Raw genomic sequence first — 67,637 nt, forward strand, 5'->3', positions numbered from 1 at the left:
GAAGCAGAATTCGCAGGAAGCGGGCCTAGAGAGCTTCCTTCGTGGATGCAGAGGCAGCAGAGCGGCCTGCGTGTGCACAGCTGCATTTGGCAGAGAGGAGCTCGCTTTGGCACTGGGAGGCTGTGAGACCTGCTCCAAGCACCGGGATTGCTGGGTTGGGGCCTGCATCTCGCTGCCACTTGCTGAGCTTCCAAAGACTTTCCGAGCTCACAGCCTCGCTAGCCATGAAGGAGCAGGCTGAGGGAGTGTGTCAGACATGACTCAGCACTTTCCTGGGCTTGCCTGTGGGTTTCGCCTTTCCACTCCAACTGGGCCCCGGGACTCCTTGCACAGGAGGAGGAGCCCGGTTGTCTCCAAACTTCCTAGGGCTAGAGTAGAGCAGGGAGAACTCTGTCAGCTGGAAGGGAAGAGCAGAAGGGTAGATGGGGCAGAGGTTGCCTGGCCGCTCTGGTGAAGCAACGCCCAGGGAGAAACAGGCACCATGGGCCTCCAGGCAGGGGATGCGAGATCCCAGCCAGAGTGCTTCTGCGTCTCAGCCCAGAAGCTTCCTGAGAGTTTGAGGTTGCCTGCAGCTCTCCAGAGGAGCAAAGACATGTGGGGTGTGTTTGGCCTTTCCCTGGGAGGGTGGTGCCCTTGCGGCAGCCCCAGGCCCAGGAGCAACGGCCCCAGAGGAAAGACCGTTCCCACTGAGATTCGCTGAGGCTGAGAAGCAGATTTCGCAGGAAGCGGGAGGAGAGAGCTTCCTTCGCCAATGCAGAGGCAGCCTAGCGGCCTGCGTCTGCACAGCTGGATTTGGCAGAGAGGCGTTCGCTTTGCCCCTGGGAGACGCTGAGATTGGCTCCAAGCACCGAGATTTCCGGGTGCGCGGCCTGCATCTCTCTTGCACTCTCCGAGCTTGAGAAGGCTTTCCTAGCTCCCAGCGTTGCTTCCCTGAAAGGAGCAGGCTGAGGAAGTGTGTCCGACGTGACTCAGCCCCTTCCTAGGCTTCCCCGTGCTATTGCCTTTCAGTGCAATCGAAGGCGCAGGACTCCTTGGAAAGGAGGCTGGGCTCGGTTGTCTCCCCACTTCAGAGGTCTAGAGCAGAGCACTGAGACGTCTGTCAGACGGAAGGGAAGCGCTGTTGTGCCCATGGTGAAGATGTTGCTTGGCCGCACTGTGGAAGCAACGCCCAGAGAGAAACAGGCACCGTGGGCCTCCAGGCAGGGGCTGCGGGATCACAGCCAGAATGCCCCTGCGTCTCCGCTGAGAAGCGACCTCCCAGTTGGAGGCTCCATGCCGCCCTCCAGAGGAGCAAAGACGTGTGGAGTGTGTCTGGCCTTTCCTTGGGAGTGTGGTGCCCTTCCCTCTTCCCCAGGCACAGGAGCAACTGCCCCTGAGCAAAGACCTCTCCAAGGGCTTTTCCCTCAGGCTGAAGCAGATTTCGCAGGAAGCGGGCCTAGAGAGCTTCCTTCGTGGATGCAGAGGCAGCAGAGCGGCCTGCGTGTGCACAGCTGCATTTGGCAGAGAGGAGCTCGCTTTGGCACTGGGAGGCTGTGAGACCTGCTCCAAGCACCGGGATTGCTGGGTTGGGGCCTGCATCTCGCTGCCACTTGCTGAGCTTCCAAAGACTTTCCGAGCTCACAGCCTCGCTAGCCATGAAGGAGCAGGCTGAGGGAGTGTGTCAGACATGACTCAGCACTTTCCTGGGCTTGCCTGTGGTTTCGCCTTTCCACTCCAACTGGGCCCCGGGACTCCTTGCAGAGGAGGAGGAGCCCGGTTGTCTCCAAACTTCCTAGGGCTAGAGTAGAGCAGGGAGAACTCTGTCAGCTGGAAGGGAAGAGCAGAAGGGTAGATGGGGCAGAGGTTGCCTGGCCGCTCTGGTGAAGCAACGCCCAGGGAGAAACAGGCACCATGGGCCTCCAGGCAGGGGATGCGAGATCCCAGCCAGAGTGCTTCTGCGTCTCAGCCCAGAAGCTTCCTGAGAGTTTGAGGTTGCCTGCAGCTCTCCAGAGGAGCAAAGACATGTGGGGTGTGTTTGGCCTTTCCCTGGGAGGGTGGTGCCCTTGCGGCAGCCCCAGGCCCAGGAGCAACGGCCCCAGAGGAAAGACCGTTCCCACTGAGATTCGCTGAGGCTGAGAAGCAGATTTCGCAGGAAGCGGGAGGAGAGAGCTTCCTTCGCCAATGCAGAGGCAGCCTAGCGGCCTGCGTCTGCACAGCTGGATTTGGCAGAGAGGCGTTCGCTTTGCCCCTGGGAGACGCTGAGATTGGCTCCAAGCACCGAGATTTCCGGGTGCGCGGCCTGCATCTCTCTTGCACTCTCCGAGCTTGAGAAGGCTTTCCTAGCTCCCAGCGTTGCTTCCCTGAAAGGAGCAGGCTGAGGAAGTGTGTCCGACGTGACTCAGCCCCTTCCTAGGCTTCCCCGTGCTATTGCCTTTCAGTGCAATCGAAGGCGCAGGACTCCTTGGAAAGGAGGCTGGGCTCGGTTGTCTCCCCACTTCAGAGGTCTAGAGCAGAGCACTGAGACGTCTGTCAGACGGAAGGGAAGCGCTGTTGTGCCCATGGTGAAGACGTTGCTTGGCCGCACTGTGGAAGCAACGCCCAGAGAGAAACAGGCACCGTGGGCCTCCAGGCAGGGGCTGCGGGATCACAGCCAGAATGCCCCTGCGTCTCCGCTGAGAAGCGACCTCCCAGTTGGAGGCTCCATGCCGCCCTCCAGAGGAGCAAAGACGTGTGGAGTGTGTCTGGCCTTTCCTTGGGAGTGTGGTGCCCTTCCCTCTTCCCCAGGCACAGGAGCAACTGCCCCTGAGCAAAGACCTCTGCAAGGGCTTTTCCCTCAGGCTGAAGCAGATTTCGCAGGAAGCGGGCCTAGAGAACTTCCTTCGTGGATGCAGAGGCAGCAGAGCGGCCTGCGTGTGCACAGCTGCATTTGGCAGAGAGGAGCTCGCTTTGGCACTGGGAGGCTGTGAGACCTGCTCCAAGCACCGGGATTGCTGGGTTGGGGCCTGCATCTCGCTGCCACTTTCTGAGCTTCCAAAGACTTTCCTAGCTCACAGCCTCGCTAGCCATGAAGGAGCAGGCTGAGGGAGTGTGTCAGACATGACTCAGCACTTTCCTGGGCTTGCCTGTGGTTTCGCCTTTCCACTCCAACTGGGCCCCGGGACTCCTTGCACAGGAGGAGGAGCCCGGTTGTCTCCAAACTTCCTAGGGCTAGAGTAGAGCAGGGAGAACTCTGTCAGCTGGAAGGGAAGAGCAGAAGGGTAGATGGGGCAGAGGTTGCCTGGCCGCTCTGGTGAAGCAACGCCCAGGGAGAAACAGGCACCATGGGCCTCCAGGCAGGGGATGCGAGATCCCAGCCAGAGTGCTTCTGCGTCTCAGCCGAGAAGCTTCCTGAGAGTTTGAGGTTGCCTGCAGCTCTCCAGAGGAGCAAAGACATGTGGGGTGTGTTTGGCCTTTCCCTGGGAGGGTGGTGCCCTTGCGGCAGCCCCAGGCCCAGGAGCAACGGCCCCAGAGGAAAGACCGTTCCCACTGAGATTCGCTGAGGCTGAGAAGCAGATTTCGCAGGAAGCGGGAGGAGAGAGCTTCCTTCGCCAATGCAGAGGCAGCCTAGCGGCCTGCGTCTGCACAGCTGGATTTGGCAGAGAGGCGTTCGCTTTGCCCCTGGGAGACGCTGAGATTGGCTCCAAGCACCGAGATTTCCGGGTGCGCGGCCTGCATCTCTCTTGCACTCTCCGAGCTTGAGAAGGCTTTCCTAGCTCCCAGCGTTGCTTCCCTGAAAGGAGCAGGCTGAGGAAGTGTGTCCGACGTGACTCAGCCCCTTCCTAGGCTTCCCCGTGCTATTGCCTTTCAGTGCAATCGAAGGCGCAGGACTCCTTGGAAAGGAGGCTGGGCTCGGTTGTCTCCCCACTTCAGAGGTCTAGAGCAGAGCACTGAGACGTCTGTCAGACGGAAGGGAAGCGCTGTTGTGCCCATGGTGAAGACGTTGCTTGGCCGCACTGTGGAAGCAACGCCCAGAGAGAAACAGGCACCGTGGGCCTCCAGGCAGGGGCTGCGGGATCACAGCCAGAATGCCCCTGCGTCTCCGCTGAGAAGCGACCTCCCAGTTGGAGGCTCCATGCCGCCCTCCAGAGGAGCAAAGACGTGTGGAGTGTGTCTGGCCTTTCCTTGGGAGTGTGGTGCCCTTCCCTCTTCCCCAGGCACAGGAGCAACTGCCCCTGAGCAAAGACCTCTCCAAGGGCTTTTCCCTCAGGCTGAAGCAGATTTCGCAGGAAGCGGGCCTAGAGAGCTTCCTTCGTGGATGCAGAGGCAGCAGAGCGGCCTGCGTGTGCACAGCTGCATTTGGCAGAGAGGAGCTCGCTTTGGCACTGGGAAGCTGTGAGACCTGCTCCAAGCACCGGGATTGCTGGGTTGGGGCCTGCATCTCGCTGCCACTTGCTGAGCTTCCAAAGACTTTCCTAGCTCACAGCCTCGCTAGCCATGAAGGAGCAGGCTGAGGGAGTGTGTCAGACATGACTCAGCACTTTCCTGGGCTTGCCTGTGGTTTCGCCTTTCCACTCCAACTGGGCCCCGGGACTCCTTGCACAGGAGGAGGAGCCCGGTTGTCTCCAAACGTCCTAGGGCTAGAGTAGAGCAGGGAGAACTCTGTCAGCTGGAAGGGAAGAGCAGAAGGGTAGATGGGGCAGAGGTTGCCTGGCCGCTCTGGTGAAGCAACGCCCAGGGAGAAACAGGCACCATGGGCCTCCAGGCAGGGGATGCGAGATCCCAGCCAGAGTGCTTCTGCGTCTCAGCCGAGAAGCTTCCTGAGAGTTTGAGGTTGCCTGCAGCTCTCCAGAGGAGCAAAGACATGTGGGGTGTGTTTGGCCTTTCCCTGGGAGGGTGGTGCCCTTGCGGCAGCCCCAGGCCCAGGAGCAACGGCCCCAGAGGAAAGACCGTTCCCACTGAGATTCGCTGAGGCTGAGAAGCAGATTTCGCAGGAAGCGGGAGGAGAGAGCTTCCTTCGCCAATGCAGAGGCAGCCTAGCGGCCTGCGTCTGCACAGCTGGATTTGGCAGAGAGGCGTTCGCTTTGCCCCTGGGAGACGCTGAGATTGGCTCCAAGCACCGAGATTTCCGGGTGCGCGGCCTGCATCTCTCTTGCACTCTCCGAGCTTGAGAAGGCTTTCCTAGCTCCCAGCGTTGCTTCCCTGAAAGGAGCAGGCTGAGGAAGTGTGTCCGACGTGACTCAGCCCCTTCCTAGGCTTCCCCGTGCTATTGCCTTTCAGTGCAATCGAAGGCGCAGGACTCCTTGGAAAGGAGGCTGGGCTCGGTTGCCTACCCACTTCAGAGGTCTATAGCAGAGCACTGAGACGTCTGTCAGACGGAAGGGAAGCGCTGTTGTGCCCATGGTGAAGACGTTGCTTGGCCGCACTGTGGAAGCAACGCCCAGAGAGAAACAGGCACCGTGGGCCTCCAGGCAGGGGCTGCGGGATCACAGCCAGAATGCCCCTGCGTCTCCGCTGAGAAGCGACCTCCCAGTTGGAGGCTCCATGCCGCCCTCCAGAGGAGCAAAGACGTGTGGAGTGTGTCTGGCCTTTCCTTGGGAGTGTGGTGCCCTTCCCTCTTCCCCAGGCACAGGAGCAACTGCCCCTGAGCAAAGACCTCTGCAAGGGCTTTTCCCTCAGGCTGAAGCAGATTTCGCAGGAAGCGGGCCTAGAGAGCTTCCTTCGTGGATGCAGAGGCAGCAGAGCGGCCTGCGTGTGCACAGCTGCATTTGGCAGAGAGGAGCTCGCTTTGGCACTGGGAGGCTGTGAGACCTGCTCCAAGCACCGGGATTGCTGGGTTGGGGCCTGCATCTCGCTGCCACTTGCTGAGCTTCCAAAGACTTTCCTAGCTCACAGCCTCGCTAGCCATGAAGGAGCAGGCTGAGGGAGTGTGTCAGACATGACTCAGCACTTTCCTGGGCTTGCCTGTGGTTTCGCCTTTCCACTCCAACTGGGCCCCGGGACTCCTTGCACAGGAGGAGGAGCCCGGTTGTCTCCAAACTTCCTAGGGCTAGAGTAGAGCAGGGAGAACTCTGTCAGCTGGAAGGGAAGAGCAGAAGGGTAGATGGGGCAGAGGTTGCCTGGCCGCTCTGGTGAAGCAACGCCCAGGGAGAAACAGGCACCACGGGCCTCCAGGCAGGGGATGCGAGATCCCAGCCAGAGTGCTTCTGCGTCTCAGCCGAGAAGCTTCCTGAGAGTTTGAGGTTGCCTGCAGCTCTCCAGAGGAGCAAAGACATGTGGGGTGTGTTTGGCCTTTCCCTGGGAGGGTGGTGCCCTTGCGGCAGCCCCAGGCCCAGGAGCAACGGCCCCAGAGGAAAGACCGTTCCCACTGAGATTCGCTGAGGCTGAGAAGCAGATTTCGCAGGAAGCGGGAGGAGAGAGCTTCCTTCGCCAATGCAGAGGCAGCCTAGCGGCCTGCGTCTGCACAGCTGGATTTGGCAGAGAGGCGTTCGCTTTGCCCCTGGGAGACGCTGAGATTGGCTCCAAGCACCGAGATTTCCGGGTGCGCGGCCTGCATCTCTCTTGCACTCTCCGAGCTTGAGAAGGCTTTCCTAGCTCCCAGCGTTGCTTCCCTGAAAGGAGCAGGCTGAGGAAGTGTGTCCGACGTGACTCAGCCCCTTCCTAGGCTTCCCCGTGCTATTGCCTTTCAGTGCAATCGAAGGCGCAGGACTCCTTGGAAAGGAGGCTGGGCTCGGTTGTCTCCCCACTTCAGAGGTCTAGAGCAGAGCACTGAGACGTCTGTCAGACGGAAGGGAAGCGCTGTTGTGCCCATGGTGAAGACGTTGCTTGGCCGCACTGTGGAAGCAACGCCCAGAGAGAAACAGGCACCGTGGGCCTCCAGGCAGGGGCTGCGGGATCACAGCCAGAATGCCCCTGCGTCTCCGCTGAGAAGCGACCTCCCAGTTGGAGGCTCCATGCCGCCCTCCAGAGGAACAAAGACGTGTGGAGTGTGTCTGGCCTTTCCTTGGGAGTGTGGTGCCCTTCCCTCTTCCCCAGGCACAGGAGCAACTGCCCCTGAGCAAAGACCTCTCCAAGGGCTTTTCCCTCAGGCTGAAGCAGATTTCGCAGGAAGCGGGCCTAGAGAGCTTCCTTCGTGGATGCAGAGGCAGCAGAGCGGCCTGCGTGTGCACAGCTGCATTTGGCAGAGAGGAGCTCGCTTTGGCACTGGGAAGCTGTGAGACCTGCTCCAAGCACCGGGATTGCTGGGTTGGGGCCTGCATCTCGCTGCCACTTGCTGAGCTTCCAAAGACTTTCCTAGCTCACAGCCTCGCTAGCCATGAAGGAGCAGGCTGAGGGAGTGTGTCAGACATGACTCAGCACTTTCCTGGGCTTGCCTGTGGTTTCGCCTTTCCACTCCAACTGGGCCCCGGGACTCCTTGCACAGGAGGAGGAGCCCGGTTGTCTCCAAACGTCCTAGGGCTAGAGTAGAGCAGGGAGAACTCTGTCAGCTGGAAGGGAAGAGCAGAAGGGTAGATGGGGCAGAGGTTGCCTGGCCGCTCTGGTGAAGCAACGCCCAGGGAGAAACAGGCACCATGGGCCTCCAGGCAGGGGATGCGAGATCCCAGCCAGAGTGCTTCTGCGTCTCAGCCGAGAAGCTTCCTGAGAGTTTGAGGTTGCCTGCAGCTCTCCAGAGGAGCAAAGACATGTGGGGTGTGTTTGGCCTTTCCCTGGGAGGGTGGTGCCCTTGCGGCAGCCCCAGGCCCAGGAGCAACGGCCCCAGAGGAAAGACCGTTCCCACTGAGATTCGCTGAGGCTGAGAAGCAGATTTCGCAGGAAGCGGGAGGAGAGAGCTTCCTTCGCCAATGCAGAGGCAGCCTAGCGGCCTGCGTCTGCACAGCTGGATTTGGCAGAGAGGCGTTCGCTTTGCCCCTGGGAGACGCTGAGATTGGCTCCAAGCACCGAGATTTCCGGGTGCGCGGCCTGCATCTCTCTTGCACTCTCCGAGCTTGAGAAGGCTTTCCTAGCTCCCAGCGTTGCTTCCCTGAAAGGAGCAGGCTGAGGAAGTGTGTCCGACGTGACTCAGCCCCTTCCTAGGCTTCCCCGTGCTATTGCCTTTCAGTGCAATCGAAGGCGCAGGACTCCTTGGAAAGGAGGCTGGGCTCGGTTGTCTCCCCACTTCAGAGGTCTAGAGCAGAGCACTGAGACGTCTGTCAGACGGAAGGGAAGCGCTGTTGTGCCCATGGTGAAGACGTTGCTTGGCCGCACTGTGGAAGCAACGCCCAGAGAGAAACAGGCACCGTGGGCCTCCAGGCAGGGGCTGCGGGATCACAGCCAGAATGCCCCTGCGTCTCCGCTGAGAAGCGACCTCCCAGTTGGAGGCTCCATGCCGCCCTCCAGAGGAGCAAAGACGTGTGGAGTGTGTCTGGCCTTTCCTTGGGAGTGTGGTGCCCTTCCCTCTTCCCCAGGCACAGGAGCAACTGCCCCTGAGCAAAGACCTCTGCAAGGGCTTTTCCCTCAGGCTGAAGCAGATTTCGCAGGAAGCGGGCCTAGAGAGCTTCCTTCGTGGATGCAGAGGCAGCAGAGCGGCCTGCGTGTGCACAGCTGCATTTGGCAGAGAGGAGCTCGCTTTGGCACTGGGAGGCTGTGAGACCTGCTCCAAGCACCGGGATTGCTGGGTTGGGGCCTGCATCTCGCTGCCACTTGCTGAGCTTCCAAAGACTTTCCGAGCTCACAGCCTCGCTAGCCATGAAGGAGCAGGCTGAGGGAGTGTGTCAGACATGACTCAGCACTTTCCTGGGCTTGCCTGTGGTTTCGCCTTTCCACTCCAACTGGGCCCCGGGACTCCTTGCAGAGGAGGAGGAGCCCGGTTGTCTCCAAACTTCCTAGGGCTAGAGTAGAGCAGGGAGAACTCTGTCAGCTGGAAGGGAAGAGCAGAAGGGTAGATGGGGCAGAGGTTGCCTGGCCGCTCTGGTGAAGCAACGCCCAGGGAGAAACAGGCACCATGGGCCTCCAGGCAGGGGATGCGAGATCCCAGCCAGAGTGCTTCTGCGTCTCAGCCCAGAAGCTTCCTGAGAGTTTGAGGTTGCCTGCAGCTCTCCAGAGGAGCAAAGACATGTGGGGTGTGTTTGGCCTTTCCCTGGGAGGGTGGTGCCCTTGCGGCAGCCCCAGGCCCAGGAGCAACGGCCCCAGAGGAAAGACCGTTCCCACTGAGATTCGCTGAGGCTGAGAAGCAGATTTCGCAGGAAGCGGGAGGAGAGAGCTTCCTTCGCCAATGCAGAGGCAGCCTAGCGGCCTGCGTCTGCACAGCTGGATTTGGCAGAGAGGCGTTCGCTTTGCCCCTGGGAGACGCTGAGATTGGCTCCAAGCACCGAGATTTCCGGGTGCGCGGCCTGCATCTCTCTTGCACTCTCCGAGCTTGAGAAGGCTTTCCTAGCTCCCAGCGTTGCTTCCCTGAAAGGAGCAGGCTGAGGAAGTGTGTCCGACGTGACTCAGCCCCTTCCTAGGCTTCCCCGTGCTATTGCCTTTCAGTGCAATGGAAGGCGCAGGACTCCTTGGAAAGGAGGCTGGGCTCGGTTGTCTCCCCACTTCAGAGGTCTAGAGCAGAGCACTGAGACGTCTGTCAGACGGAAGGGAAGCGCTGTTGTGCCCATCGTGAAGACGTTGCTTGGCCGCACTGTGGAAGCAACGCCCAGAGAGAAACAGGCACCGTGGGCCTCCAGGCAGGGGCTGCGGGATCACAGCCAGAATGCCCCTGCGTCTCCGCTGAGAAGCGACCTCCCAGTTGGAGGCTCCATGCCGCCCTCCAGAGGAGCAAAGACGTGTGGAGTGTGTCTGGCCTTTCCTTGGGAGTGTGGTGCCCTTTCCTCTTCCCCAGGCACAGGAGCAACTGCCCCTGAGCAAAGACCTCTGCAAGGGCTTTTCCCTCAGGCTGAAGCAGATTTCGCAGGAAGCGGGCCTAGAGAACTTCCTTCGTGGATGCAGAGGCAGCAGAGCGGCCTGCGTGTGCACAGCTGCATTTGGCAGAGAGGAGCTCGCTTTGGCACTGGGAGGCTGTGAGACCTGCTCCAAGCACCGGGATTGCTGGGTTGGGGCCTGCATCTCGCTGCCACTTGCTGAGCTTCCAAAGACTTTCCGAGCTCACAGCCTCGCTAGCCATGAAGGAGCAGGCTGAGGGAGTGTGTCAGACATGACTCAGCACTTTCCTGGGCTTGCCTGTGGTTTCGCCTTTCCACTCCAACTGGGCCCCGGGACTCCTTGCACAGGAGGAGGAGCCCGGTTGTCTCCAAACTTCCTAGGGCTAGAGTAGAGCAGGGAGAACTCTGTCAGCTGGAAGGGAAGAGCAGAAGGGTAGATGGGGCAGAGGTTGCCTGGCCGCTCTGGTGAAGCAACGCCCAGGGAGAAACAGGCACCATGGGCCTCCAGGCAGGGGATGCGAGATCCCAGCCAGAGTGCTTCTGCGTCTCAGCCGAGAAGCTTCCTGAGAGTTTGAGGTTGCCTGCAGCTCTCCAGAGGAGCAAAGACATGTGGGGTGTGTTTGGCCTTTCCCTGGGAGGGTGGTGCCCTTGCGGCAGCCCCAGGCCCAGGAGCAACGGCCCCAGAGGAAAGACCGTTCCCACTGAGATTCGCTGAGGCTGAGAAGCAGATTTCGCAGGAAGCGGGAGGAGAGAGCTTCCTTCGCCAATGCAGAGGCAGCCTAGCGGCCTGCGTCTGCACAGCTGGATTTGGCAGAGAGGCGTTCGCTTTGCCCCTGGGAGACGCTGAGATTGGCTCCAAGCACCGAGATTTCCGGGTGCGCGGCCTGCATCTCTCTTGCACTCTCCGAGCTTGAGAAGGCTTTCCTAGCTCCCAGCGTGGCTTCCCTGAAAGGAGCAGGCTGAGGAAGTGTGTCCGACGTGACTCAGCCCCTTCCTAGGCTTCCCCGTGCTATTGCCTTTCAGTGCAATCGAAGGCGCAGGACTCTTTGGAAAGGAGGCTGGGATCGGTTGTCTCCCCACTTCAGAGGTCTAGAGCAGAGCACTGAGACGTCTGTCAGACGGAAGGGAAGCGCTGTTGTGCCCATGGTGAAGACGTTGCTTGGCCGCACTGTGGAAGCAACGCCCAGAGAGAAACAGGCACCGTGGGCCTCCAGGCAGGGGCTGCGGGATCACAGCCAGAATGCCCCTGCGTCTCCGCTGAGAAGCGACCTCCCAGTTGGAGGCTCCATGCCGCCCTCCAGAGGAGCAAAGACGTGTGGAGTGTGTCTGGCCTTTCCTTGGGAGTGTGGTGCCCTTCCCTCTTCCCCAGGCACAGGAGCAACTGCCCCTGAGCAAAGACCTCTGCAAGGGCTTTTCCCTCAGGCTGAAGCAGATTTCGCAGGAAGCGGGCCTAGAGAGCTTCCTTCGTGGATGCAGAGGCAGCAGAGCGGCCTGCGTGTGCACAGCTGCATTTGGCAGAGAGGAGCTCGCTTTGGCACTGGGAGGCTGTGAGACCTGCTCCAAGCACCGGGATTGCTGGGTTGGGGCCTGCATCTCGCTGCCACTTTCTGAGCTTCCAAAGACTTTCCTAGCTCACAGCCTCGCTAGCCATGAAGGAGCAGGCTGAGGGAGTGTGTCAGACATGACTCAGCACTTTCCTGGGCTTGCCTGTGGTTTCGCCTTTCCACTCCAACTGGGCCCCGGGACTCCTTGCACAGGAGGAGGAGCCCGGTTGTCTCCAAACTTCCTAGGGCTAGAGTAGAGCAGGGAGAACTCTGTCAGCTGGAAGGGAAGAGCAGAAGGGTAGATGGGGCAGAGGTTGCCTGGCCGCTCTGGTGAAGCAACGCCCAGGGAGAAACAGGCACCATGGGCCTCCAGGCAGGGGATGCGAGATCCCAGCCAGAGTGCTTCTGCGTCTCAGCCGAGAAGCTTCCTGAGAGTTTGAGGTTGCCTGCAGCTCTCCAGAGGAGCAAAGACATGTGGGGTGTGTTTGGCCTTTCCCTGGGAGGGTGGTGCCCTTGCGGCAGCCCCAGGCCCAGGAGCAACGGCCCCAGAGGAAAGACCGTTCCCACTGAGATTCGCTGAGGCTGAGAAGCAGATTTCGCAGGAAGCGGGAGGAGAGAGCTTCCTTCGCCAATGCAGAGGCAGCCTAGCGGCCTGCGTCTGCACAGCTGGATTTGGCAGAGAGGCGTTCGCTTTGCCCCTGGGAGACGCTGAGATTGGCTCCAAGCACCGAGATTTCCGGGTGCGCGGCCTGCATCTCTCTTGCACTCTCCGAGCTTGAGAAGGCTTTCCTAGCTCCCAGCGTGGCTTCCCTGAAAGGAGCAGGCTGAGGAAGTGTGTCCGACGTGACTCAGCCCCTTCCTAGGCTTCCCCGTGCTATTGCCTTTCAGTGCAATCGAAGGCGCAGGACTCCTTGGAAAGGAGGCTGGGCTCGGTTGTCTCCCCACTTCAGAGGTCTAGAGCAGAGCACTGAGACGTCTGTCAGACGGAAGGGAAGCGCTGTTGTGCCCATGGTGAAGACGTTGCTTGGCCGCACTGTGGAAGCAACGCCCAGAGAGAAACAGGCACCGTGGGCCTCCAGGCAGGGGCTGCGGGATCACAGCCAGAATGCCCCTGCGTCTCCGCTGAGAAGCGACCTCCCAGTTGGAGGCTCCATGCCGCCCTCCAGAGGAGCAAAGACGTGTGGAGTGTGTCTGGCCTTTCCTTGGGAGTGTGGTGCCCTTCCCTCTTCCCCAGGCACAGGAGCAACTGCCCCTGAGCAAAGACCTCTCCAAGGGCTTTTCCCTCAGGCTGAAGCAGATTTCGCAGGAAGCGGGCCTAGAGAGCTTCCTTCGTGGATGCAGAGGCAGCAGAGCGGCCTGCGTGTGCACAGCTGCATTTGGCAGAGAGGAGCTCGCTTTGGCACTGGGAAGCTGTGAGACCTGCTCCAAGCACCGGGATTGCTGGGTTGGGGCCTGCATCTCGCTGCCACTTGCTGAGCTTCCAAAGACTTTCCTAGCTCACAGCCTCGCTAGCCATGAAGGAGCAGGCTGAGGGAGTGTGTCAGACATGACTCAGCACTTTCCTGGGCTTGCCTGTGGTTTCGCCTTTCCACTCCAACTGGGCCCCGGGACTCCTTGCACAGGAGGAGGAGCCCGGTTGTCTCCAAACGTCCTAGGGCTAGAGTAGAGCAGGGAGAACTCTGTCAGCTGGAAGGGAAGAGCAGAAGGGTAGATGGGGCAGAGGTTGCCTGGCCGCTCTGGTGAAGCAACGCCCAGGGAGAAACAGGCACCATGGGCCTCCAGGCAGGGGATGCGAGATCCCAGCCAGAGTGCTTCTGCGTCTCAGCCGAGAAGCTTCCTGAGAGTTTGAGGTTGCCTGCAGCTCTCCAGAGGAGCAAAGACATGTGGGGTGTGTTTGGCCTTTCCCTGGGAGGGTGGTGCCCTTGCGGCAGCCCCAGGCCCAGGAGCAACGGCCCCAGAGGAAAGACCGTTCCCACTGAGATTCGCTGAGGCTGAGAAGCAGATTTCGCAGGAAGCGGGAGGAGAGAGCTTCCTTCGCCAATGCAGAGGCAGCCTAGCGGCCTGCGTCTGCACAGCTGGATTTGGCAGAGAGGCGTTCGCTTTGCCCCTGGGAGACGCTGAGATTGGCTCCAAGCACCGAGATTTCCGGGTGCGCGGCCTGCATCTCTCTTGCACTCTCCGAGCTTGAGAAGGCTTTCCTAGCTCCCAGCGTTGCTTCCCTGAAAGGAGCAGGCTGAGGAAGTGTGTCCGACGTGACTCAGCCCCTTCCTAGGCTTCCCCGTGCTATTGCCTTTCAGTGCAATCGAAGGCGCAGGACTCCTTGGAAAGGAGGCTGGGCTCGGTTGCCTACCCACTTCAGAGGTCTATAGCAGAGCACTGAGACGTCTGTCAGACGGAAGGGAAGCGCTGTTGTGCCCATGGTGAAGACGTTGCTTGGCCGCACTGTGGATGCAACGCCCAGAGAGAAACAGGCACCGTGGGCCTCCAGGCAGGGGCTGCGGGATCACAGCCAGAATGCCCCTGCGTCTCCGCTGAGAAGCGACCTCCCAGTTGGAGGCTCCATGCCGCCCTCCAGAGGAGCAAAGACGTGTGGAGTGTGTCTGGCCTTTCCTTGGGAGTGTGGTGCCCTTCCCTCTTCCCCAGGCACAGGAGCAACTGCCCCTGAGCAAAGACCTCTGCAAGGGCTTTTCCCTCAGGCTGAAGCAGATTTCGCAGGAAGCGGGCCTAGAGAGCTTCCTTCGTGGATGCAGAGGCAGCAGAGCGGCCTGCGTGTGCACAGCTGCATTTGGCAGAGAGGAGCTCGCTTTGGCACTGGGAGGCTGTGAGACCTGCTCCAAGCACCGGGATTGCTGGGTTGGGGCCTGCATCTCGCTGCCACTTGCTGAGCTTCCAAAGACTTTCCTAGCTCACAGCCTCGCTAGCCATGAAGGAGCAGGCTGAGGGAGTGTGTCAGACATGACTCAGCACTTTCCTGGGCTTGCCTGTGGTTTCGCCTTTCCACTCCAACTGGGCCCCGGGACTCCTTGCACAGGAGGAGGAGCCCGGTTGTCTCCAAACTTCCTAGGGCTAGAGTAGAGCAGGGAGAACTCTGTCAGCTGGAAGGGAAGAGCAGAAGGGTAGATGGGGCAGAGGTTGCCTGGCCGCTCTGGTGAAGCAACGCCCAGGGAGAAACAGGCACCACGGGCCTCCAGGCAGGGGATGCGAGATCCCAGCCAGAGTGCTTCTGCGTCTCAGCCGAGAAGCTTCCTGAGAGTTTGAGGTTGCCTGCAGCTCTCCAGAGGAGCAAAGACATGTGGGGTGTGTTTGGCCTTTCCCTGGGAGGGTGGTGCCCTTGCGGCAGCCCCAGGCCCAGGAGCAACGGCCCCAGAGGAAAGACCGTTCCCACTGAGATTCGCTGAGGCTGAGAAGCAGATTTCGCAGGAAGCGGGAGGAGAGAGCTTCCTTCGCCAATGCAGAGGCAGCCTAGCGGCCTGCGTCTGCACAGCTGGATTTGGCAGAGAGGCGTTCGCTTTGCCCCTGGGAGACGCTGAGATTGGCTCCAAGCACCGAGATTTCCGGGTGCGCGGCCTGCATCTCTCTTGCACTCTCCGAGCTTGAGAAGGCTTTCCTAGCTCCCAGCGTTGCTTCCCTGAAAGGAGCAGGCTGAGGAAGTGTGTCCGACGTGACTCAGCCCCTTCCTAGGCTTCCCCGTGCTATTGCCTTTCAGTGCAATCGAAGGCGCAGGACTCCTTGGAAAGGAGGCTGGGCTCGGTTGTCTCCCCACTTCAGAGGTCTAGAGCAGAGCACTGAGACGTCTGTCAGACGGAAGGGAAGCGCTGTTGTGCCCATGGTGAAGACGTTGCTTGGCCGCACTGTGGAAGCAACGCCCAGAGAGAAACAGGCACCGTGGGCCTCCAGGCAGGGGCTGCGGGATCACAGCCAGAATGCCCCTGCGTCTCCGCTGAGAAGCGACCTCCCAGTTGGAGGCTCCATGCCGCCCTCCAGAGGAACAAAGACGTGTGGAGTGTGTCTGGCCTTTCCTTGGGAGTGTGGTGCCCTTCCCTCTTCCCCAGGCACAGGAGCAACTGCCCCTGAGCAAAGACCTCTCCAAGGGCTTTTCCCTCAGGCTGAAGCAGATTTCGCAGGAAGCGTGCCTAGAGAGCTTCCTTCGTGGATGCAGAGGCAGCAGAGCGGCCTGCGTGTGCACAGCTGCATTTGGCAGAGAGGAGCTCGCTTTGGCACTGGGAAGCTGTGAGACCTGCTCCAAGCACCGGGATTGCTGGGTTGGGGCCTGCATCTCGCTGCCACTTGCTGAGCTTCCAAAGACTTTCCTAGCTCACAGCCTCGCTAGCCATGAAGGAGCAGGCTGAGGGAGTGTGTCAGACATGACTCAGCACTTTCCTGGGCTTGCCTGTGGTTTCGCCTTTCCACTCCAACTGGGCCCCGGGACTCCTTGCACAGGAGGAGGAGCCCGGTTGTCTCCAAACGTCCTAGGGCTAGAGTAGAGCAGGGAGAACTCTGTCAGCTGGAAGGGAAGAGCAGAAGGGTAGATGGGGCAGAGGTTGCCTGGCCGCTCTGGTGAAGCAACGCCCAGGGAGAAACAGGCACCATGGGCCTCCAGGCAGGGGATGCGAGATCCCAGCCAGAGTGCTTCTGCGTCTCAGCCGAGAAGCTTCCTGAGAGTTTGAGGTTGCCTGCAGCTCTCCAGAGGAGCAAAGACATTTGGGGTGTGTTTGGCCTTTCCCTGGGAGGGTGGTGCCCTTGCGGCAGCCCCAGGCCCAGGAGCAACGGCCCCAGAGGAAAGACCGTTCCCACTGAGATTCGCTGAGGCTGAGAAGCAGATTTCGCAGGAAGCGGGAGGAGAGAGCTTCCTTCGCCAATGCAGAGGCAGCCTAGCGGCCTGCGTCTGCACAGCTGGATTTGGCAGAGAGGCGTTCGCTTTGCCCCTGGGAGACGCTGAGATTGGCTCCAAGCACCGAGATTTCCGGGTGCGCGGCCTGCATCTCTCTTGCACTCTCCGAGCTTGAGAAGGCTTTCCTAGCTCCCAGCGTGGCTTCCCTGAAAGGAGCAGGCTGAGGAAGTGTGTCCGACGTGACTCAGCCCCTTCCTAGGCTTCCCCGTGCTATTGCCTTTCAGTGCAATCGAAGGCGCAGGACTCCTTGGAAAGGAGGCTGGGCTCGGTTGCCTACCCACTTCAGAGGTCTAGAGCAGAGCACTGAGACGTCTGTCAGACGGAAGGGAAGCGCTGTTGTGCCCATGGTGAAGACGTTGCTTGGCCGCACTGTGGAAGCAACGCCCAGAGAGAAACAGGCACCGTGGGCCTCCAGGCAGGGGCTGCGGGATCACAGCCAGAATGCCCCTGCGTCTCCGCTGAGAAGCGACCTCCCAGTTGGAGGCTCCATGCCGCCCTCCAGAGGAGCAAAGACGTGTGGAGTGTGTCTGGCCTTTCCTTGGGAGTGTGGTGCCCTTCCCTCTTCCCCAGGCACAGGAGCAACTGCCCCTGAGCAAAGACCTCTGCAAGGGCTTTTCCCTCAGGCTGAAGCAGATTTCGCAGGAAGCGGGCCTAGAGAGCTTCCTTCGTGGATGCAGAGGCAGCAGAGCGGCCTGCGTGTGCACAGCTGCATTTGGCAGAGAGGAGCTCGCTTTGGCACTGGGAGGCTGTGAGACCTGCTCCAAGCACCGGGATTGCTGGGTTGGGGCCTGCATCTCGCTGCCACTTGCTGAGCTTCCAAAGACTTTCCGAGCTCACAGCCTCGCTAGCCATGAAGGAGCAGGCTGAGGGAGTGTGTCAGACATGACTCAGCACTTTCCTGGGCTTGCCTGTGGTTTCGCCTTTCCACTCCAACTGGGCCCCGGGACTCCTTGCAGAGGAGGAGGAGCCCGGTTGTCTCCAAACTTCCTAGGGCTAGAGTAGAGCAGGGAGAACTCTGTCAGCTGGAAGGGAAGAGCAGAAGGGTAGATGGGGCAGAGGTTGCCTGGCCGCTCTGGTGAAGCAACGCCCAGGGAGAAACAGGCACCATGGGCCTCCAGGCAGGGGATGCGAGATCCCAGCCAGAGTGCTTCTGCGTCTCAGCCCAGAAGCTTCCTGAGAGTTTGAGGTTGCCTGCAGCTCTCCAGAGGAGCAAAGACATGTGGGGTGTGTTTGGCCTTTCCCTGGGAGGGTGGTGCCCTTGCGGCAGCCCCAGGCCCAGGAGCAACGGCCCCAGAGGAAAGACCGTTCCCACTGAGATTCGCTGAGGCTGAGAAGCAGATTTCGCAGGAAGCGGGAGGAGAGAGCTTCCTTCGCCAATGCAGAGGCAGCCTAGCGGCCTGCGTCTGCACAGCTGGATTTGGCAGAGAGGCGTTCGCTTTGCCCCTGGGAGACGCTGAGATTGGCTCCAAGCACCGAGATTTCCGGGTGCGCGGCCTGCATCTCTCTTGCACTCTCCGAGCTTGAGAAGGCTTTCCTAGCTCCCAGCGTTGCTTCCCTGAAAGGAGCAGGCTGAGGAAGTGTGTCCGACGTGACTCAGCCCCTTCCTAGGCTTCCCCGTGCTATTGCCTTTCAGTGCAATCGAAGGCGCAGGACTCCTTGGAAAGGAGGCTGGGCTCGGTTGTCTCCCCACTTCAGAGGTCTAGAGCAGAGCACTGAGACGTCTGTCAGACGGAAGGGAAGCGCTGTTGTGCCCATCGTGAAGACGTTGCTTGGCCGCACTGTGGAAGCAACGCCCAGAGAGAAACAGGCACCGTGGGCCTCCAGGCAGGGGCTGCGGGATCACAGCCAGAATGCCCCTGCGTCTCCGCTGAGAAGCGACCTCCCAGTTGGAGGCTCCATGCCGCCCTCCAGAGGAGCAAAGACGTGTGGAGTGTGTCTGGCCTTTCCTTGGGAGTGTGGTGCCCTTTCCTCTTCCCCAGGCACAGGAGCAACTGCCCCTGAGCAAAGACCTCTGCAAGGGCTTTTCCCTCAGGCTGAAGCAGATTTCGCAGGAAGCGGGCCTAGAGAACTTCCTTCGTGGATGCAGAGGCAGCAGAGCGGCCTGCGTGTGCACAGCTGCATTTGGCAGAGAGGAGCTCGCTTTGGCACTGGGAGGCTGTGAGACCTGCTCCAAGCACCGGGATTGCTGGGTTGGGGCCTGCATCTCGCTGCCACTTGCTGAGCTTCCAAAGACTTTCCGAGCTCACAGCCTCGCTAGCCATGAAGGAGCAGGCTGAGGGAGTGTGTCAGACATGACTCAGCACTTTCCTGGGCTTGCCTGTGGTTTCGCCTTTCCACTCCAACTGGGCCCCGGGACTCCTTGCACAGGAGGAGGAGACCGGTTGTCTCCAAACTTCCTAGGGCTAGAGTAGAGCAGGGAGAACTCTGTCAGCTGGAAGGGAAGAGCAGAAGGGTAGATGGGGCAGAGGTTGCCTGGCCGCTCTGGTGAAGCAACGCCCAGGGAGAAACAGGCACCATGGGCCTCCAGGCAGGGGATGCGAGATCCCAGCCAGAGTGCTTCTGCGTCTCAGCCGAGAAGCTTCCTGAGAGTTTGAGGTTGCCTGCAGCTCTCCAGAGGAGCAAAGACATGTGGGGTGTGTTTGGCCTTTCCCTGGGAGGGTGGTGCCCTTGCGGCAGCCCCAGGCCCAGGAGCAACGGCCCCAGAGGAAAGACCGTTCCCACTGAGATTCGCTGAGGCTGAGAAGCAGATTTCGCAGGAAGCGGGAGGAGAGAGCTTCCTTCGCCAATGCAGAGGCAGCCTAGCGGCCTGCGTCTGCACAGCTGGATTTGGCAGAGAGGCGTTCGCTTTGCCCCTGGGAGACGCTGAGATTGGCTCCAAGCACCGAGATTTCCGGGTGCGCGGCCTGCATCTCTCTTGCACTCTCCGAGCTTGAGAAGGCTTTCCTAGCTCCCAGCGTGGCTTCCCTGAAAGGAGCAGGCTGAGGAAGTGTGTCCGACGTGACTCAGCCCCTTCCTAGGCTTCCCCGTGCTATTGCCTTTCAGTGCAATCGAAGGCGCAGGACTCCTTGGAAAGGAGGCTGGGCTCGGTTGTCTCCCCACTTCAGAGGTCTAGAGCAGAGCACTGAGACGTCTGTCAGACGGAAGGGAAGCGCTGTTGTGCCCATGGTGAAGACGTTGCTTGGCCGCACTGTGGAAGCAACGCCCAGAGAGAAACAGGCACCGTGGGCCTCCAGGCAGGGGCTGCGGGATCACAGCCAGAATGCCCCTGCGTCTCCGCTGAGAAGCGACTTCCCAGTTGGAGGCTCCATGCCGCCCTCCAGAGGAGCAAAGACGTGTGGAGTGTGTCTGGCCTTTCCTTGGGAGTGTGGTGCCCTTCCCTCTTCCCCAGGCACAGGAGCAACTGCCCCTGAGCAAAGACCTCTCCAAGGGCTTTTCCCTCAGGCTGAAGCAGATTTCGCAGGAAGCGGGCCTAGAGAGCTTCCTTCGTGGATGCAGAGGCAGCAGAGCGGCCTGCGTGTGCACAGCTGCATTTGGCAGAGAGGAGCTCGCTTTGGCACTGGGAGGCTGTGAGACCTGTTCCAAGCACCGGGATTGCTGGGTTGGGGCCTGCATCTCGCTGCCACTTTCTGAGCTTCCAAAGACTTTCCGAGCTCACAGCCTCGCTAGGCATGAAGGAGCAGGCTGAGGGAGTGTGTCAGACATGACTCAGCACTTTCCTGGGCTTGCCTGTGGTTTCGCCTTTCCACTCCAACTGGGCCCCGGGACTCCTTGCAGAGGAGGAGGAGCCCGGTTGTCTCCAAACTTCCTAGGGCTAGAGTAGAGCAGGGAGAACTCTGTCAGCTGGAAGGGAAGAGCAGAAGGGTAGATGGGGCAGAGGTTGCCTGGCCGCTCTGGTGAAGCAACGCCCAGGGAGAAACAGGCACCATGGGCCTCCAGGCAGGGGATGCGAGATCCCAGCCAGAGTGCTTCTGCGTCTCAGCCGAGAAGCTTCCTGAGAGTTTGAGGTTGCCTGCAGCTCTCCAGAGGAGCAAAGACATGTGGGGTGTGTTTGGCCTTTCCCTGGGAGGGTGGTGCCCTTGCGGCAGCCCCAGGCCCAGGAGCAACGGCCCCAGAGGAAAGACCGTTCCCACTGAGATTCGCTGAGGCTGAGAAGCAGATTTCGCAGGAAGCGGGAAGAGAGAGCTTCCTTCGCCAATGCAGAGGCAGCCTAGCGGCCTGCGTCTGCACAGCTGGATTTGGCAGAGAGGCGTTCGCTTTGCCCCTGGGAGACGCTGAGATTGGCTCCAAGCACCGAGATTTCCGGGTGCGCGGCCTGCATCTCTCTTGCACTCTCCGAGCTTGAGAAGGCTTTCCTAGCTCCCAGCGTTGCTTCCCTGAAAGGAGCAGGCTGAGGAAGTGTGTCCGACGTGACTCAGCCCCTTCCTAGGCTTCCCCGTGCTATTGCCTTTCAGTGCAATCAAAGGCGCAGGACTCCTTGGAAAGAAGGCTGGGCTCGGTTGTCTCCCCACTTCAGAGGTCTAGAGCAGAGCACTGAGACGTCTGTCAGACGGAAGGGAAGCGCTCTTGTGCCCATGGTGAAGACGTTGCTTGGCCGCACTGTGGAAGCAACGCCCAGAGAGAAACAGGCACCGTGGGCCTCCAGGCAGGGGCTGCGGGATCACAGCCAGAATGCCCCTGCGTCTCCGCTGAGAAGCGACCTCCCAGTTGGAGGCTCCATGCCGCCCTCCAGAGGAGCAAAGACGTGTGGAGTGTGTCTGGCCTTTCCTTGGGAGTGTGGTGCCCTTCCCTCTTCCCCAGGCACAGGAGCAACTGCCCCTGAGCAAAGACCTCTCCAAGGGCTTTTCCCTCAGGCTGAAGCAGATTTCGCAGGAAGCGGGCCTAGAGAGCTTCCTTCGTGGATGCAGAGGCAGCAGAGCGGCCTGCGTGTGCACAGCTGCATTTGGCAGAGAGGAGCTCGCTTTGGCACTGGGAGGCTGTGAGACCTGCTCCAAGCACCGGGATTGCTGGGTTGGGGCCTGCATCTCGCTGCCACTTTCTGAGCTTCCAAAGACTTTCCGAGCTCACAGCCTCGCTAGCCATGAAGGAGCAGGCTGAGGGAGTGTGTCAGACATGACTCAGCACTTTCCTGGGCTTGCCTGTGGTTTCGCCTTTCCACTCCAACTGTTCCCCGGGACTCCTTGCAGAGGAGGAGGAGCCCGGTTGTCTCCAAACTTCCTAGGGCTAGAGTAGAGCAGGGAGAACTCTGTCAGCTGGAAGGGAAGAGCAGAAGGGTAGATGGGGCAGAGGTTGCCTGGCCGCTCTGGTGAAGCAACGCCCAGGGAGAAACAGGCACCATGGGCCTCCAGGCAGGGGATGCGAGATCCCAGCCAGAGTGCTTCTGCGTCTCAGCCGAGAAGCTTCCTGAGAGTTTGAGGTTGCCTGCAGCTCTCCAGAGGAGCAAAGACATGTGGGGTGTGTTTGGCCTTTCCCTGGGAGGGTGGTGCCCTTGCGGCAGCCCCAGGCCCAGGAGCAACGGCCCCAGAGGAAAGACCGTTCCCACTGAGATTCGCTCAGGCTGAGAAGCAGATTTCGCAGGAAGCGGGAGGAGAGAGCTTCCTTCGCCAATGCAGAGGCAGCCTAGCGGCCTGCGTCTGCACAGCTGGATTTGGCAGAGAGGCGTTCGCTTTGCCCCTGGGAGACGCTGAGATTGGCTCCAAGCACCGAGATTTCCGGGTGCGCGGCCTGCATCTCTCTTGCACTCTCCGAGCTTGAGAAGGCTTTCCTAGCTCCCAGCGTTGCTTCCCTGAAAGGAGCAGGCTGAGGAAGTGTGTCCGACGTGACTCAGCCCCTTCCTAGGCTTCCCCGTGCTATTGCCTTTCAGTGCAATGGAAGTCGCAGGACTCCTTGGAAAGGAGGCTGGGCTCGGTTGTCTCCCCGCTTCAGAGGTCTAGAGCAGAGCACTGAGACGTCTGTCAGACGGAAGGGAAGCGCTGTTGTGCCCATGGTGAAGACGTTGCTTGGCCGCACTGTGGAAGCAACGCCCAGAGAGAAACAGGCACCGTGGGCCTCCAGGCAGGGGCTGCGGGATCACAGCCAGAATGCCCCTGCGTCTCCGCTGAGAAGCGACCTCCCAGTTGGAGGCTCCATGCCGCCCTCCAGAGGAGCAAAGACGTGTGGAGTGTGTCTGGCCTTTCCTTGGGAGTGTGGTGCCCTTCCCTCTTCCCCAGGCACAGGAGCAACTGCCCCTGAGCAAAGACCTCTCCAAGGGCTTTTCCCTCAGGCTGAAGCAGATTTCGCAGGAAGCGGGCCTAGAGAGCTTCCTTCGTGGATGCAGAGGCAGCAGAGCGGCCTGCGTGTGCACAGCTGCATTTGGCAGAGAGGAGCTCGCTTTGGCACTGGGAGGCTGTGAGACCTGCTCCAAGCACCGGGATTGCTGGGTTGGGGCCTGCATCTCGCTGCCACTTGCTGAGCTTCCAAAGACTTTCCTAGCTCACAGCCTCGCTAGCCATGAAGGAGCAGGCTGAGGGAGTGTGTCAGACATGACTCAGCACTTTCCTGGGCTTGCCTGTGGTTTCGCCTTTCCACTCCAACTGGGCCCCGGGACTCCTTGCACAGGAGGAGGAGCCCGGTTGTCTCCAAACGTCCTAGGGCTAGAGTAGAGCAGGGAGAACTCTGTCAGCTGGAAGGGAAGAGCAGAAGGGTAGATGGGGCAGAGGTTGCCTGGCCGCTCTGGTGAAGCAACGCCCAGGGAGAAACAGGCACCATGGGCCTCCAGGCAGGGGATGCGAGATCCCAGCCAGAGTGCTTCTGCGTCTCAGCCAAGAAGCGTCCTGAGAGTTTGAGGTTGCCTGCAGCTCTCCAGAGGAGCCAAGTCATGTGGGGTGTGTTTGGCCTTTCCCTGGGAGGGTGGTGCCCTTGCGGCAGCCCCAGGCCCAGGAGCAACGGCCCCAGAGGAAAGACCGTTCCCACTGAGATTCGCTGAGGCTGGGAAGCAGATTTCGCAGGAAGCGGCAGGAGAGAGCTTCCTTCGCCAAAGCAGAGGCAGCCTAGCGGCCTGCGTCTGCAAAGCTGGATTTGGCAGAGAGGCCTTCGCTTTGCCCCTGGGAGACGCTGAGATTGGCTCCAAGCACCGAGATTTCCGGGTGCGCGGCCTGCATCTCTCTTGCACTCTCCGAGCTTGAGAAGGCTTTCCTAGCTCCCAGCGTTGCTTCCCTGAAAGGAGCAGGCTGAGGAAGTGTGTCCGACATGACTCAGCCCCTTCCTAGGCTTCCCCGTGCTATTGCCTTTCAGTGCAATGGAAGGCGCAGGACTCCTTGGAAAGGAGGCTGGGCTCGGTTGTCTCCCCACTTCAGAGGTCTAGAGCAGAGCACGGAGACGTCTGTCAGACGGAAGGGAAGCGCTGTTGTGCCCATGGTGAAGATGTTGCTTGGCCGCACTGTGGAAGCAACGCCCAGAGAGAAACAGGCACCGTGGGCCTCCAGGCAGGGGCTGCGGGATCACAGCCAGAATGCCCCTGCGTCTCCGCTGAGAAGCGACCTCCCAGTTGGAGGCTCCATGCCGCCCTCCAGAGGAGCAAAGACGTGTGGAGTGTGTCTGGCCTTGCCTTGGGAGTGTGGTGCCCTTCCCTCTTCCCCAGGCACAGGAGCAACTGCCCCTGAGCAAAGACCTCTCCAAGGGCTTTTCCCTCAGGCTGAAGCAGATTTCGCAGGAAGCGGGCCTAGAGAGCTTCCTTCGTGGATGCAGAGGCAGCAGAGCGGCCTGCGTGTGCAAAGCTGCATTTGGCAGAGAGGAGCTCGCTTTGGCACTGGGAGGCTGTGAGACCTGCTCCAAGCACCGGGATTGCTGGGTTGGGGCCTGCATCTCGCTGCCACTTGCTGAGCTTCCAAAGACTTTCCTAGCTCACAGCCTCGCTAGCCATGAAGGAGCAGGCTGAGGGAGTGTGTCAGACATGACTCAGCACTTTCCTGGGCTTGCCTGTGGTTTCGCCTTTCCACTCCAACTGGGCCCCGGGACTCCTTGCAGAGGAGGAGGAGCCCGGTTGTCTCCAAACTTCCTAGGGCTAGAGTAGAGCAGGGAGAACTCTGTCAGCTGGAAGGGAAGAGCAGAAGGGTAGATGGGGCAGAGGTTGCCTGGCCGCTCTGGTGAAGCAACGCCCAGGGAGAAACAGGCACCATGGGCCTCCAGGCAGGGGATGCGAGATCCCAGCCAGAGTGCTTCTGCGTCTCAGCCGAGAAGCTTCCTGAGAGTTTGAGGTTGCCTGCAGCTCTCCAGAGGAGCCAAGTCATGTGGGGTGTGTTTGGCCTTTCCCTGGGAGGGTGGTGCCCTTGCGGCAGCCCCAGGCCCAGGAGCAACGGCCCCAGAGGAAAGACCGTTCCCACTGAGATTCGCTGAGGCTGGGAAGCAGATTTCGCAGGAAGCGGCAGGAGAGAGCTTCCTTCGCCAATGCAGAGGCAGCCTAGCGGCCTGCGTCTGCAAAGCTGGATTTGGCAGAGAGGCGTTCGCTTTGCCCCTGGGAGACGCTGAGATTGGCTTCAAGCACCGAGATTTCCGGGTGCGCGGCCTGCATCTCTCTTGCACTCTCCGAGCTTGAGAAGGCTTTCCTAGCTCCCAGCGTTTCTTCCCTGAAAGGAGCAGGCTGAGGAAGTGTGTCCGACATGACTCAGCCCCTTCCTAGGCTTCCCCGTGCTATTGCCTTTCAGTGCAATCGAAGGCGCAGGACTCCTTGGAAAGGAGGCTGGGCTCGGTTGTCTCCCCACTTCAGAGGTCTAGAGCAGAGCACTGAGACGTCTGTCAGACGGAAGGGAAGCGCTGTTGTGCCCATGGTGAAGATGTTGCTTGGCCGCACTGTGGAAGCAACGCCCAGAGAGAAACAGGCACCGTGGGCCTCCAGGCAGGGGCTGCGGGATCACAGCCAGAATGCCCCTGCGTCTCCGCTGAGAAGCGACCTCCCAGTTGGAGGCTCCATGCCGCCCTCCAGAGGAGCAAAGACGTGTGCAGTGTGTCTGGCCTTTCCTTGGGAGTGTGGTGCCCTTCCCTCTTCCCCAGGCACAGGAGCAACTGCCCCTGAGCAAAGACCTCTCCAAGGGCTTTTCCCTCAGGCTGAAGCAGATTTCGCAGGAAGCGGGCCTAGAAAGCTTCCTTCGTGGATGCAGAGGCAGCAGAGCGGCCTGCGTGTGCACAGCTGCATTTGGCAGAGAGGAGCTCGCTTTGGCACTGGGAGGCTGTGAGACCTGTTCCAAGCACCGGGATTGCTGGGTTGGGGCCTGCATCTCGCTGCCACTTGCTGAGCTTCCAAAGACTTTCCGAGCTCACAGCCTCGCTAGGCATGAAGGAGCAGGCTGAGGGAGTGTGTCAGACATGACTCAGCACTTTCCTGGGCTTGCCTGTGGTTTCGCCTTTCCACTCCAACTGGGCCCCGGGACTCCTTGCAGAGGAGGAGGAGCCCGGTTGTCTCCAAACTTCCTAGGGCTAGAGTAGAGCAGGGAGAACTCTGTCAGCTGGAAGGGAAGAGCAGAAGGGTAGATGGGGCAGAGGTTGCCTGGCCGCTCTGGTGAAGCAACGCCCAGGGAGAAACAGGCACCATGGGCCTCCAGGCAGGGGATGCGAGATCCCAGCCAGAGTGCTTCTGCGTCTCAGCCGAGAAGCTTCCTGAGAGTTTGAGGTTGCCTGCAGCTCTCCAGAGGAGCAAAGACATGTGGGGTGTGTTTGGCCTTTCCCTGGGAGGGTGGTGCCCTTGAGGCAGCCCCAGGCCCAGGAGCAACGGCCCCAGAGGAAAGACCGTTCCCACTGAGATTCGCTGAGGCTGAGAAGCAGATTTCGCAGGAAGCGGGAAGAGAGAGCTTCCTTCGCCAATGCAGAGGCAGCCTAGCGGCCTGCGTCTGCACAGCTGGATTTGGCAGAGAGGCGTTCGCTTTGCCCCTGGGAGACGCTGAGATTGGCTCCAAGCACCGAGATTTCCGGGTGCGCGGCCTGCATCTCTCTTGCACTCTCCGAGCTTGAGAAGGCTTTCTTAGCTCCCAGCGTGGCTTCCCTGAAAGGAGCAGGCTGAGGAAGTGTGTCCGACGTGACTCAGCCCCTTCCTAGGCTTCCCCGTGCTATTGCCTTTCAGTGCAATCGAAGGCGCAGGACTCCTTGGAAAGGAGGCTGGACTCGGTTGTCTCCCCACTTCAGAGGTCTAGAGCAGAGCACTGAGACGTCTGTCAGACGGAAGGGAAGCGCTGTTGTGCCCATGGTGAAGACGTTGCTTGGCCGCACTGTGGAAGCAACGCCCAGAGAGAAACAGGCACCGTGGGCCTCCAGGCAGGGGCTGCGGGATCACAGCCAGAATGCCCCTGCGTCTCCGCTGAGAAGCGACCTCCCAGTTGGAGGCTCCATGCCGCCCTCCAGAGGAGCAAAGACGTGTGGAGTGTGTCTGGCCTTTCCTTGGGAGTGTGGTGCCCTTCCCTCTTCCCCAGGCACAGGAGCAACTGCCCCTGAGCAAAGACCTCTCCAAGGGCTTTTCCCTCAGGCTGAAGCAGATTTCGCAGGAAGCGGGCCTAGAGAGCTTCCTTCGTGGATGCAGAGGCAGCAGAGCGGCCTGCGTGTGCACAGCTGCATTTGGCAGAGAGGAGCTCGCTTTGGCACTGGGAGGCTGTGAGACCTGCTCCAAGCACCGGGATTGCTGGGTTGGGGCCTGCATCTCGCTGCCACTTGCTGAGCTTCCAAAGACTTTCCGAGCTCACAGCCTCGCTAGCCATGAAGGAGCAGGCTGAGGGAGTGTGTCAGACATGACTCAGCACTTTCCTGGGCTTGCCTGTGGTTTCGCCTTTCCACTCCAACTGGGCCCCGGGACTCCTTGCAGAGGAGGAGGAGCCCGGTTGTCTCCAAACTTCCTAGGGCTAGAGTAGAGCAGGGAGAACTCTGTCAGCTGGAAGGGAAGAGCAGAAGGGTAGATGGGGCAGAGGTTGCCTGGCCGCTCTGGTGAAGCAACGCCCAGGGAGAAACAGGCACCATGGGCCTCCAGGCAGGGGATGCGAGATCCCAGCCAGAGTGCTTCTGCGTCTCAGCCCAGAAGCTTCCTGAGAGTTTGAGGTTGCCTGCAGCTCTCCAGAGGAGCAAAGACATGTGGGGTGTGTTTGGCCTTTCCCTGGGAGGGTGGTGCCCTTGCGGCAGCCCCAGGCCCAGGAGCAACGGCCCCAGAGGAAAGACCGTTCCCACTGAGATTCGCTGAGGCTGAGAAGCAGATTTCGCAGGAAGCGGGAGGAGAGAGCTTCCTTCGCCAATGCAGAGGCAGCCTAGCGGCCTGCGTCTGCACAGCTGGATTTGGCAGAGAGGCGTTCGCTTTGCCCCTGGGAGACGCTGAGATTGGCTCCAAGCACCGAGATTTCCGGGTGCGCGGCCTGCATCTCTCTTGCACTCTCCGAGCTTGAGAAGGCTTTCCTAGCTCCCAGCGTGGCTTCCCTGAAAGGAGCAGGCTGAGGAAGTGTGTCCGACGTGACTCAGCCCCTTCCTAGGCTTCCCCGTGCTATTGCCTTTCAGTGCAATCGAAGGCGCAGGACTCCTTGGAAAGGAGGCTGGGCTCGGTTGTCTCCCCGCTTCAGAGGTCTAGAGCAGAGCACTGAGACGTCTGTCAGACGGAAGGGAAGCGCTGTTGTGCCCATGGTGAAGACGTTGCTTGGCCGCACTGTGGAAGCAACGCCCAGAGAGAAACAGGCACCGTGGGCCTCCAGGCAGGGGCTGCGGGATCACAGCCAGAATGCCCCTGCGTCTCCGCTGAGAAGCGACCTCCCAGTTGGAGGCTCCATGCCGCCCTCCAGAGGAGCAAAGACGTGTGGAGTGTGTCTGGCCTTTCCTTGGGAGTGTGGTGCCCTTCCCTCTTCCCCAGGCACAGGAGCAACTGCCCCTGAGCAAAGACCTCTCCAAGGGCTTTTCCCTCAGGCTGAAGCAGATTTCGCAGGAAGCGGGCCTAGAGAGCTTCCTTCGTGGATGCAGAGGCAGCAGAGCGGCCTGCGTGTGCACAGCTGCATTTGGCAGAGAGGAGCTCGCTTTGGCACTGGGAGGCTGTGAGACCTGCTCCAAGCACCGGGATTGCTGGGTTGGGGCCTGCATCTCGCTGCCACTTTCTGAGCTTCCAAAGACTTTCCTAGCTCACAGCCTCGCTAGCCATGAAGGAGCAGGCTGAGGGAGTGTGTCAGACATGACTCAGCACTTTCCTGGGCTTGCCTGTGGTTTCGCCTTTCCACTCCAACTGGGCCCCGGGACTCCTTGCAGAGGAGGAGGAGCCCGGTTGTCTCCAAACTTCCTAGGGCTAGAGTAGAGCAGGGAGAACTCTGTCAGCTGGAAGGGAAGAGCAGAAGGGTAGATGGGGCAGAGGTTGCCTGGCCGCTCTGGTGAAGCAACGCCCAGGGAGAAACAGGCACCATGGGCCTCCAGGCAGGGGATGCGAGATCCCAGCCAGAGTGCTTCTGCGTCTCAGCCCAGAAGCTTCCTGAGAGTTTGAGGTTGCCTGCAGCTCTCCAGAGGAGCAAAGACATGTGGGGTGTGTTTGGCCTTTCCCTGGGAGGGTGGTGCCCTTGCGGCAGCCCCAGGCCCAGGAGCAACGGCCCCAGAGGAAAGACCGTTCCCACTGAGATTCGCTGAGGCTGAGAAGCAGATTTCGCAGGAAGCGGGAGGAGAGAGCTTCCTTCGCCAATGCAGAGGCAGCCTAGCGGCCTGCGTCTGCACAGCTGGATTTGGCAGAGAGGCGTTCGCTTTGCCCCTGGGAGACGCTGAGATTGGCTCCAAGCACCGAGATTTCCGGGTGCGCGGCCTGCATCTCTCTTGCACTCTCCGAGCTTGAGAAGGCTTTCCTAGCTCCCAGCGTGGCTTCCCTGAAAGGAGCAGGCTGAGGAAGTGTGTCCGACGTGACTCAGCCCCTTCCTAGGCTTCCCCGTGCTATTGCCTTTCAGTGCAATCGAAGGCGCAGGACTCCTTGGAAAGGAGGCTGGGCTCGGTTGTCTCCCCACTTCAGAGGTCTAGAGCAGAGCACTGAGACGTCTGTCAGACGGAAGGGAAGCGCTGTTGTGCCCATGGTGAAGACGTTGCTTGGCCGCACTGTGGAAGCAACGCCCAGAGAGAAACAGGCACCGTGGGCCTCCAGGCAGGGGCTGCGGGATCACAGCCAGAATGCCCCTGCGTCTCCGCTGAGAAGCGACCTCCCAGTTGGAGGCTCCATGCCGCCCTCCAGAGGAGCAAAGACGTGTGGAGTGTGTCTGGCCTTTCCTTGGGAGTGTGGTGCCCTTCCCTCTTCCCCAGGCACAGGAGCAACTGCCCCTGAGCAAAGACCTCTCCAAGGGCTTTTCCCTCAGGCTGAAGCAGATTTCGCAGGAAGCGGGCCTAGAGAGCTTCCTTCGTGGATGCAGAGGCAGCAGAGCGGCCTGCGTGTGCACAGCTGCATTTGGCAGAGAGGAGCTCGCTTTGGCACTGGGAGGCTGTGAGACCTGCTCCAAGCACCGGGATTGCTGGGTTGGGGCCTGCATCTCGCTGCCACTTTCTGAGCTTCCAAAGACTTTCCTAGCTCACAGCCTCGCTAGCCATGAAGGAGCAGGCTGAGGGAGTGTGTCAGACATGACTCAGCACTTTCCTGGACTTGCCTGTGGTTTCGCCTTTCCACTCCAACTGGGCCCCGGGACTGCTTGCAGAGGAGGAGGAGCCCGGTTGTCTCCAAACTTCCTAGGGCTAGAGTAGAGCAGGGAGAACTCTGTCAGCTGGAAGGGAAGAGCAGAAGGGTAGATGGGGCAGAGGTTGCCTGGCCGCTCTGGTGAAGCAACGCCCAGGGAGAGACAGGCACCATGGGCCTCCAGGCAGGGGATGCGAGATCCCAGCCAGAGTGCTTCTGCGTCTCAGCCCAGAAGCTTCCTGAGAGTTTGAGGTTGGCTGCAGCTCTCCAGAGGAGCAAAGACATGTGGGGTGTGTTTGGCCTTTCCCTGGGAGGGTGGTGCCCTTGCGGCAGCCCCAGGCCCAGGAGCAACGGCCCCAGAGGAAAGACAGTTCCCACTGAGATTCGCTGAGGCTGAGAAGCAGATTTCGCAGGAAGCGGGAGGAGAGAGCTTCCTTCGCCAATGCAGAGGCAGCCTAGCGGCCTGCGTCTGCACAGCTGGATTTGGCAGAGAGGCGTTCGCTTTGCCCCTGGGAGACGCTGAGATTGGCTCCAAGCACCGAGATTTCCGGGTGCGCGGCCTGCATCTCTCTTGCACTCTCCGAGCTTGAGAAGGCTTTCCTAGCTCCCAGCGTTGCTTGCCTGAAAGGAGCAGGCTGAGGAAGTGTGTCCGACGTGACTCAGCCCCTTCCTAGGCTTCCCCGTGCTATTGCCTTTCAGTGCAATCGAAGGCGCAGGACTCCTTGGAAAGGAGGCTGGGCTCGGTTGTCTCCCCACTTCAGAGGTCTAGAGCAGAGCACTGAGACGTCTGTCAGACGGAAGGGAAGCGCTGTTGTGCCCATGGTGAAGACGTTGCTTGGCCGCACTGTGGAAGCAACGCCCAGAGAGAAACAGGCACCGTGGGCCTCCAGGCAGGGGCTGCGGGATCACAGGCAGAATGCCCCTGCGTCTCCACTGAGAAGCGACCTCCCAGTTGGAGGCTCCATGCCGCCCTCCAGAGGAGCAAAGACGTGTGGAGTGTGTCTGGCCTTTCCTTGGGAGTGTGGTGCCCTTCCCTCTTCCCCAGGCACAGGAGCAACTGCCCCTGAGCAAAGACCTCTCCAAGGGCTTTTCCCTCAGGCTGAAGCAGATTTCGCAGGAAGCGGGCCTAGAGAGCTTCCTTCGTGGATGCAGAGGCAGCAGAGCGGCCTGCGTGTGCAAAGCTGCATTTGGCAGAGAGGAGCTCGCTTTGGCACTGGGAGGCTGTGAGACCTGCTCCAAGCACCGGGATTGCTGGGTTGGGGCCTGCATCTCGCTGCCACTTTCTGAGCTTCCAAAGACTTTCCTAGCTCACAGCCTCGCTAGCCATGAAGGAGCAGGCTGAGGGAGTGTGTCAGACATGACTCAGCACTTTCCTGGGCTTGCCTGTGGTTTCGCCTTTCCACTCCAACTGGGCCCCGGGACTCCTTGCAGAGGAGGAGGAGCCCGGTTGTCTCCAAACTTCCTAGGGCTAGAGTAGAGCAGGGAGAACTCTGTCAGCTGGAAGGGAAGAGCAGAAGGGTAGATGGGGCAGAGGTTGCCTGGCCGCTCTGGTGAAGCAACGTCCAGGGAGAAACAGGCACCATGGGCCTCCAGGCAGGGGATGCGAGATCCCAGCCAGAGTGCTTCTGCGTCTCAGCCGAGAAGCTTCCTGAGAGTTTGAGGTTGGCTGCAGCTCTCCAGAGGAGCAAAGACATGTGGGGTGTGTTTGGCCTTTCCCTGGGAGGGTGGTGCCCTTGCGGCAGCCCCAGGCCCAGGAGCAACGGCCCCAGAGGAAAGACCGTTCCCACTGAGATTCGCTGAGGCTGAGAAGCAGATTTCGCAGGAAGCGGGAGGAGAGAGCTTCCTTCGCCAATGCAGAGGCAGCCTAGCGGCCTGCGTCTGCACAGCTGGATTTGGCAGAGAGGCGTTCGCTTTGCCCCTGGGAGACGCTGAGATTGGCTCCAAGCACCGAGATTTCCGGGTGCGCGGCCTGCATCTCTCTTGCACTCTCCGAGCTTGAGAAGGCTTTCCTAGCTCCCAGCGTTGCTTCCCTGAAAGGAGCAGGCTGAGGAAGTGTGTCCGACGTGACTCAGCCCCTTCCTCGGCTTCCCCGTTCTATTGCCTTTCAGTGCAATCGAAGGCACAGGACTCCTTGGAAAGGAGGCTGGGCTCGGTTGTCTCCCCACTTCAGAGGTCTAGAGCAGAGCACTGAGACGTCTGTCAGACGGAAGGGAAGCGCTGTTGTGCCCATGGTGAAGACGTTGCTTGGCCGCACTGTGGAAGCAACGCCCAGAGAGAAACAGGCACCGTGGGCCTCCAGGCAGGGGCTGCGGGATCACAGCCAGAATGCCCCTGCGTCTCCACTGAGAAGCGACCTCCCATTTGGAGGCTCCATGCCGCCCTCCAGAGGAGCAAAGACGTGTGGAGTGTGTCTGGCCTTTCCTTGGGAGTGTGGTGCCCTTCCCTCTTCCCCAGGCACAGGAGCAACTGCCCCTGAGCAAAGACCTCTCCAAGGGCTTTTCCCTCAGGCTGAAGCAGATTTCGCAGTAAGCGGGCCTAGAGAGCTTCCTTCGTGGATGCAGAGGCAGCAGAGCGGCCTGCGTGTGCACAGCTGCATTTGGCAGAGAGGAGCTCGCTTTGGCACTGGGAGGCTGTGAGACCTGCTCCAAGCACCGGGATTGCTGGGTTGGGGCCTGTATCTCGCTACCACTTTCTGAGCTTCCAAAGACTTTCCGAGCTCACAGACTCGCTAGCCATGAAGGAGCAGGCTGAGAGAGTGTGTCAGACATGACTCAGCACTTTCCTGGGCTTGCCTGTGGTTTCGCCTTTCCACTCCAACTGGGCCCCGGGACTCCTTGCAGAGGAGGAGGAGCCCGGTTGTCTCCAAACTTCCTAGGGCTAGAGTAGAGCAGGGAGAACTCTGTCAGCTGGAAGGGAAGAGCAGAAGGGTAGATGGGGCAGAGGTTGCCTGGCCGCTCTGGTGAAGCAACGCCCAGGGAGAAACAGGCACCATGGGCCTCCAGGCAGGGGATGCGAGATCCCAGCCAGAGTGCTTCTGCGTCTCAGCCGAGAAGCTTCCTGAGAGTTTGAGGTTGCCTGCAGCTCTCCAGAGGAGCAAAGACATGTGGGGTGTGTTTGGCCTTTCCCTGGGAGGGTGGTGCCCTTGCAGCAGCCCCAGGCCCAGGAGCAACGGCCCCAGAGGAAAGACCGTTCCCACTGAGATTCGCTGAGGCTGAGAAGCAGATTTCGCAGGAAGCGGGAGGAGAGAGCTTCCTTCGCCAATGCAGAGGCAGCCTAGCGGCCTGCGTCTGCACAGCTGGATTTGGCAGAGAGGCGTTCGCTTTGCCCCTGGGAGACGCTGAGATTGGCTCCAAGCACCGAGATTTCCGGGTGCGCGGCCTGCATCTCTCTTGCACTCTCCGAGCTTGAGAAGGCTTTCCTAGCTCCCAGCGTTGCTTCCCTGAAAGGAGCAGGCTGAGGAAGTGTGTCCGACGTGACTCAGCCCCTTCCTAGGCTTCCCCGTGCTATTGCCTTTCAGTGCAATCGAAGGCGCAGGACTCCTTGGAAAGGAGGCTGGGCTCGGTTGTCTCCCCACTTCAGAGGTCTAGAGCAGAGCACTGAGACGTCTGTCAGACGGAAGGGAAGCGCTGTTGTGCCCATGGTGAAGACGTTGCTTGGCCGCACTGTGGAAGCAACGCCCAGAGAGAAACAGGCACCGTGGGCCTCCAGGCAGGGGCTGCGGGATCACAGCGAGAATGCCCCTGCGTCTCCGCTGAGAAGCGACCTCCCAATTGGAGGCTCCATGCCGCCCTCCAGAGGAGCAAAGACGCGTGGAGTGTGTCTGGCCTTTCCTTGGGAGTGTGGTGCCCTTCCCTCTTCCCCAGGCACAGGAGCAACTGCCCCTGAGCAAAGACCTCTCCAAGGGCTTTTCCCTCAGGCTGAAGCAGATTTCGCAGGAAGCGGGCCTAGAGAGCTTCCTTCGTGGATGCAGAGGCAGCAGAGCGGCCTGCGTGTGCACAGCTGCATTTGGCAGAGAGGAGCTCGCTTTGGCACTGGGAGGCTGTGAGACCTGCTCCAAGCACCGGGATTGCTGGGTTGGGGCCTGCATCTCGCTGCCACTTTCTGAGCTTCCAAAGACTTTCCTAGCTCACAGACTCGCTAGCCATGAAGGAGCAGGCTGAGGGAGTGTGTCAGACATGACTCAGCACTTTCCTGGGCTTGCCTGTGGTTTCGCCTTTCCACTCCAACTGGGCCCCGGGACTCCTTGCAGAGGAGGAGGAGCCCGGTTGTCTCCAAACTTCCTAGGGCTAGAGTAGAGCAGGGAGAACTCTGTCAGCTGGAAGGGAAGAGCAGAAGGGTAGATGGGGCAGAGGTTGCCTGGCCGCTCTGGTGAAGCAACGCCCAGGGAGAAACAGGCACCATGGGCCTCCAGGCAGGGGATGCGAGATCCCAGCCAGAGTGCTTCTGCGTCTCAGCCCAGAAGCTTCCTGAGAGTTTGAGGTTGCCTGCAGCTCTCCAGAGGAGCAAAGACATGTGGGGTGTGTTTGGCCTTTCCCTGGGAGGGTGGTGCCCTTGCGGCAGCCCCAGGCCCAGGAGCAACGGCCCCAGAGGAAAGACCGTTCCCACTGAGATTCGCTGAGGCTGAGAAGCAGATTTCGCAGGAAGCGGGAGGAGAGAGCTTCCTTCGCCAATGCAGAGGCAGCCTAGCGGCCTGCGTCTGCACAGCTGGATTTGGCAGAGAGGCGTTCGCTTTGCCCCTGGGAGACGCTGAGATTGGCTCCAAGCACCGAGATTTCCGGGTGCGCGGCCTGCATCTCTCTTGCACTCTCCGAGCTTGAGAAGGCTTTCCTAGCTCCCAGCGTTGCTTCCCTGAAAGGAGCAGGCTGAGGAAGTGTGTCCGACGTGACTCAGCCCCTTCCTAGGCTTCCCCGTGCTATTGCCTTTCAGTGCAATCGAAGGCGCAGGACTCCTTGGAAAGGAGGCTGGGCTCGGTTGTCTCCCCACTTCAGAGGTCTAGAGCAGAGCACTGAGACGTCTGTCAGACGGAAGGGAAGCGCTGTTGTGCCCATGGTGAAGACGTTGCTTGGCCGCACTGTGGAAGCAACGCCCAGAGAGAAACAGGCACCGTGGGCCTCCAGGCAGGGGCTGCGGGATCACAGCCAGAATGCCCCTGCGTCTCCGCTGAGAAGCGACCTCCCAGTTGGAGGCTCCATGCCGCCCTCCAGAGGAGCAAAGACGCGTGGAGTGTGTCTGGCCTTTCCTTGGGAGTGTGGTGCCCTTCCCTCTTCCCCAGGCACAGGAGCAACTGCCCCTGAGCAAAGACCTCTCCAAGGGCTTTTCCCTCAGGCTGAAGCAGATTTCGCAGGAAGCGGGCCTAGAGAGCTTCCTTCGTGGATGCAGAGGCAGCAGAGCGGCCTGCGTGTGCACAGCTGCATTTGGCAGAGAGGAGCTCGCTTTGGCACTGGGAGGCTGTGAGACCTGCTCCAAGCACCGGGATTGCTGGGTTGGGGCCTGCATCTCGCTGCCACTTTCTGAGCTTCCAAAGACTTTCCTAGCTCACAGACTCGCTAGCCATGAAGGAGCAGGCTGAGGGAGTGTGTCAGACATGACTCAGCACTTTCCTGGGCTTGCCTGTGGTTTCGCCTTTCCACTCCAACTGGGCCCCGGGACTCCTTGCACAGGAGGAGGAGCCCGGTTGTCTCCAAACTTCCTAGGGCTAGAGTAGAGCAGGGAGAACTCTGTCAGCTGGAAGGGAAGAGCAGAAGGGTAGATGGGGCAGAGGTTGCCTGGCCGCTCTGGTGAAGCAACGCCCAGGGAGAAACAGGCACCATGGGCCTCCAGGCAGGGGATGCGAGATCCCAGCCAGAGTGCTTCTGCGTCTCAGCCGAGAAGCTTCCTGAGAGTTTGAGGTTGCCTGCAGCTCTCCAGAGGAGCAAAGACATGTGGGGTGTGTTTGGCCTTTCCCTGGGAGGGTGGTGCCCTTGCGGCAGCCCCAGGCCCAGGAGCAACGGCCCCAGAGGAAAGACCGTTCCCACTGAGATTCGCTGAGGCTGAGAAGCAGATTTCGCAGGAAGCGGGAGGAGAGAGCTTCCTTCGCCAATGCAGAGGCAGCCTAGCGGCCTGCGTCTGCACAGCTGGATTTGGCAGAGAGGCGTTCGCTTTGCCCCTGGGAGACGCTGAGATTGGCTCCAAGCACCGAGATTTCCGGGTGCGCGGCCTGCATCTCTCTTGCACTCTCCGAGCTTGAGAAGGCTTTCCTAGCTCCCAGCGTTGCTTCCCTGAAAGGAGCAGGCTGAGGAAGTGTGTCCGACGTGACTCAGCCCCTTCCTAGGCTTCCCCGTGCTATTGCCTTTCAGTGCAATCGAAGGCGCAGGACTCCTTGGAAAGGAGGCTGGGCTCGGTTGTCTCCCCACTTCAGAGGTCTAGAGCAGAGCACTGAGACGTCTGTCAGACGGAAGGGAAGCGCTGTTGTGCCCATGGTGAAGACGTTGCTTGGCCGCACTGTGGAAGCAACGCCCAGAGAGAAACAGGCACCGTGGGCCTCCAGGCAGGGGCTGCGGGATCACAGCCAGAATGCCCCTGCGTCTCCGCTGAGAAGCGACCTCCCAGTTGGAGGCTCCATGCCGCCCTCCAGAGGAGCAAAGACGTGTGGAGTGTGTCTGGCCTTTCCTTGGGAGTGTGGTGCCCTTCCCTCTTCCCCAGGCACAGGAGCAACTGCCCCTGAGCAAAGACCTCTGCAAGGGCTTTTCCCTCAGGCTGAAGCAGATTTCGCAGGAAGCGGGCCTAGAGAGCTTCCTTCGTGGATGCAGAGGCAGCAGAGCGGCCTGCGTGTGCACAGCTGCATTTGGCAGAGAGGAGCTCGCTTTGGCACTGGGAGGCTGTGAGACCTGCTCCAAGCACCGGGATTGCTGGGTTGGGGCCTGCATCTCGCTGCCACTTGCTGAGCTTCCAAAGACTTTCCGAGCTCACAGCCTCGCTAGCCATGAAGGAGCAGGCTGAGGGAGTGTGTCAGACATGACTCAGCACTTTCCTGGGCTTGCCTGTGGTTTCGCCTTTCCACTCCAACTGGGCCCCGGGACTCCTTGCACAGGAGGAGGAGCCCGGTTGTCTCCAAACTTCCTAGGGCTAGAGTAGAGCAGGGAGAACTCTGTCAGCTGGAAGGGAAGAGCAGAAGGGTAGATGGGGCAGAGGTTGCCTGGCCGCTCTGGTGAAGCAACGCCCAGGGAGAAACAGGCACCATGGGCCTCCAGGCAGGGGATGCGAGATCCCAGCCAGAGTGCTTCTGCGTCTCAGCCCAGAAGCTTCCTGAGAGTTTGAGGTTGCCTGCAGCTCTCCAGAGGAGCAAAGACATGTGGGGTGTGTTTGGCCTTTCCCTGGGAGGGTGGTGCCCTTGCGGCAGCCCCAGGCCCAGGAGCAACGGCCCCAGAGGAAAGACCGTTCCCACTGAGATTCGCTGAGGCTGAGAAGCAGATTTCGCAGGAAGCGGGAGGAGAGAGCTTCCTTCGCCAATGCAGAGGCAGCCTAGCGGCCTGCGTCTGCACAGCTGGATTTGGCAGAGAGGCGTTCGCTTTGCCCCTGGGAGACGCTGAGATTGGCTCCAAGCACCGAGATTTCCGGGTGCGCGGCCTGCATCTCTCTTGCACTCTCCGAGCTTGAGAAGGCTTTCCTAGCTCCCAGCGTTGCTTCCCTGAAAGGAGCAGGCTGAGGAAGTGTGTCCGACGTGACTCAGCCCCTTCCTAGGCTTCCCCGTGCTATTGCCTTTCAGTGCAATCGAAGGCGCAGGACTCCTTGGAAAGGAGGCTGGGCTCGGTTGTCTCCCCACTTCAGAGGTCTAGAGCAGAGCACTGAGACGTCTGTCAGACGGAAGGGAAGCGCTGTTGTGCCCATCGTGAAGACGTTGCTTGGCCGCACTGTGGAAGCAACGCCCAGAGAGAAACAGGCACCGTGGGCCTCCAGGCAGGGACTGCGGGATCACAGCCAGAATGCCCCTGCGTCTCCGCTGAGAAGCGACCTCCCAGTTGGAGGCTCCATGCCGCCCTCCAGAGGAGCAAAGACGTGTGGAGTGTGTCTGGCCTTTCCTTGGGAGTGTGGTGCCCTTTCCTCTTCCCCAGGCACAGGAGCAACTGCCCCTGAGCAAAGACCTCTGCAAGGGCTTTTCCCTCAGGCTGAAGCAGATTTCGCAGGAAGCGGGCCTAGAGAACTTCCTTCGTGGATGCAGAGGCAGCAGAGCGGCCTGCGTGTGCACAGCTGCATTTGGCAGAGAGGAGCTCGCTTTGGCACTGGGAGGCTGTGAGACCTGCTCCAAGCACCGGGATTGCTGGGTTGGGGCCTGCATCTCGCTGCCACTTGCTGAGCTTCCAAAGACTTTCCGAGCTCACAGCCTCGCTAGCCATGAAGGAGCAGGCTGAGGGAGTGTGTCAGACATGACTCAGCACTTTCCTGGGCTTGCCTGTGGTTTCGCCTTTCCACTCCAACTGGGCCCCGGGACTCCTTGCACAGGAGGAGGAGACCGGTTGTCTCCAAACTTCCTAGGGCTAGAGTAGAGCAGGGAGAACTCTGTCAGCTGGAAGGGAAGAGCAGAAGGGTAGATGGGGCAGAGGTTGCCTGGCCGCTCTGGTGAAGCAACGCCCAGGGAGAAACAGGCACCATGGGCCTCCAGGCAGGGGATGCGAGATCCCAGCCAGAGTGCTTCTGCGTCTCAGCCGAGAAGCTTCCTGAGAGTTTGAGGTTGCCTGCAGCTCTCCAGAGGAGCAAAGACATGTGGGGTGTGTTTGGCCTTTCCCTGGGAGGGTGGTGCCCTTGCGGCAGCCCCAGGCCCAGGAGCAACGGCCCCAGAGGAAAGACCGTTCCCACTGAGATTCGCTGAGGCTGAGAAGCAGATTTCGCAGGAAGCGGGAGGAGAGAGCTTCCTTCGCCAATGCAGAGGCAGCCTAGCGGCCTGCGTCTGCACAGCTGGATTTGGCAGAGAGGCGTTCGCTTTGCCCCTGGGAGACGCTGAGATTGGCTCCAAGCACCGAGATTTCCGGGTGCGCGGCCTGCATCTCTCTTGCACTCTCCGAGCTTGAGAAGGCTTTCCTAGCTCCCAGCGTGGCTTCCCTGAAAGGAGCAGGCTGAGGAAGTGTGTCCGACGTGACTCAGCCCCTTCCTAGGCTTCCCCGTGCTATTGCCTTTCAGTGCAATCGAAGGCGCAGGACTCCTTGGAAAGGAGGCTGGGCTCGGTTGTCTCCCCACTTCAGAGGTCTAGAGCAGAGCACTGAGACGTCTGTCAGACGGAAGGGAAGCGCTGTTGTGCCCATGGTGAAGACGTTGCTTGGCCGCACTGTGGAAGCAACGCCCAGAGAGAAACAGGCACCGTGGGCCTCCAGGCAGGGGCTGCGGGATCACAGCCAGAATGCCCCTGCGTCTCCGCTGAGAAGCGACTTCCCAGTTGGAGGCTCCATGCCGCCCTCCAGAGGAGCAAAGACGTGTGGAGTGTGTCTGGCCTTTCCTTGGGAGTGTGGTGCCCTTCCCTCTTCCCCAGGCACAGGAGCAACTGCCCCTGAGCAAAGACCTCTCCAAGGGCTTTTCCCTCAGGCTGAAGCAGATTTCGCAGGAAGCGGGCCTAGAGAGCTTCCTTCGTGGATGCAGAGGCAGCAGAGCGGCCTGCGTGTGCACAGCTGCATTTGGCAGAGAGGAGCTCGCTTTGGCACTGGGAGGCTGTGAGACCTGCTCCAAGCACCGGGATTGCTGGGTTGGGGCCTGCATCTCGCTGCCACTTGCTGAGCTTCCAAAGACTTTCCGAGCTCACAGCCTCGCTAGCCATGAAGGAGCAGGCTGAGGGAGTGTGTCAGACATGACTCAGCACTTTCCTGGGCTTGCCTGTGGTTTCGCCTTTCCACTCCAACTGGGCCCCGGGACTCCTTGCACAGGAGGAGGAGACCGGTTGTCTCCAAACTTCCTAGGGCTAGAGTAGAGCAGGGAGAACTCTGTCAGCTGGAAGGGAAGAGCAGAAGGGTAGATGGGGCAGAGGTTGCCTGGCCGCTCTGGTGAAGCAACGCCCAGGGAGAAACAGGCACCATGGGCCTCCAGGCAGGGGATGCGAGATCCCAGCCAGAGTGCTTCTGCGTCTCAGCCGAGAAGCTTCCTGAGAGTTTGAGGTTGCCTGCAGCTCTCCAGAGGAGCAAAGACATGTGGGGTGTGTTTGGCCTTTCCCTGGGAGGGTGGTGCCCTTGCGGCAGCCCCAGGCCCAGGAGCAACGGCCCCAGAGGAAAGACCGTTCCCACTGAGATTCGCTGAGGCTGAGAAGCAGATTTCGCAGGAAGCGGGAGGAGAGAGCTTCCTTCGCCAATGCAGAGGCAGCCTAGCGGCCTGCGTCTGCACAGCTGGATTTGGCAGAGAGGCGTTCGCTTTGCCCCTGGGAGACGCTGAGATTGGCTCCAAGCACCGAGATTTCCGGGTGCGCGGCCTGCATCTCTCTTGCACTCTCCGAGCTTGAGAAGGCTTTCCTAGCTCCCAGCGTGGCTTCCCTGAAAGGAGCAGGCTGAGGAAGTGTGTCCGACGTGACTCAGCCCCTTCCTAGGCTTCCCCGTGCTATTGCCTTTCAGTGCAATCGAAGGCGCAGGACTCCTTGGAAAGGAGGCTGGGCTCGGTTGTCTCCCCACTTCAGAGGTCTAGAGCAGAGCACTGAGACGTCTGTCAGACGGAAGGGAAGCGCTGTTGTGCCCATGGTGAAGACGTTGCTTGGCCGCACTGTGGAAGCAACGCCCAGAGAGAAACAGGCACCGTGGGCCTCCAGGCAGGGGCTGCGGGATCACAGCCAGAATGCCCCTGCGTCTCCGCTGAGAAGCGACTTCCCAGTTGGAGGCTCCATGCCGCCCTCCAGAGGAGCAAAGACGTGTGGAGTGTGTCTGGCCTTTCCTTGGGAGTGTGGTGCCCTTCCCTCTTCCCCAGGCACAGGAGCAACTGCCCCTGAGCAAAGACCTCTCCAAGGGCTTTTCCCTCAGGCTGAAGCAGATTTCGCAGGAAGCGGGCCTAGAGAGCTTCCTTCGTGGATGCAGAGGCAGCAGAGCGGCCTGCGTGTGCACAGCTGCATTTGGCAGAGAGGAGCTCGCTTTGGCACTGGGAGGCTGTGAGACCTGCTCCAAGCACCGGGATTGCTGGGTTGGGGCCTGCATCTCGCTGCCACTTTCTGAGCTTCCAAAGACTTTCCGAGCTCACAGCCTCGCTAGCCATGAAGGAGCAGGCTGAGGGAGTGTGTCAGACATGACTCAGCACTTTCCTGGGCTTGCCTGTGGTTTCGCCTTTCCACTCCAACTGGGCCCCGGGACTCCTTGCAGAGGAGGAGGAGCCCGGTTGTCTCCAAACTTCCTAGGGCTAGAGTAGAGCAGGGAGAACTCTGTCAGCTGGAAGGGAAGAGCAGAAGGGTAGATGGGGCAGAGGTTGCCTGGCCGCTCTGGTGAAGCAACGCCCAGGGAGAAACAGGCACCATGGGCCTCCAGGCAGGGGATGCGAGATCCCAGCCAGAGTGCTTCTGCGTCTCAGCCGAGAAGCTTCCTGAGAGTTTGAGGTTGCCTGCAGCTCTCCAGAGGAGCAAAGACATGTGGGGTGTGTTTGGCCTTTCCCTGGGAGGGTGGTGCCCTTGCGGCAGCCCCAGGCCCAGGAGCAACGGCCCCAGAGGAAAGACCGTTCCCACTGAGATTCGCTCAGGCTGAGAAGCAGATTTCGCAGGAAGCGGGAGGAGAGAGCTTCCTTCGCCAATGCAGAGGCAGCCTAGCGGCCTGCGTCTGCACAGCTGGATTTGGCAGAGAGGCGTTCGCTTTGCCCCTGGGAGACGCTGAGATTGGCTCCAAGCACCGAGATTTCCGGGTGCGCGGCCTGCATCTCTCTTGCACTCTCCGAGCTTGAGAAGGCTTTCCTAGCTCCCAGCGTTGCTTCCCTGAAAGGAGCAGGCTGAGGAAGTGTGTCCGACGTGACTCAGCCCCTTCCTAGGCTTCCCCGTGCTATTGCCTTTCAGTGCAATCGAAGGCGCAGGACTCCTTGGAAAGGAGGCTGGGCTCGGTTGTCTCCCCGCTTCAGAGGTCTAGAGCAGAGCACTGAGACGTCTGTCAGACGGAAGGGAAGCGCTGTTGTGCCCATGGTGAAGACGTTGCTTGGCCGCACTGTGGAAGCAACGCCCAGAGAGAAACAGGCACCGTGGGCCTCCAGGCAGGGGCTGCGGGATCACAGCCAGAATGCCCCTGCGTCTCCGCTGAGAAGCGACCTCCCAGTTGGAGGCTCCATGCCGCCCTCCAGAGGAGCAAAGACGTGTGGAGTGTGTCTGGCCTTTCCTTGGGAGTGTGGTGCCCTTCCCTCTTCCCCAGGCACAGGAGCAACTGCCCCTGAGCAAAGACCTCTCCAAGGGCTTTTCCCTCAGGCTGAAGCAGATTTCGCAGGAAGCGGGCCTAGAGAGCTTCCTTCGTGGATGCAGAGGCAGCAGAGCGGCCTGCGTGTGCACAGCTGCATTTGGCAGAGAGGAGCTCGCTTTGGCACTGGGAGGCTGTGAGACCTGCTCCAAGCACCGGGATTGCTGGGTTGGGGCCTGCATCTCGCTGCCACTTGCTGAGCTTCCAAAGACTTTCCTAGCTCACAGCCTCGCTAGCCATGAAGGAGCAGGCTGAGGGAGTGTGTCAGACATGACTCAGCACTTTCCTGGACTTGCCTGTGGTTTCGCCTTTCCACTCCAACTGGGCCCCGGGACTCCTTGCAGAGGAGGAGGAGCCCGGTTGTCTCCAAACTTCCTAGGGCTAGAGTAGAGCAGGGAGAACTCTGTCAGCTGGAAGGGAAGAGCAGAAGGGTAGATGGGGCAGATGTTGCCTGGCCGCTCTGGTGAAGCAACGCCCAGGGAGAAACAGGCACCATGGGCCTCCAGGCAGGGCATGCGAGATCCCAGCCAGAGTGCTTCTGCGTCTCAGCCGAGAAGCTTCCTGAGAGTTTGAGGTTGCCTGCAGCTCTCCAGAGGAGCCAAGTCATGTGGGGTGTGTTTGGCCTTTCCCTGGGAGGGTGGTGCCCTTGCGGCAGCCCCAGGCCCAGGAGCAACGGCCCCAGAGGAAAGACCGTTCCCACTGAGATTCGCTGAGGCTGGGAAGCAGATTTCGCAGGAAGCGGCAGGAGAGAGCTTCCTTCGCCAATGCAGAGGCAGCCTAGCGGCCTGCGTCTGCAAAGCTGGATTTGGCAGAGAGGCGTTCGCTTTGCCCCAGGGAGACGCTGAGATTGGCTTCAAGCACCGAGATTTCCGGGTGCGCGGCCTGCATCTCTCTTGCACTCTCCGAGCTTGAGAAGGCTTTCCTAGCTCCCAGCGTTGCTTCCCTGAAAGGAGCAGGCTGAGGAAGTGTGTCCGACATGACTCAGCCCCTTCCTAGGCTTCCCTGTGCTATTGCCTTTCAGTGCAATCGAAGGCGCAGGACTCCTTGGAAAGGAGGCTGGGCTCGGTTGTCTCCCCACTTCAGAGGTCTAGAGCAGAGCACTGAGACGTCTGTCAGACGGAAGGGAAGCGCTGTTGTGCCCATGGTGAAGATGTTGCTTGGCCGCACTGTGGAAGCAACGCCCAGAGAGAAACAGGCACCGTGGGCCTCCAGGCAGGGGCTGCGGGATCACAGCCAGAATGCCCCTGCGTCTCCGCTGAGAAGCGACCTCCCAGTTGGAGGCTCCATGCCGCCCTCCAGAGGAGCAAAGACGTGTGGAGTGTGTCTGGCCTTGCCTTGGGAGTGTGGTGCCCTTCCCTCTTCCCCAGGCACAGGAGCAACTGCCCCTGAGCAAAGACCTCTCCAAGGGCTTTTCCCTCAGGCTGAAGCAGATTTCGCAGGAAGCGGGCCTAGAGAGCTTCCTTCGTGGATGCAGAGGCAGCAGAGCGGCCTGCGTGTGCAAAGCTGCATTTGGCAGAGAGGAGCTCGCTTTGGCACTGGGAGGCTGTGAGACCTGCTCCAAGCACCGGGATTGCTGGGTTGGGGCCTGCATCTCGCTGCCACTTGCTGAGCTTCCAAAGACTTTCCTAGCTCACAGCCTCGCTAGCCATGAAGGAGCAGGCTGAGGGAGTGTGTCAGACATGACTCAGCACTTTCCTGGGCTTGCCTGTGGTTTCGCCTTTCCACTCCAACTGGGCCCCGGGACTCCTTGCAGAGGAGGAGGAGCCCGGTTGTCTCCAAACTTCCTAGGGCTAGAGTAGAGCAGGGAGAACTCTGTCAGCTGGAAGGGAAGAGCAGAAGGGTAGATGGGGCAGAGGTTGCCTGGCCGCTCTGGTGAAGCAACGCCCAGGGAGAAACAGGCACCATGGGCCTCCAGGCAGGGGATGCGAGATCCCAGCCAGAGTGCTTCTGCGTCTCAGCCGAGAAGCTTCCTGAGAGTTTGAGGTTGCCTGCAGCTCTCCAGAGGAGCCAAGTCATGTGGGGTGTGTTTGGCCTTTCCCTGGGAGGGTGGTGCCCTTGCGGCAGCCCCAGGCCCAGGAGCAACGGCCCCAGAGGAAAGACCGTTCCCACTGAGATTCGCTGAGGCTGGGAAGCAGATTTCGCAGGAAGCGGCAGGAGAGAGCTTCCTTCGCCAATGCAGAGGCAGCCTAGCGGCCTGCGTCTGCAAAGCTGGATTTGGCAGAGAGGCGTTCGCTTTGCCCCTGGGAGACGCTGAGATTGGCTTCAAGCACCGAGATTTCCGGGTGCGCGGCCTGCATCTCTCTTGCACTCTCCGAGCTTGAGAAGGCTTTCCTAGCTCCCAGCGTTGCTTCCCTGAAAGGAGCAGGCTGAGGAAGTGTGTCCGACATGACTCAGCCCCTTCCTAGGCTTCCCCGTGCTATTGCCTTTCAGTGCAATCGAAGGCGCAGGACTCCTTGGAAAGGAGGCTGGGCTCGGTTGTCTCCCCACTTCAGAGGTCTAGAGCAGAGCACTGAGACGTCTGTCAGACGGAAGGGAAGCGCTGTTGTGCCCATGGTGAAGATGTTGCTTGGCCGCACTGTGGAAGCAACGCCCAGAGAGAAACAGGCACCGTGGGCCTCCAGGCAGGGGCTGCGGGATCACAGCCAGAATGCCCCTGCGTCTCCGCTGAGAAGCGACCTCCCAGTTGGAGGCTCCATGCCGCCCTCCAGAGGAGCAAAGACGTGTGCAGTGTGTCTGGCCTTTCCTTGGGAGTGTGGTGCCCTTCCCTCTTCCCCAGGCACAGGAGCAACTGCCCCTGAGCAAAGACCTCTCCAAGGGCTTTTCGCTCAGGCTGAAGCAGATTTCGCAGGAAGCGGGCCTAGAAAGCTTCCTTCGTGGATGCAGAGGCAGCAGAGCGGCCTGCGTGTGCACAGCTGCATTTGGCAGAGAGGAGCTCGCTTTGGCACTGGGAGGCTGTGAGACCTGTTCCAAGCACCGGGATTGCTGGGTTGGGGCCTGCATCTCGCTGCCACTTGCTGAGCTTCCAAAGACTTTCCGAGCTCACAGCCTCGCTAGGCATGAAGGAGCAGGCTGAGGGAGTGTGTCAGACATGACTCAGCACTTTCCTGGGCTTGCCTGTGGTTTCGCCTTTCCACTCCAACTGGGCCCCGGGACTCCTTGCAGAGGAGGAGGAGCCCGGTTGTCTCCAAACTTCCTAGGGCTAGAGTAGAGCAGGGAGAACTCTGTCAGCTGGAAGGGAAGAGCAGAAGGGTAGATGGGGCAGAGGTTGCCTGGCCGCTCTGGTGAAGCAACGCCCAGGGAGAAACAGGCACCATGGGCCTCCAGGCAGGGGATGCGAGATCCCAGCCAGAGTGCTTCTGCGTCTCAGCCGAGAAGCTTCCTGAGAGTTTGAGGTTGCCTGCAGCTCTCCAGAGGAGCAAAGACATGTGGGGTGTGTTTGGCCTTTCCCTGGGAGGGTGGTGCCCTTGAGGCAGCCCCAGGCCCAGGAGCAACGGCCCCAGAGGAAAGACCGTTCCCACTGAGATTTGCTGAGGCTGAGAAGCAGATTTCGCAGGAAGCGGGAAGAGAGAGCTTCCTTCGCCAATGCAGAGGCAGCCTAGCGGCCTGCGTCTGCACAGCTGGATTTGGCAGAGAGGCGTTCGCTTTGCCCCTGGGAGACGCTGAGATTGGCTCCAAGCACCGAGATTTCCGGGTGCACGGCCTGCATCTCTCTTGCACTCTCCGAGCTTGAGAAGGCTTTCTTAGCTCCCAGCGTGGCTTCCCTGAAAGGAGCAGGCTGAGGAAGTGTGTCCGACGTGACTCAGCCCCTTCCTAGGCTTCCCCGTGCTATTGCCTTTCAGTGCAATCGAAGGCGCAGGACTCCTTGGAAAGGAGGCTGGACTCGGTTGTCTCCCCACTTCAGAGGTCTAGAGCAGAGCACTGAGACGTCTGTCAGACGGAAGGGAAGCGCTGTTGTGCCCATGGTGAAGACGTTGCTTGGCCGCACTGTGGAAGCAACGCCCAGAGAGAAACAGGCACCGTGGGCCTCCAGGCAGGGGCTGCGGGATCACAGCCAGAATGCCCCTGCGTCTCCGCTGAGAAGCGACCTCCCAGTTGGAGGCTCCATGCCGCCCTCCAGAGGAGCAAAGACGTGTGGAGTGTGTCTGGCCTTTCCTTGGGAGTGTGGTGCCCTTCCCTCTTCCCCAGGCACAGGAGCAACTGCCCCTGAGCAAAGACCTCTCCAAGGGCTTTTCCCTCAGGCTGAAGCAGATTTCGCAGGAAGCGGGCCTAGAGAGCTTCCTTCGTGGATGCAGAGGCAGCAGAGCGGCCTGCGTGTGCACAGCTGCATTTGGCAGAGAGGAGCTCGCTTTGGCACTGGGAGGCTGTGAGACCTGCTCCAAGCACCGGGATTGCTGGGTTGGGGCCTGCATTTCGCTGCCACTTTCTGAGCTTCCAAAGACTTTCCTAGCTCACAGCCTCGCTAGCCATGAAGGAGCAGGCTGAGGGAGTGTGTCAGACATGACTCAGCACTTTCCTGGGCTTGCCTGTGGTTTCGCCTTTCCACTCCAACTGGGCCCCGGGACTCCTTGCAGAGGAGGAGGAGCCCGGTTGTCTCCAAACTTCCTAGGGCTAGAGTAGAGCAGGGAGAACTCTGTCAGCTGGAAGGGAAGAGCAGAAGGGTAGATGGGGCAGAGGTTGCCTGGCCGCTCTGGTGAAGCAACGCCCAGGGAGAAACAGGCACCATGGGCCTCCAGGCAGGGGATGCGAGATCCCAGCCAGAGTGCTTCTGCGTCTCAGCCCAGAAGCTTCCTGAGAGTTTGAGGTTGCCTGCAGCTCTCCAGAGGAGCAAAGACATGTGGGGTGTGTTTGGCCTTTCCCTGGGAGGGTGGTGCCCTTGCGGCAGCCCCAGGCCCAGGAGCAACGGCCCCAGAGGAAAGACCGTTCCCACTGAGATTCGCTGAGGCTGAGAAGCAGATTTCGCAGGAAGCGGGAGGAGAGAGCTTCCTTCGCCAATGCAGAGGCAGCCTAGCGGCCTGCGTCTGCACAGCTGGATTTGGCAGAGAGGCGTTCGCTTTGCCCCTGGGAGACGCTGAGATTGGCTCCAAGCACCGAGATTTCCGGGTGCGCGGCCTGCATCTCTCTTGCACTCTCCGAGCTTGAGAAGGCTTTCCTAGCTCCCAGCGTGGCTTCCCTGAAAGGAGCAGGCTGAGGAAGTGTGTCCGACGTGACTCAGCCCCTTCCTAGGCTTCCCCGTGCTATTGCCTTTCAGTGCAATCGAAGGCGCAGGACTCCTTGGAAAGGAGGCTGGGCTCGGTTGTCTCCCCACTTCAGAGGTCTAGAGCAGAGCACTGAGACGTCTGTCAGACGGAAGGGAAGCGCTGTTGTGCCCATGGTGAAGACGTTGCTTGGCCGCACTGTGGAAGCAACGCCCAGAGAGAAACAGGCACCGTGGGCCTCCAGGCAGGGGCTGCGGGATCACAGCCAGAATGCCCCTGTGTCTCCGCTGAGAAGCGACCTCCCAGTTGGAGGCTCCATGCCGCCCTCCAGAGGAGCAAAGACGTGTGGAGTGTGTCTGGCCTTTCCTTGGGAGTGTGGTGCCCTTCCCTCTTCCCCAGGCACAGGAGCAACTGCCCCTGAGCAAAGACCTCTCCAAGGGCTTTTCCCTCAGGCTGAAGCAGATTTCGCAGGAAGCGGGCCTAGAGAGCTTCCTTCGTGGATGCAGAGGCAGCAGAGCGGCCTGCGTGTGCACAGCTGCATTTGGCAGAGAGGAGCTCGCTTTGGCACTGGGAGGCTGTGAGACCTGCTCCAAGCACCGGGATTGCTGGGTTGGGGCCTGCATCTCGCTGCCACTTGCTGAGCTTCCAAAGACTTTCCGAGCTCACAGCCTCGCTAGCCATGAAGGAGCAGGCTGAGGGAGTGTGTCAGACATGACTCAGCACTTTCGTGGGCTTGCCTGTGGTTTCGCCTTTCCACTCCAACTGGGCCCCGGGACTCCTTGCAGAGGAGGAGGAGCCCGGTTGTCTCCAAACTTCCTAGGGCTAGAGTAGAGCAGGGAGAACTCTGTCAGCTGGAAGGGAAGAGCAGAAGGGTAGATGGGGCAGAGGTTGCCTGGCCGCTCTGGTGAAGCAACGCCCAGGGAGAAACAGGCACCATGGGCCTCCAGGCAGGGGATGCGAGATCCCAGCCAGAGTGCTTCTGCGTCTCAGCCCAGAAGCTTCCTGAGAGTTTGAGGTTGCCTGCAGCTCTCCAGAGGAGCAAAGACATGTGGGGTGTGTTTGGCCTTTCCCTGGGAGGGTGGTGCCCTTGCGGCAGCCCCAGGCCCAGGAGCAACGGCCCCAGAGGAAAGACCGTTCCCACTGAGATTCGCTGAGGCTGAGAAGCAGATTTCGCAGGAAGCGGGAGGAGAGAGCTTCCTTCGCCAATGCAGAGGCAGCCTAGCGGCCTGCGTCTGCACAGCTGGATTTGGCAGACAGGCGTTCGCTTTGCCCCTGGGAGACGCTGAGATTGGCTCCAAGCACCGAGATTTCCGGGTGCGCGGCCTGCATCTCTCTTGCACTCTCCGAGCTTGAGAAGGCTTTCCTAGCTCCCAGCGTGGCTTCCCTGAAAGGAGCAGGCTGAGGAAGTGTGTCCGACGTGACTCAGCCCCTTCCTAGGCTTCCCCGTGCTATTGCCTTTCAGTGCAATCGAAGGCGCAGGACTCCTTGGAAAGGAGGCTGGGCTCGGTTGTCTCCCCGCTTCAGAGGTCTAGAGCAGAGCACTGAGACGTCTGTCAGACGGAAGGGAAGCGCTGTTGTGCCCATGGTGAAGACGTTGCTTGGCCGCACTGTGGAAGCAACGCCCAGAGAGAAACAGGCACCGTGGGCCTCCAGGCAGGGGCTGCGGGATCACAGCCAGAATGCCCCTGCGTCTCCGCTGAGAAGCGACCTCCCAGTTGGAGGCTCCATGCCGCCCTCCAGAGGAGCAAAGACGTGTGGAGTGTGTCTGGCCTTTCCTTGGGAGTGTGGTGCCCTTCCCTCTTCCCCAGGCACAGGAGCAACTGCCCCTGAGCAAAGACCTCTCCAAGGGCTTTTCCCTCAGGCTGAAGCAGATTTCGCAGGAAGCGGGCCTAGAGAGCTTCCTTCGTGGATGCAGAGGCAGCAGAGCGGCCTGCGTGTGCACAGCTGCATTTGGCAGAGAGGAGCTCGCTTTGGCACTGGGAGGCTGTGAGACCTGCTCCAAGCACCGGGATTGCTGGGTTGGGGCCTGCATCTCGCTGCCACTTGCTGAGCTTCCAAAGACTTTCCTAGCTCACAGCCTCGCTAGCCATGAAGGAGCAGGCTGAGGGAGTGTGTCAGACATGACTCAGCACTTTCCTGGGCTTGCCTGTGGTTTCGCCTTTCCACTCCAACTGGGCCCCGGGACTCCTTGCAGAGGAGGAGGAGCCCGGTTGTCTCCAAACTTCCTAGGGCTAGAGTAGAGCAGGGAGAACTCTGTCAGCTGGAAGGGAAGAGCAGAAGGGTAGATGGGGCAGAGGTTGCCTGGCCGCTCTGGTGAAGCAACGCCCAGGGAGAAACAGGCACCATGGGCCTCCAGGCAGGGGATGCGAGATCCCAGCCAGAGTGCTTCTGCGTCTCAGCCCAGAAGCTTCCTGAGAGTTTGAGGTTGCCTGCAGCTCTCCAGAGGAGCAAAGACATGTGGGGTGTGTTTGGCCTTTCCCTGGGAGGGTGGTGCCCTTGCGGCAGCCCCAGGCCCAGGAGCAACGGCCCCAGAGGAAAGACCGTTCCCACTGAGATTCGCTGAGGCTGAGAAGCAGATTTCGCAGGAAGCGGGAGGAGAGAGCTTCCTTCGCCAATGCAGAGGCAGCCTAGCGGCCTGCGTCTGCACAGCTGGATTTGGCAGAGAGGCGTTCGCTTTGCCCCTGGGAGACGCTGAGATTGGCTCCAAGCACCGAGATTTCCGGGTGCGCGGCCTGCATCTCTCTTGCACTCTCCGAGCTTGAGAAGGCTTTCCTAGCTCCCAGCGTGGCTTCCCTGAAAGGAGCAGGCTGAGGAAGTGTGTCCGACGTGACTCAGCCCCTTCCTAGGCTTCCCCGTGCTATTGCCTTTCAGTGCAATCGAAGGCGCAGGACTCCTTGGAAAGGAGGCTGGGCTCGGTTGTCTCCCCACTTCAGAGGTCTAGAGCAGAGCACTGAGACGTCTGTCAGACGGAAGGGAAGCGCTGTTGTGCCCATGGTGAAGACGTTGCTTGGCCGCACTGTGGAAGCAACGCCCAGAGAGAAACAGGCACCGTGGGCCTCCAGGCAGGGGCTGCGGGATCACAGCCAGAATGCCCCTGCGTCTCCGCTGAGAAGCGACCTCCCAGTTGGAGGCTCCATGCCGCCCTCCAGAGGAGCAAAGACGTGTGGAGTGTGTCTGGCCTTTCCTTGGGAGTGTGGTGCCCTTCCCTCTTCCCCAGGCACAGGAGCAACTGCCCCTGAGCAAAGACCTCTCCAAGGGCTTTTCCCTCAGGCTGAAGCAGATTTCGCAGGAAGCGGGCCTAGAGAGCTTCCTTCGTGGATGCAGAGGCAGCAGAGCGGCCTGCGTGTGCACAGCTGCATTTGGCAGAGAGGAGCTCGCTTTGGCACTGGGAGGCTGTGAGACCTGCTCCAAGCACCGGGATTGCTGGGTTGGGGCCTGCATCTCGCTGCCACTTTCTGAGCTTCCAAAGACTTTCCTAGCTCACAGCCTCGCTAGCCATGAAGGAGCAGGCTGAGGGAGTGTGTCAGACATGACTCAGCACTTTCCTGGACTTGCCTGTGGTTTCGCCTTTCCACTCCAACTGGGCCCCGGGACTGCTTGCAGAGGAGGAGGAGCCCGGTTGTCTCCAAACTTCCTAGGGCTAGAGTAGAGCAGGGAGAACTCTGTCAGCTGGAAGGGAAGAGCAGAAGGGTAGATGGGGCAGAGGTTGCCTGGCCGCTCTGGTGAAGCAACGCCCAGGGAGAGACAGGCACCATGGGCCTCCAGGCAGGGGATGCGAGATCCCAGCCAGAGTGCTTCTGCGTCTCAGCCCAGAAGCTTCCTGAGAGTTTGAGGTTGGCTGCAGCTCTCCAGAGGAGCAAAGACATGTGGGGTGTGTTTGGCCTTTCCCTGGGAGGGTGGTGCCCTTGCGGCAGCCCCAGGCCCAGGAGCAACGGCCCCAGAGGAAAGACCGTTCCCACTGAGATTCGCTGAGGCTGAGAAGCAGATTTCGCAGGAAGCGGGAGGAGAGAGCTTCCTTCGCCAATGCAGAGGCAGCCTAGCGGCCTGCGTCTGCACAGCTGGATTTGGCAGAGAGGCGTTCGCTTTGCCCCTGGGAGACGCTGAGATTGGCTCCAAGCACCGAGATTTCCGGGTGCGCGGCCTGCATCTCTCTTGCACTCTCCGAGCTTGAGAAGGCTTTCCTAGCTCCCAGCGTTGCTTGCCTGAAAGGAGCAGGCTGAGGAAGTGTGTCCGACGTGACTCAGCCCCTTCCTAGGCTTCCCCGTGCTATTGCCTTTCAGTGCAATCGAAGGCGCAGGACTCCTTGGAAAGGAGGCTGGGCTCGGTTGTCTCCCCACTTCAGAGGTCTAGAGCAGAGCACTGAGACGTCTGTCAGACGGAAGGGAAGCGCTGTTGTGCCCATGGTGAAGACGTTGCTTGGCCGCACTGTGGAAGCAACGCCCAGAGAGAAACAGGCACCGTGGGCCTCCAGGCAGGGGCTGCGGGATCACAGGCAGAATGCCCCTGCGTCTCCGCTGAGAAGCGACCTCCCAGTTGGAGGCTCCATGCCGCCCTCCAGAGGAGCAAAGACGTGTGGAGTGTGTCTGGCCTTTCCTTGGGAGTGTGGTGCCCTTCCCTCTTCCCCAGGCACAGGAGCAACTGCCCCTGAGCAAAGACCTCTCCAAGGGCTTTTCCCTCAGGCTGAAGCAGATTTCGCAGGAAGCGGGCCTAGAGAGCTTCCTTCGTGGATGCAGAGGCAGCAGAGCGGCCTGCGTGTGCAAAGCTGCATTTGGCAGAGAGGAGCTCGCTTTGGCACTGGGAGGCTGTGAGACCTGCTCCAAGCACCGGGATTGCTGGGTTGGGGCCTGCATCTCGCTGCCACTTTCTGAGCTTCCAAAGACTTTCCTAGCTCACAGCCTCGCTAGCCATGAAGGAGCAGGCTGAGGGAGTGTGTCAGACATGACTCAGCACTTTCCTGGGCTTGCCTGTGGTTTCGCCTTTCCACTCCAACTGGGCCCCGGGACTCCTTGCAGAGGAGGAGGAGCCCGGTTGTCTCCAAACTTCCTAGGGCTAGAGTAGAGCAGGGAGAACTCTGTCAGCTGGAAGGGAAGAGCAGAAGGGTAGATGGGGCAGAGGTTGCCTGGCCGCTCTGGTGAAGCAACGTCCAGGGAGAAACAGGCACCATGGGCCTCCAGGCAGGGGATGCGAGATCCCAGCCAGAGTGCTTCTGCGTCTCAGCCGAGAAGCTTCCTGAGAGTTTGAGGTTGGCTGCAGCTCTCCAGAGGAGCAAAGACATGTGGGGTGTGTTTGGCCTTTCCCTGGGAGGGTGGTGCCCTTGCGGCAGCCCCAGGCCCAGGAGCAACGGCCCCAGAGGAAAGACCGTTCCCACTGAGATTCGCTGAGGCTGAGAAGCAGATTTCGCAGGAAGCGGGAGGAGAGAGCTTCCTTCGCCAATGCAGAGGCAGCCTAGCGGCCTGCGTCTGCACAGCTGGATTTGGCAGAGAGGCGTTCGCTTTGCCCCTGGGAGACGCTGAGATTGGCTCCAAGCACCGAGATTTCCGGGTGCGCGGCCTGCATCTCTCTTGCACTCTCCGAGCTTGAGAAGGCTTTCCTAGCTCCCAGCGTTGCTTCCCTGAAAGGAGCAGGCTGAGGAAGTGTGTCCGACGTGACTCAGCCCCTTCCTCGGCTTCCCCGTTCTATTGCCTTTCAGTGCAATCGAAGGCACAGGACTCCTTGGAAAGGAGGCTGGGCTCGGTTGTCTCCCCACTTCAGAGGTCTAGAGCAGAGCACTGAGACGTCTGTCAGACGGAAGGGAAGCGCTGTTGTGCCCATGGTGAAGACGTTGCTTGGCCGCACTGTGGAAGCAACGCCCAGAGAGAAACAGGCACCGTGGGCCTCCAGGCAGGGGCTGCGGGATCACAGCCAGAATGCCCCTGCGTCTCCACTGAGAAGCGACCTCCCATTTGGAGGCTCCATGCCGCCCTCCAGAGGAGCAAAGACGTGTGGAGTGTGTCTGGCCTTTCCTTGGGAGTGTGGTGCCCTTCCCTCTTCCCCAGGCACAGGAGCAACTGCCCCTGAGCAAAGACCTCTCCAAGGGCTTTTCCCTCAGGCTGAAGCAGATTTCGCAGTAAGCGGGCCTAGAGAGCTTCCTTCGTGGATGCAGAGGCAGCAGAGCGGCCTGCGTGTGCACAGCTGCATTTGGCAGAGAGGAGCTCGCTTTGGCACTGGGAGGCTGTGAGACCTGCTCCAAGCACCGGGATTGCTGGGTTGGGGCCTGTATCTCGCTACCACTTTCTGAGCTTCCAAAGACTTTCCGAGCTCACAGACTCGCTAGCCATGAAGGAGCAGGCTGAGAGAGTGTGTCAGACATGACTCAGCACTTTCCTGGGCTTGCCTGTGGTTTCGCCTTTCCACTCCAACTGGGCCCCGGGACTCCTTGCAGAGGAGGAGGAGCCCGGTTGTCTCCAAACTTCCTAGGGCTAGAGTAGAGCAGGGAGAACTCTGTCAGCTGGAAGGGAAGAGCAGAAGGGTAGATGGGGCAGAGGTTGCCTGGCCGCTCTGGTGAAGCAACGCCCAGGGAGAAACAGGCACCATGGGCCTCCAGGCAGGGGATGCGAGATCCCAGCCAGAGTGCTTCTGCGTCTCAGCCGAGAAGCTTCCTGAGAGTTTGAGGTTGCCTGCAGCTCTCCAGAGGAGCAAAGACATGTGGGGTGTGTTTGGCCTTTCCCTGGGAGGGTGGTGCCCTTGCGGCAGCCCCAGGCCCAGGAGCAACGGCCCCAGAGGAAAGACCGTTCCCACTGAGATTCGCTGAGGCTGAGAAGCAGATTTCGCAGGAAGCGGGAGGAGAGAGCTTCCTTCGCCAATGCAGAGGCAGCCTAGCGGCCTGCGTCTGCACAGCTGGATTTGGCAGAGAGGCGTTCGCTTTGCCCCTGGGAGACGCTGAGATTGGCTCCAAGCACCGAGATTTCCGGGTGCGCGGCCTGCATCTCTCTTGCACTCTCCGAGCTTGAGAAGGCTTTCCTAGCTCCCAGCGTTGCTTCCCTGAAAGGAGCAGGCTGAGGAAGTGTGTCCGACGTGACTCAGCCCCTTCCTAGGCTTCCCCGTGCTATTGCCTTTCAGTGCAATCGAAGGCGCAGGACTCCTTGGAAAGGAGGCTGGGCTCGGTTGTCTCCCCACTTCAGAGGTCTAGAGCAGAGCACTGAGACGTCTGTCAGACGGAAGGGAAGCGCTGTTGTGCCCATGGTGAAGACGTTGCTTGGCCGCACTGTGGAAGCAACGCCCAGAGAGAAACAGGCACCGTGGGCCTCCAGGCAGGGGCTGCGGGATCACAGCGAGAATGCCCCTGCGTCTCCGCTGAGAAGCGACCTCCCAATTGGAGGCTCCATGCCGCCCTCCAGAGGAGCAAAGACGCGTGGAGTGTGTCTGGCCTTTCCTTGGGAGTGTGGTGCCCTTCCCTCTTCCCCAGGCACAGGAGCAACTGCCCCTGAGCAAAGACCTCTCCAAGGGCTTTTCCCTCAGGCTGAAGCAGATTTCGCAGGAAGCGGGCCTAGAGAGCTTCCTTCGTGGATGCAGAGGCAGCAGAGCGGCCTGCGTGTGCACAGCTGCATTTGGCAGAGAGGAGCTCGCTTTGGCACTGGGAGGCTGTGAGACCTGCTCCAAGCACCGGGATTGCTGGGTTGGGGCCTGCATCTCGCTGCCACTTTCTGAGCTTCCAAAGACTTTCCTAGCTCACAGACTCGCTAGCCATGAAGGAGCAGGCTGAGGGAGTGTGTCAGACATGACTCAGCACTTTCCTGGGCTTGCCTGTGGTTTCGCCTTTCCACTCCAACTGGGCCCCGGGACTCCTTGCAGAGGAGGAGGAGCCCGGTTGTCTCCAAACTTCCTAGGGCTAGAGTAGAGCAGGGAGAACTCTGTCAGCTGGAAGGGAAGAGCAGAAGGGTAGATGGGGCAGAGGTTGCCTGGCCGCTCTGGTGAAGCAACGCCCAGGGAGAAACAGGCACCATGGGCCTCCAGGCAGGGGATGCGAGATCCCAGCCAGAGTGCTTCTGCGTCTCAGCCCAGAAGCTTCCTGAGAGTTTGAGGTTGCCTGCAGCTCTCCAGAGGAGCAAAGACATGTGGGGTGTGTTTGGCCTTTCCCTGGGAGGGTGGTGCCCTTGCGGCAGCCCCAGGCCCAGGAGCAACGGCCCCAGAGGAAAGACCGTTCCCACTGAGATTCGCTGAGGCTGAGAAGCAGATTTCGCAGGAAGCGGGAGGAGAGAGCTTCCTTCGCCAATGCAGAGGCAGCCTAGCGGCCTGCGTCTGCACAGCTGGATTTGGCAGAGAGGCGTTCGCTTTGCCCCTGGGAGACGCTGAGATTGGCTCCAAGCACCGAGATTTCCGGGTGCGCGGCCTGCATCTCTCTTGCACTCTCCGAGCTTGAGAAGGCTTTCCTAAGCTCCCAGCGTTGCTTCCCTGAAAGGAGCAGGCTGAGGAAGTGTGTCCGACGTGACTCAGCCCCTTCCTAGGCTTCCCCGTGCTATTGCCTTTCAGTGCAATCGAAGGCGCAGGACTCCTTGGAAAGGAGGCTGGGCTCGGTTGTCTCCCCACTTCAGAGGTCTAGAGCAGAGCACTGAGACGTCTGTCAGACGGAAGGGAAGCGCTGTTGTGCCCATGGTGAAGACGTTGCTTGGCCGCACTGTGGAAGCAACGCCCAGAGAGAAACAGGCACCGTGGGCCTCCAGGCAGGGGCTGCGGGATCACAGCCAGAATGCCCCTGCGTCTCCGCTGAGAAGCGACCTCCCAGTTGGAGGCTCCATGCCGCCCTCCAGAGGAGCAAAGACGCGTGGAGTGTGTCTGGCCTTTCCTTGGGAGTGTGGTGCCCTTCCCTCTTCCCCAGGCACAGGAGCAACTGCCCCTGAGCAAAGACCTCTCCAAGGGCTTTTCCCTCAGGCTGAAGCAGATTTCGCAGGAAGCGGGCCTAGAGAGCTTCCTTCGTGGATGCAGAGGCAGCAGAGCGGCCTGCGTGTGCACAGCTGCATTTGGCAGAGAGGAGCTCGCTTTGGCACTGGGAGGCTGTGAGACCTGCTCCAAGCACCGGGATTGCTGGGTTGGGGCCTGCATCTCGCTGCCACTTTCTGAGCTTCCAAAGACTTTCCTAGCTCACAGACTCGCTAGCCATGAAGGAGCAGGCTGAGGGAGTGTGTCAGACATGACTCAGCACTTTCCTGGGCTTGCCTGTGGTTTCGCCTTTCCACTCCAACTGGGCCCCGGGACTCCTTGCAGAGGAGGAGGAGCCCGGTTGTCTCCAAACTTCCTAGGGCTAGAGTAGAGCAGGGAGAACTCTGTCAGCTGGAAGGGAAGAGCAGAAGGGTAGATGGGGCAGAGGTTGCCTGGCCGCTCTGGTGAAGCAACGCCCAGGGAGAAACAGGCACCATGGGCCTCCAGGCAGGGGATGCGAGATCCCAGCCAGAGTGCTTCTGCGTCTCAGCCCAGAAGCTTCCTGAGAGTTTGAGGTTGCCTGCAGCTCTCCAGAGGAGCAAAGACATGTGGGGTGTGTTTGGCCTTTCCCTGGGAGGGTGGTGCCCTTGCGGCAGCCCCAGGCCCAGGAGCAACGGCCCCAGAGGAAAGACCGTTCCCACTGAGATTCGCTGAGGCTGAGAAGCAGATTTCGCAGGAAGCGGGAGGAGAGAGCTTCCTTCGCCAATGCAGAGGCAGCCTAGCGGCCTGCGTCTGCACAGCTGGATTTGGCAGAGAGGCGTTCGCTTTGCCCCTGGGAGACGCTGAGATTGGCTCCAAGCACCGAGATTTCCGGGTGCGCGGCCTGCATCTCTCTTGCACTCTCCGAGCTTGAGAAGGCTTTCCTAGCTCCCAGCGTTGCTTCCCTGAAAGGAGCAGGCTGAGGAAGTGTGTCCGACGTGACTCAGCCCCTTCCTAGGCTTCCCCGTGCTATTGCCTTTCAGTGCAATCGAAGGCGCAGGACTCCTTGGAAAGGAGGCTGGGCTCGGTTGTCTCCCCACTTCAGAGGTCTAGAGCAGAGCACTGAGACGTCTGTCAGGCGGCAGGGAAGCGCTGTTGTGCCCATGGTGAAGATGTTGCTTGGCCGCACTGTGGAAGCAACGCCCAGAGAGAAACAGGCACCGTGGGCCTCCAGGCAGGGGCTGCGGGATCACAGCCAGAATGCCCCTGCGTCTCCGCTGAGAAGCGACCTCCCAGTTGGAGGCTCCATGCCGCCCTCCAGAGGAGCAAAGACGTGTGGAGTGTGTCTGGCCTTTCCTTGGGAGTGTGGTGCCCTTCCCTCTTCCCCAGGCACAGGAGCAACTGCCCCTGAGCAAAGACCTCTCCAAGGGCTTTTCCCTCAGGCTGAAGCAGATTTCGCAGGAAGCGGGCCTAGAGAGCTTCCTTCGTGGATGCAGAGGCAGCAGAGCGGCCTGCGTGTGCACAGCTGCATTTGGCAGAGAGGAGCTCGCTTTGGCACTGGGAGGCTGTGAGACCTGCTCCAAGCACCGGGATTGCTGGGTTGGGGCCTGCATCTCGCTGCCACTTTCTGAGCTTCCAAAGACTTTCCTAGCTCACAGCCTTGCTAGCCATGAAGGAGCAGGCTGAGGGAGTGTGTCAGACATGACTCAGCACTTTCCTGGGCTTGCCTGTGGTTTCGCCTTTCCACTCCAACTGGGCCCCGGGACTCCTTGCAGAGGAGGAGGAGCCCGGTTGTCTCCAAACTTCCTAGGGCTAGAGTAGAGCAGGGAGAACTCTGTCAGCTGGAAGGGAAGAGCAGAAGGGTAGATGGGGCAGAGGTTGCCTGGCCGCTCTGGTGAAGCAACGCCCAGGGAGAAACAGGCACCATGGGTCTCCAGGCAGGGGATGCGAGATCCCAGCCAGAGTGCTTCTGCGTCTCAGCCCAGAAGCTTCCTGAGAGTTTGAGGTTGCCTGCAGCTCTCCAGAGGAGCAAAGACATGTGGGGTGTGTTTGGCCTTTCCCTGGGAGGGTGGTGCCCTTGCGGCAGCCCCAGGCCCAGGAGCAACGGCCCCAGAGGAAAGACCGTTCCCACTGAGATTCGCTGAGGCTGAGAAGCAGATTTCGCAGGAAGCGGGAGGAGAGAGCTTCCTTCGCCAATGCAGAGGCAGCCTAGCGGCCTGCGTCTGCACAGCTGGATTTGGCAGAGAGGCGTTCGCTTTGCCCCTGGGAGACGCTGAGATTGGCTCCAAGCACCGAGATTTCCGGGTGCGCGGCCTGCATCTCTCTTGCACTCTCCGAGCTTGAGAAGGCTTTCCTAGCTCCCAGCGTTGCTTCCCTGAAAGGAGCAGGCTGAGGAAGTGTGTCCGACGTGCCTCAGCCCCTTCCTAGGCTTCCCCGTGTTATTGCCTTTCAGTGCAATCGAAGGCGCAGGACTCCTTGGAAAGGAGGCTGGGCTCGGTTGTCTCCCCACTTCAGAGGTCTAGAGCAGAGCACTGAGACGTCTGTCAGACGGAAGGGAAGCGCTGTTGTGCCCATGGTGAAGACGTTGCTTGGCCGCACTGTGGAAGCAACGCCCAGAGAGAAACAGGCACCGTGGGCCTCCAGGCAGGGGCTGCGGGATCACAGCCAGAATGCCCCTGCGTCTCCGCTGAGAAGCGACCTCCCAGTTGGAGGCTCCATGCCGCCCTCCAGAGGAGCAAAGACGCGTGGAGTGTGTCTGGCCTTTCCTTGGGAGTGTGGTGCCCTTCCCTCTTCCCCAGGCACAGGAGCAACTGCCCCTGAGCAAAGACCTCTCCAAGGGCTTTTCCCTCAGGCTGAAGCAGATTTCGCAGGAAGCGGGCCTAGAGAGCTTCCTTCGTGGATGCAGAGGCAGCAGAGCGGCCTGCGTGTGCACAGCTGCATTTGGCAGAGAGGAGCTCGCTTTGGCACTGGGAGGCTGTGAGACCTGCTCCAAGCACCGGGATTGCTGGGTTGGGGCCTGCATCTCGCTGCCACTTTCTGAGCTTCCAAAGACTTTCCTAGCTCACAGCCTCGCTAGCCATGAAGGAGCAGGCTGAGGGAGTGTGTCAGACATGACTCAGCACTTTCCTGGGCTTGCCTGTGGTTTCGCCTTTCCACTCCAACTGGGCCCCGGGACTCCTTGCAGAGGAGGAGGAGCCCGGTTGTCTCCAAACTTCCTAGGGCTAGAGTAGAGCAGGGAGAACTCTGTCAGCTGGAAGGGAAGAGCAGAAGGGTAGATGGGGCAGAGGTTGCCTGGCCGCTCTGGTGAAGCAACGCCCAGGGAGAAACAGGCACCATGGGCCTCCAGGCAGGGGATGCGAGATCCCAGCCAGAGTGCTTCTGCGTCTCAGCCCAGAAGCTTCCTGAGAGTTTGAGGTTGCCTGCAGCTCTCCAGAGGAGCAAAGACATGTGGGGTGTGTTTGGCCTTTCCCTGGGAGGGTGGTGCCCTTGCGGCAGCCCCAGGCCCAGGAGCAACGGCCCCAGAGGAAAGACCGTTCCCACTGAGATTCGCTGAGGCTGAGAAGCAGATTTCGCAGGAAGCGGGAGGAGAGAGCTTCCTTCGCCAATGCAGAGGCAGCCTAGCGGCCTGCGTCTGCACAGCTGGATTTGGCAGAGAGGCGTTCGCTTTGCCCCTGGGAGACGCTGAGATTGGCTCCAAGCACCGAGATTTCCGGGTGCGCGGCCTGCATCTCTCTTGCACTCTCCGAGCTTGAGAAGGCTTTCCTAGCTCCCAGCGTTGCTTCCCTGAAAGGAGCAGGCTGAGGAAGTGTGTCCGACGTGACTCAGCCCCTTCCTAGGCTTCCCCGTGCTATTGCCTTTCAGTGCAATCGAAGGCGCAGGACTTTTTGGAAAGGAGGCTGGGCTCGGTTGTCTCCCCACTTCAGAGGTCTAGAGCAGAGCACTGAGACGTCTGTCAGATGGAAGGGAAGCGCTGTTGTGCCCATGGTGAAGACGTTGCTTGGCCGCACTGTGGAAGCAACGCCCAGAGAGAAACAGGCACCGTGGGCCTCCAGGCAGGGGCTGCGGGATCACAGCCAGAATGCCCCTGCGTCTCCGCTGAGAAGCGACCTCCCAGTTGGAGGCTCCATGCCGCCCTCCAGAGGAGCAAAGACGCGTGGAGTGTGTCTGGCCTTTCCTTGGGAGTGTGGTGCCCTTCCCTCTTCCCCAGGCACAGGAGCAACTGCCCCTGAGCAAAGACCTCTCCAAGGGCTTTTCCCTCAGGCTGAAGCAGATTTCGCAGGAAGCGGGCCTAGAGAGCTTCCTTCGTGGATGCAGAGGCAGCAGAGCGGCCTGCGTGTGCACAGCTGCATTTGGCAGAGAGGAGCTCGCTTTGGCACTGGGAGGCTGTGAGACCTGCTCCAAGCACCGGGATTGCTGGGTTGGGGCCTGCATCTCGCTGCCACTTTCTGAGCTTCCAAAGACTTTCCTAGCTCACAGCCTCGCTAGCCATGAAGGAGCAGGCTGAGGGAGTGTGTCAGACATGACTCAGCACTTTCCTGGGCTTGCCTGTGGTTTCGCCTTTCCACTCCAACTGGGCCCCGGGACTCCTTGCAGAGGAGGAGGAGCCCGGTTGTCTCCAAACTTCCTAGGGCTAGAGTAGAGCAGGGAGAACTCTGTCAGCTGGAAGGGAAGAGCAGAAGGGTAGATGGGGCAGAGGTTGCCTGGCCGCTCTGGTGAAGCAACGCCCAGGGAGAAACAGGCACCATGGGCCTCCAGGCAGGGGATGCGAGATCCCAGCCAGAGTGCTTCTGCGTCTCAGCCCAGAAGCTTCCTGAGAGTTTGAGGTTGCCTGCAGCTCTCCAGAGGAGCAAAGACATGTGGGGTGTGTTTGGCCTTTCCCTGGGAGGGTGGTGCCCTTGCGGCAGCCCCAGGCCCAGGAGCAACGGCCCCAGAGGAAAGACCGTTCCCACTGAGATTCGCTGAGGCTGAGAAGCAGATTTCGCAGGAAGCGGGAGGAGAGAGCTTCCTTCGCCAATGCAGAGGCAGCCTAGCGGCCTGCGTCTGCACAGCTGGATTTGGCAGAGAGGCGTTCGCTTTGCCCCTGGGAGACGCTGAGATTGGCTCCAAGCACCGAGATTTCCGGGTGCGCGGCCTGCATCTCTCTTGCACTCTCCGAGCTTGAGAAGGCTTTCCTAGCTCCCAGCGTTGCTTCCCTGAAAGGAGCAGGCTGAGGAAGTGTGTCCGACGTGACTCAGCCCCTTCCGAGGCTTCCCCGTGCTATTGCCTTTCAGTGCAATCGAAGGCGCAGGACTCCTTGGAAAGGAGGCTGGGCTCGGTTGTCTCCCCACTTCAGAGGTCTAGAGCAGAGCACTGAGACGTCTGTCAGGCGGAAGGGAAGCGCTGTTGTGCCCATGGTGAAGACGTTGCTTGGCCGCACTGTGGAAGCAACGCCCAGAGAGAAACAGGCACCGTGGGCCTCCAGGCAGGGGCTGCGGGATCACAGCCAGAATGCCCCTGCGTCTCCGCTGAGAAGCGACCTCCCAGTTGGAGGCTCCATGCCGCCCTCCAGAGGAGCAAAGACGTGTGGAGTGTGTCTGGCCTTTCCTTGGGAGTGTGGTGCCCTTCCCTCTTCCCCAGGCACAGGAGCAACTGCCCCTGAGCAAAGACCTCTGCAAGGGCTTTTCCCTCAGGCTGAAGCAGATTTCGCAGGAAGCGGGCCTAGAGAGCTTCCTTCGTGGATGCAGAGGCAGCAGAGCGGCCTGCGTGTGCACAGCTGCATTTGGCAGAGAGGAGCTCGCTTTGGCACTGGGAGGCTGTGAGACCTGCTCCAAGCACCGGGATTGCTGGGTTGGGGCCTGCATCTCGCTGCCAGTTTCTGAGCTTCCAAAGACTTTCCGAGCTCACAGCCTCGCTAGCCATGAAGGAGCAGGCTGAGGGAGTGTGTCAGACATGACTCAGCACTTTCCTGGGCTTGCCTGTGGTTTCGCCTTTCCACTCCAACTGGGCCCCGGGACTCCTTGCACAGGAGGAGGAGCCCGGTTGTCTCCAAACTTCCTAGGGCTAGAGTAGAGCAGGGAGAACGCTGTCAGCTGGAAGGGAAGAGCAGAAGGGTAGATGGGGCAGAGGTTGCCTGGCCGCTCTGGTGAAGCAACGCCCAGGGAGAAACAGGCACCATGGGCCTCCAGGCAGGGGATGCGAGATCCCAGCCAGAGTGCTTCTGCGTCTCAGCCCAGAAGCTTCCTGAGAGTTTGAGGTTGCCTGCAGCTCTCCAGAGGAGCAAAGACATGTGGGGTGTGTTTGGCCTTTCCCTGGGAGGGTGGTGCCCTTGCGGCAGCCCCAGGCCCAGGAGCAACGGCCCCAGAGGAAAGACCGTTCCCACTGAGATTCGCTGAGGCTGAGAAGCAGATTTCGCAGGAAGCGGGAGGAGAGAGCTTCCTTCGCCAATGCAGAGGCAGCCTAGCGGCCTGCGTCTGCACAGCTGGATTTGGCAGAGAGGCGTTCGCTTTGCCCCTGGGAGACGCTGAGATTGGCTCCAAGCACCGAGATTTCCGGGTGCGCGGCCTGCATCTCTCTTGCACTCTCCGAGCTTGAGAAGGCTTTCCTAGCTCCCAGCGTTGCTTCCCTGAAAGGAGCAGGCTGAGGAAGTGTGTCCGACGTGACTCAGCCCCTTCCTAGGCTTCCCCGTGCTATTGCCTTTCAGTGCAATGGAAGGCGCAGGACTCCTTGGAAAGGAGGCTGGGCTCGGTTGTCTCCCCACTTCAGAGGTCTAGAGCAGAGCACTGAGACGTCTGTCAGACGGAAGGGAAGCGCTGTTGTGCCCATCGTGAAGACGTTGCTTGGCCGCACTGTGGAAGCAACGCCCAGAGAGAAACAGGCACCGTGGGCCTCCAGGCAGGGGCTGCGGGATCACAGCCAGAATGCCCCTGCGTCTCCGCTGAGAAGCGACCTCCCAGTTGGAGGCTCCATGCCGCCCTCCAGAGGAGCAAAGACGTGTGGAGTGTGTCTGGCCTTTCCTTGGGAGTGTGGTGCCCTTCCCTCTTCCCCAGGCACAGGAGCAACTGCCCCTGAGCAAAGACCTCTGCAAGGGCTTTTCCCTCAGGCTGAAGCAGATTTCGCAGGAAGCGGGCCTAGAGAGCTTCCTTCGTGGATGCAGAGGCAGCAGAGCGGCCTGCGTGTGCACAGCTGCATTTGGCAGAGAGGAGCTCGCTTTGGCACTGGGAGGCTGTGAGACCTGCTCCAAGCACCGGGATTGCTGGGTTGGGGCCTGCATCTCGCTGCCAGTTTCTGAGCTTCCAAAGACTTTCCGAGCTCACAGCCTCGCTAGCCATGAAGGAGCAGGCTGAGGGAGTGTGTCAGACATGACTCAGCACTTTCCTGGGCTTGCCTGTGGTTTCGCCTTTCCACTCCAACTGGGCCCCGGGACTCCTTGCACAGGAGGAGGAGCCCGGTTGTCTCCAAACTTCCTAGGGCTAGAGTAGAGCAGGGAGAACGCTGTCAGCTGGAAGGGAAGAGCAGAAGGGTAGATGGGGCAGAGGTTGCCTGGCCGCTCTGGTGAAGCAACGCCCAGGGAGAAACAGGCACCATGGGCCTCCAGGCAGGGGATGCGAGATCCCAGCCAGAGTGCTTCTGCGTCTCAGCCCAGAAGCTTCCTGAGAGTTTGAGGTTGCCTGCAGCTCTCCAGAGGAGCAAAGACATGTGGGGTGTGTTTGGCCTTTCCCTGGGAGGGTGGTGCCCTTGCGGCAGCCCCAGGCCCAGGAGCAACGGCCCCAGAGGAAAGACCGTTCCCACTGAGATTCGCTGAGGCTGAGAAGCAGATTTCGCAGGAAGCGGGAGGAGAGAGCTTCCTTCGCCAATGCAGAGGCAGCCTAGCGGCCTGCGTCTGCACAGCTGGATTTGGCAGAGAGGCGTTCGCTTTGCCCCTGGGAGACGCTGAGATTGGCTCCAAGCACCGAGATTTCCGGGTGCGCGGCCTGCATCTCTCTTGCACTCTCCGAGCTTGAGAAGGCTTTCCTAGCTCCCAGCGTTGCTTCCCTGAAAGGAGCAGGCTGAGGAAGTGTGTCCGACGTGACTCAGCCCCTTCCTAGGCTTCCCCGTGCTATTGCCTTTCAGTGCAATGGAAGGCGCAGGACTCCTTGGAAAGGAGGCTGGGCTCGGTTGTCTCCCCACTTCAGAGGTCTAGAGCAGAGCACTGAGACGTCTGTCAGACGGAAGGGAAGCGCTGTTGTGCCCATCGTGAAGACGTTGCTTGGCCGCACTGTGGAAGCAACGCCCAGAGAGAAACAGGCACCGTGGGCCTCCAGGCAGGGGCTGCGGGATCACAGCCAGAATGCCCCTGCGTCTCCGCTGAGAAGCGACCTCCCAGTTGGAGGCTCCATGCCGCCCTCCAGAGGAGCAAAGACGTGTGGAGTGTGTCTGGCCTTTCCTTGGGAGTGTGGTGCCCTTCCCTCTTCCCCAGGCACAGGAGCAACTGCCCCTGAGCAAAGACCTCTCCAAGGGCTTTTCCCTCAGGCGGAAGCAGATTTCGCAGGAAGCGGGCCTAGAGAGCTTCCTTTGTGGATGCAGAGGCAGCAGAGCGGCCTGCGTGTGCACAGCTGCATTTGGCAGAGAGGAGCTCGCTTTGGCACTGGGAGGCTGTGAGACCTGCTCCAAGCACCGGGATTGCTGGGTTGGGGCCTGCATCTCGCTGCCACTTGCTGAGCTTCCAAAGACTTTCCGAGCTCACAGCCTCGCTAGCCATGAAGGAGCAGGCTGAGGGAGTGTGTCAGACATGACTCAGCACTTTCCTGGGCTTGCCTGTGGTTTCGCCTTTCCACTCCAACTGGGCCCCGGGACTCCTTGCACAGGAGGAGGAGCCCGGTTGTCTCCAAACTTCCTAGGGCTAGAGTAGAGCAGGGAGAACTCTGTCAGCTGGAAGGGAAGAGCAGAAGGGTAGATGGGGCAGAGGTTGCCTGGCCGCTCTGGTGAAGCAACGCCCAGGGAGAAACAGGCACCATGGGCCTCCAGGCAGGGGATGCGAGATCCCAGCCAGAGTGCTTCTGCGTCTCAGCCGAGAAGCTTCCTGAGAGTTTGAGGTTGCCTGCAGCTCTCCAGAGGAGCAAAGACATGTGGGGTGTGTTTGGCCTTTCCCTGGGAGGGTGGTGCCCTTGCGGCAGCCCCAGGCCCAGGAGCAACGGCCCCAGAGGAAAGACCGTTCCCACTGAGATTCGCTGAGGCTGAGAAGCAGATTTCGCAGGAAGCGGGAGGAGAGAGCTTCCTTCGCCAATGCAGAGGCAGCCTAGCGGCCTGCGTCTGCACAGCTGGATTTGGCAGAGAGGCGTTCGCTTTGCCCCTGGGAGACGCTGAGATTGGCTCCAAGCACCGAGATTTCCAGGTGCGCGGCCTGCATCTCTCTTGCACTCTCCGAGCTTGAGAAGGCTTTCCTAGCTCCCAGCGTTGCTTCCCTGAAAGGAGCAGGCTGAGGAAGTGTGTCCGACGTGCCTCAGCCCCTTCCTAGGCTTCCCCGTGCTATTGCCTTTCAGTGCAATCGAAGGCGCAGGACTCCTTGGAAAGGAGGCTGGGCTCGGTTGTCTCCCCACTTCAGAGGTCTAGAGCAGAGCACTGAGACGTCTGTCAGACGGAAGGGAAGCGCTGTTGTGCCCATGGTGAAGACGTTGCTTGGCCGCACTGTGGAAGCAACGCCCAGAGAGAAACAGGCACCGTGGGCCTCCAGGCAGGGGCTGCGGGATCACAGCCAGAATGCCCCTGCGTCTCCGCTGAGAAGCGACCTCCCAGTTGGAGGCTCCATGCCGCCCTCCAGAGGAGCAAAGACGTGTGGAGTGTGTCTGGCCTTTCCTTGGGAGTGTGGTGCCCTTCCCTCTTCCCCAGGCACAGGAGCAACTGCCCCTGAGCAAAGACCTCTGCAAGGGCTTTTCCCTCAGGCTGAAGCAGATTTCGCAGGAAGCGGGCCTAGAGAGCTTCCTTCGTGGATGCAGAGGCAGCAGAGCGGCCTGCGTGTGCACAGCTGCATTTGGCAGAGAGGAGCTCGCTTTGGCACTGGGAGGCTGTGAGACCTGCTCCAAGCACCGGGATTGCTGGGTTGGGGCCTGCATCTCGCTGCCAGTTTCTGAGCTTCCAAAGACTTTCCGAGCTCACAGCCTCGCTAGCCATGAAGGAGCAGGCTGAGGGAGTGTGTCAGACATGACTCAGCACTTTCCTGGGCTTGCCTGTGGTTTCGCCTTTCCACTCCAACTGGGCCCCGGGACTCCTTGCACAGGAGGAGGAGCCCGGTTGTCTCCAAACTTCCTAGGGCTAGAGTAGAGCAGGGAGAACGCTGTCAGCTGGAAGGGAAGAGCAGAAGGGTAGATGGGGCAGAGGTTGCCTGGCCGCTCTGGTGAAGCAACGCCCAGGGAGAAACAGGCACCATGGGCCTCCAGGCAGGGGATGCGAGATCCCAGCCAGAGTGCTTCTGCGTCTCAGCCCAGAAGCTTCCTGAGAGTTTGAGGTTGCCTGCAGCTCTCCAGAGGAGCAAAGACATGTGGGGTGTGTTTGGCCTTTCCCTGGGAGGGTGGTGCCCTTGCGGCAGCCCCAGGCCCAGGAGCAACGGCCCCAGAGGAAAGACCGTTCCCACTGAGATTCGCTGAGGCTGAGAAGCAGATTTCGCAGGAAGCGGGAGGAGAGAGCTTCCTTCGCCAATGCAGAGGCAGCCTAGCGGCCTGCGTCTGCACAGCTGGATTTGGCAGAGAGGCGTTCGCTTTGCCCCTGGGAGACGCTGAGATTGGCTCCAAGCACCGAGATTTCCGGGTGCGCGGCCTGCATCTCTCTTGCACTCTCCGAGCTTGAGAAGGCTTTCCTAGCTCCCAGCGTTGCTTCCCTGAAAGGAGCAGGCTGAGGAAGTGTGTCCGACGTGACTCAGCCCCTTCCTAGGCTTCCCCGTGCTATTGCCTTTCAGTGCAATGGAAGGCGCAGGACTCCTTGGAAAGGAGGCTGGGCTCGGTTGTCTCCCCACTTCAGAGGTCTAGAGCAGAGCACTGAGACGTCTGTCAGACGGAAGGGAAGCGCTGTTGTGCCCATGGTGAAGACGTTGCTTGGCCGCACTGTGGAAGCAACGCCCAGAGAGAAACAGGCACCGTGGGCCTCCAGGCAGGGGCTGCGGGATCACAGCCAGAATGCCCCTGCGTCTCCGCTGAGAAGAGACCTCCCAGTTGGAGGCTCCATGCCGCCCTCCAGAGGAGCAAAGACGTGTGGAGTGTGTCTGGCCTTTCCTTGGGAGTGTGGTGCCCTTCCCTCTTCCCCAGGCACAGGAGCAACTGCCCCTGAGCAAAGACCTCTCCAAGGGCTTTTCCCTCAGGCGGAA

This window comes from Moschus berezovskii, chromosome 3 (genome assembly GCF_049115385.1).
Source record: "Moschus berezovskii isolate FMDL1 chromosome 3, NW_MosBer_1.0, whole genome shotgun sequence".
Lineage (NCBI taxonomy): Eukaryota > Metazoa > Chordata > Mammalia > Artiodactyla > Moschidae > Moschus > Moschus berezovskii.